This window comes from Perissodus microlepis, chromosome 4, assembly GCF_051167445.1.
Source record: "Perissodus microlepis isolate ML-2025 ecotype Zambia chromosome 4, ASM5116744v1, whole genome shotgun sequence".
In the NCBI taxonomy this organism is placed as follows: domain Eukaryota; kingdom Metazoa; phylum Chordata; class Actinopteri; order Cichliformes; family Cichlidae; genus Perissodus; species Perissodus microlepis.
In genome coordinates this window covers 8,523,416-8,593,723 of record NC_140464.1, presented here as the reverse complement: position 1 = coordinate 8,593,723, position 70,308 = coordinate 8,523,416, and the positions used below count along the sequence as shown (strand labels likewise).

At 39.4% G+C, this 70,308-nt stretch overlaps 6 protein-coding genes across 8 annotated transcripts; 3 read left to right on the top strand and 3 right to left on the bottom strand.

Moving 5' to 3' along the window:
* Window positions 1-17,973: 17,973 nt before the first annotated feature.
* Window positions 17,974-22,397, top strand: ccdc43 (coiled-coil domain containing 43). 2 transcript variants are annotated; one of them, XM_084925444.1, is made up of 5 exons: window positions 17,974-18,182; window positions 20,238-20,331; window positions 21,243-21,375; window positions 21,532-21,584; window positions 21,714-22,397. In XM_084925444.1, exons 1-5 carry the CDS (start codon window positions 18,009-18,011, stop codon window positions 21,899-21,901), a joined length of 642 nt encoding a protein of 213 aa, XP_084781570.1. In that variant the 5' UTR covers window positions 17,974-18,008; the 3' UTR covers window positions 21,902-22,397. The 2 variants fall into 2 exon arrangements, with proteins under 2 accessions (XP_084781570.1, XP_084781568.1); XM_084925442.1 differs by having other exon boundaries at window positions 21,240-21,375.
* A 122-nt stretch (window positions 22,398-22,519) lies between these two features.
* meioc (meiosis specific with coiled-coil domain) lies at window positions 22,520-29,817 on the bottom strand. Of its 2 annotated transcripts, XM_084925440.1 has the most exons (9): window positions 29,732-29,817; window positions 29,283-29,405; window positions 28,881-28,983; window positions 27,483-27,655; window positions 27,269-27,373; window positions 25,630-27,112; window positions 24,988-25,122; window positions 23,883-24,060; window positions 22,520-23,809 (listed from the first exon to the last, which is right to left on the bottom strand). In XM_084925440.1, the coding sequence occupies exons 3-9, from the start codon at window positions 28,941-28,943 to the stop codon at window positions 23,619-23,621; spliced, it is 2,328 nt and encodes a 775-aa protein (XP_084781566.1). In that variant the 5' UTR covers window positions 28,944-28,983; window positions 29,283-29,405; window positions 29,732-29,817; the 3' UTR covers window positions 22,520-23,618. The 2 variants fall into 2 exon arrangements, with proteins under 2 accessions (XP_084781566.1, XP_084781567.1); XM_084925441.1 differs by lacking the exon at window positions 29,732-29,817 and having other exon boundaries at window positions 29,283-29,455.
* An 884-nt stretch (window positions 29,818-30,701) lies between these two features.
* Window positions 30,702-33,531, top strand: LOC146388254 (frizzled-2-like). Its single transcript, XM_084925439.1, has one exon. The coding sequence runs from the start codon at window positions 30,890-30,892 to the stop codon at window positions 32,525-32,527; it is 1,638 nt and encodes a 545-aa protein (XP_084781565.1). The 5' UTR covers window positions 30,702-30,889; the 3' UTR covers window positions 32,528-33,531.
* An 8,739-nt stretch (window positions 33,532-42,270) lies between these two features.
* On the top strand, window positions 42,271-55,002 carry mylk5 (myosin, light chain kinase 5). The gene is made up of 18 exons (XM_084925438.1): window positions 42,271-42,522; window positions 47,011-47,148; window positions 48,302-48,433; window positions 48,663-48,815; window positions 48,982-49,164; window positions 49,617-49,652; window positions 50,636-50,763; window positions 50,869-51,022; window positions 51,102-51,413; window positions 51,510-51,612; window positions 52,013-52,216; window positions 52,306-52,523; window positions 52,607-52,730; window positions 52,950-53,102; window positions 53,183-53,312; window positions 53,396-53,483; window positions 53,569-53,709; window positions 53,865-55,002. The coding sequence occupies exons 1-18, from the start codon at window positions 42,510-42,512 to the stop codon at window positions 54,068-54,070; spliced, it is 2,616 nt and encodes an 871-aa protein (XP_084781564.1). The 5' UTR covers window positions 42,271-42,509; the 3' UTR covers window positions 54,071-55,002.
* A 3,367-nt stretch (window positions 55,003-58,369) lies between these two features.
* LOC146388252 (coenzyme Q-binding protein COQ10 homolog, mitochondrial) lies at window positions 58,370-61,657 on the bottom strand. The gene is made up of 5 exons (XM_084925437.1): window positions 61,449-61,657; window positions 60,908-61,060; window positions 60,441-60,633; window positions 59,898-59,999; window positions 58,370-59,366 (listed from the first exon to the last, which is right to left on the bottom strand). Exons 1-5 carry the CDS (start codon window positions 61,550-61,552, stop codon window positions 59,214-59,216), a joined length of 705 nt encoding a protein of 234 aa, XP_084781563.1. The 5' UTR covers window positions 61,553-61,657; the 3' UTR covers window positions 58,370-59,213.
* A 1,677-nt stretch (window positions 61,658-63,334) lies between these two features.
* hsd17b1 (hydroxysteroid (17-beta) dehydrogenase 1) lies at window positions 63,335-66,068 on the bottom strand. Its single transcript, XM_084924767.1, has 6 exons — window positions 65,708-66,068; window positions 65,279-65,440; window positions 65,015-65,194; window positions 64,773-64,866; window positions 64,471-64,654; window positions 63,335-64,028 (listed from the first exon to the last, which is right to left on the bottom strand). The coding sequence occupies exons 1-6, from the start codon at window positions 66,009-66,011 to the stop codon at window positions 63,876-63,878; spliced, it is 1,077 nt and encodes a 358-aa protein (XP_084780893.1). The 5' UTR covers window positions 66,012-66,068; the 3' UTR covers window positions 63,335-63,875.
* Between the last annotated feature and the right edge of the window lie 4,240 nt (window positions 66,069-70,308).

Below are 70,308 nucleotides of genomic sequence, written 5' to 3'. Positions count from 1 at the left end.
CAGCAACTGAAATATGACTCATATATTTCCAAATACCATCTGGGTGTTTTTAACATAACCCCAACCATCTGTGTCAGCACTCAAGTCCAAACAAGAAATTTGACTTACAGAGGCAAATACACAGTCAGGTCCACAGCAAAATAAAGAAAGAAATAATAAGTAAATTAAAAAGTCTAAAACTCGTGGATGCCACAAAAAATAGTTTCCTGAGGCGTTTCACTAGGTTATTATTGCTGCACCTTCAGCTGTTGCTTGTTTTTCCCCACTGTGGTCCTTTCTGGCCTCTATTTTGTCTTTATAAATAAAAAAAATGCTTTATTCAGCTCAGGTCAGGTGAATGATGCTTTCACATCATCAAGAAACACCAGTGTTCCAATTCTATTGACTACTATCCGACCCGTACCACCATCATTTTTGACATATGACATGGTATGCATTAGATATTAAGCCCATCCTGTCCTTTGCCATATTCTTCTCTCACCATCAGCCAGCTACAGAAAAGAGTAAAGTTATAACTTGCAAAGTAAAACAATGTTAAAAACCAATGAAAAGTGATTAATTTAGCCACTGTCTGTACTTTTCCTACTGTACTTCTTTTTATTTATTTATTTTTTTAATTTGCAACGTTTGTTTGCTTGGTTTTTTGCACTTCTTCCATCCCTGCTGACCTTTCTTGTGCCCTTCTTTGACCCAACCCAAGTCTCAACCAGTCTGCATTTGACCCATGCACAATGTTGTCCACATAGAAGAAGGTGCAATTAGGATTTTGAAGGACTGCGGGACATGCATTATTTGTAAACCTCTCTCTGCAGGCTCTTTGTAGAGCAAACATACACAAACACAGACACAATTGTGGTGCCATAAATTGAGCATAACTTGCTAAAGCTAACAAATGATCTGACCAATGAGAATGCTGGTAATGAAGATGGCAGCAAGGGGAGTGGGCAGATAAGTATTCACTTGATCTAGGTGTTAAATCATATATCTAACATTGGCCACTAGATTGCTGAGCACTTGGTTAGTCATTAGACTCTGAGACGTTTCACTTTTTGCACACCAAGAAGATAAATATCCATTAAGATTGATGGTCATCTTCTCAGTTCTTAGTTGAATCTCACAGTTTCCACACTGCCAGTTATGGCATGCTGACTTCCACAAGAGCATAGCCTAAGCCAGCAGTAGCCATAATTTTGCACCTTTCCCTGCAACACAGAAGGATACCACAGGTGGCCATGAAACTGCTTAGCAGTCAATTTCTCATTGTTGGAATAAAGAGTCAAAACCACAAAAATCATCCGTCCAAGTACTTATGGCTTTCAAACACAATCGCACAACAAAGAACAGAGCTAAAGAAGAAAAGAAAATGACATTTTTGCACAAGGACAACTCTTTCTCGTCCGACTCTGTTAATATGCACATTCAAGTATGACATCCAGTGTTTCTGAATGTCATATAAAAGGGCCTTTCAAAGACCCTTCTGATAATTCTTATCTGATATATGTGTTTATGAGATGTGAAAGAATATATTTTTCTTGATACATGGTTGTTTGCTTTGTGACAGAAGTGGTTAGTATGATCGATTAGCTACAATAGCAACATTTATTTGGCGCCAATTAAGGAACTATCCTTTAAAGAAAAAACAATATTGTCAGAAATGAAAAAAATATAGTTTACAAGTAATAAAAGAGCTTTAGGCTACTGAAGAATAATTTCAGTAATTTCATGCAGTACCCATACACTGTGTCTTCACTGTGAATAAATAGCTTGAAGTCAGACCAATTATATAAGTAAAGATTAAGATAAGGATAAGCCAGGGTCACTATCTGTGGTCCAGTTTCCTCTGATTATCTGCCAAGCTGCTGCCTTCTGTTGTCTCAGTCTTGCTGTTCAGTTCTTAATTTAGCCTCCTCTGAGCCCACACAGATTACAATGGCCTGCAACAGGCCAAGATGCACTCTGGTGTTCCACTCTACAAGCATGAAGTGGTAGAGGGACAGAGGGGTAAATCAAGATACATCCCTGGGTTGATAGATACTGAATGGAACCGAAAGAGAACATGGAGCAAGGTCGGCATTCATTAGCCATGTCTTAGAGTTACAGATGGGAAACTCCCCAACAGAACAGTTAGCTAGTGCTTGCTGCTGCTGGTGCTAACATCTTCATTTTGCACATACATTAGACACGAGTTTAGATGCTTCTGCGAATTGATGGAATTTATCTAAACTACACTGCTGTACAAATCTCCTCATACACAATGCAGTAATTTTAATAATAATCTGTAGTACATATGCATACCATTGGGCAAGTCAAATTCATTCTGCACTAAGTAATTATACCAAATACAAAAACAATACTGTTAATACAGTAACTAACTGTGAGCATACACAAGTCCATTTCCAACAACACAAGTCCATTTCCAACAAACTGCAAAATCAGCGCAAGACATTTATGCAAATTAATAAAAAAAAAAAATACAGCTTCTATTTACATATTTAGTGTTAGGAACATAGTGCAAATTGAGTTAAAGAGTGCCAAAACTACTATAGGTTTTCCCATAATATATATATATATATATATATATATATATATATATATATATATATTTTTTTTTTTTTTTTTTTTTTTTTAAAGCTAGACCGGAGAGGAGGTTCTGCACCAACGACAAAACAATTTGTTCTTCTTCACCATATAAGCGAGGTCTTTCTGCCCTCTTTCAACATCCACAGTCCTCCAGGATCTCCTACACAGCAATGGCAGAGTCAATGTCATGCTGTCACCTGAGTTGAGCCATTATTACACAGGCATTCTTAATAGCCCTATAGATTAAAGTCCAGAGGAACAAGACACCAACAGATTAAAAAAAAGAAAGATAGGAAAGAGGATGATGAATTGCCTTAGATTGCTAGGCAATCATGCATAAATTACTAGGATGCTATAAGGATGGTATAATAACTAGCGCTGTTTTAAGAGATCATTCACTCATGGGGGGTTGTCTTGTACGGAGGAGTGGGTGGATACATGGGGGAAAGAGATGGGTGGTGAGTAAAGAAAGGAGCGGGTCGCAGCTGTCTATTCAATCACATCAGCATCAAGGGTATCGCCCTGACACCGTCTCCCCTCTGTGCCCTCAGCATCCACACAAATCTCCTGATAGACAGATGCAGCACTCAACCAGCGCCCTCATCCCCCTCTGCCGGGACCCACAAGGTTCCCTGGGCATGTCTCTGTGGCCCAACAGGCTGCCGCTGGGAGCCCCAGCAACAACTGATTATTCAGGATCTAGACTAACAAGAATCTGCCATGTGGATCTCAAAACAACATGTTCTAGTTGTGAATACATCATGAAGCATGGGGGAACAGGCGGTCCCTTTTTTCCTTTCTCTCTGGATGTGCTGCAATTTCAGCAGCTGAGCCGATTCAGGAAAAGTAGTTTTAAGTAGGAGGTTTCAACCCAAGATTTTTTGACCGTAGCATCCAAGTCCTTGCTGCACAGGATATATAGCACCTAAAGGCTTTGCAGCACTGTGATATGAAACAGATGCACAGTTCATTGTTTTGTTTTGTTTTAAATAAACCCTGCAAAATTAATGAATTCTTCAAATTACTAGTACGTATAAGTTCAGCAATCCAACATTCAATCAGTCCATTCTATTGTATTTAATAAAAATGGACTCCCAACACAGACTTTACACAGTCTCAGATGTTGCCAAATGCTCAGTAGTGCACACAGTACACGAGTTAAGTTCCACCTACTTTGAAATTATTGAAAGAATAAGAAAAGAGAGAGCAGGACACAAATCAAAACCAAACAGTCTGGCATAAAAGAAACTCCAATGCATAAAATACATGCTGGTGTCAACTCCCTGTTGAACATAGACTGACCACCCACTTTCTTTTTTTCTACTTTAACAAAAATCTAATCAGCCAATCATATGGCAAAAACTCAATGCGTATTTACACATGTTGACAAAGTCAAGGCGACCTGCTGACGTTCAAACTGAGCATCAGAATAGGAAAGAAAGGTGATTTAAAGGACTCTGAATGTAGCATGGTTGTTGATGCCAGATGGGCTGGTCTGAGCATTTCAGTGACTGTTGATCTACTGGGATTTTCCCATGCTGCACATCTCTAGGATTTACAAAGAACGGTCTGAAAAAGAGAGAATATATAGTGAGCGGCAGTTTTCTGTGTGAAAATGCCTTGTTGAGGTCAGAGGAGAACGGCCAGACTGCTTTAAAATGATAGGAAGGCAGTAGAAACTCATATAACCACTTGTTACAACTAAAGTATCTCTGAATGCACATCACTTAATACCTTGAAACAAATGGGCAACAGTGACAGATGGGCTACAGTTTACTGAAACTGCGGCTACACTTTGCATGGGCCCACCAACATTGGAATATATAAGACTGGGAAATTTTGTCTGGTCTGATGAGTATCAATACGTGCTGTGACATTCAGATGGTGTGACCAGAATTTGGTATAAATAAGCATGGATCCAATCAATAGTTCAAGGTGATGGTGGTTTACTGATGTGGGGGGATATGTTTTGGCATACTTTTAGCCCCCTTAGTACCAGCTGAAGATTGAATGCCACAGCCTGAGTATTTTTGGTGACCATCGTTAGATCCCAGTTATTCACCTACCACAGTGCAGCCATCTTATGATAGCTGCTTCTAGCAGCATGTAACAAAGCAGAGTCTTTCTCCAACTGGTTCCTTGAAGATGACAATGTACTGACTGTGCTCAAATGACTTCCACAGTCACTACATCTCAATCTAACAGAGCAACTTTGGGATGTAATAGGAGATTCGCACCATGGATGTGCAGCTGACAAATCTGCACCAACTGTGAATATGGAACAAAATCTTGTTTCCAGCATCTTGTTGAACTCATGTCATGAAGAATTAAGGCAGTTATGAAGGCAAAAGGGGGTCACAGATTAACTGTTCATTTTATGTACTTATTTTGACCTGTGCTGAAAGATGTAAAATCAAAGGATTATTTATTCAAATAATTCAGAATTATGTAAAAAATACTTGGCATAAACTGAATGTATATGAATCAAGTATATTTAATTTGACCAGATTCAATTCAATTTAATAGTTTACACTGTATGTATACAAAATATGTAAAATTTAAATGTAGACTAATAAATTAAAGTCAATATTTTGTGCAAAAATATTTTTTGGGGTGTGTGAGGTCTTGAAGGTCAGAATATAATTAACTCCTTTGTGGTTCTAATCAAGTTTGTTTTCATGAGCAGCCAAACAGTATATCAAAAACACGAACATATAATTTAGCTGTTTTTCGGATTTTTCTTTCTGCTGCAGGTGGCTTGTGATCATTTAATGCACTGGATGAAAAGGTTGAAGTGCCAGCTCTTGCTAGTGTATGCTTCTCTTGAAGGGTAAGCTTTGTGGAAGAATTAATCAATTTCATTGATTTCATTTAGGGGTCACATGGAGGATAAATTTCACCAAAGCATTCTCTACTCTTCCATAATGTCTTCTCTGCCACATCATTGCTACTGTCTGTGCCATTTACAACAACCATACAGCTAGTAAAGGTAGCAGAAGTTCAGAGTAGCCAGAGTTGATTCCCCAGTTCAGAAGGCCTAATAGGGACCACCAGTCAGCACGGTACACTTACCATGGGTCCAGATATTAATCTCCTTGTACCTTCTTCTTTATCAGCATTAATTGGTATGCTCCTCAGTTAAAACGTGTTACTGCAGTCCCTCTTCCCTTAAACTCCTGTATCTTTTTCTCTGATTGCTTATAGCCCAAGTGGAGTAATGCTAGCGCAGCAGGGAGCTGGGGAGCAAAACAAAGTTAGGGCACTTAACTCAATAGTGTTCACAATGGCAAATTAAGCAGAAATGGAGAAGTGGTTGCCAACTATCCCGCCCAATCAAGCACACGCACACACACGGAGAGCTTGAGTGTGTCTCTCCTCTGTGACTCATTAAGGATCTGATAATAAGCAGAAAATGTATGGGCAAAATTGTGAAAGGATACACTGGTTAATATTTACATAGCACTTTGTCTCCATCAAACTCTATACTCCATACCACAGAATGGGAAAGGAGGATTAATAGTCCCACTTTTCCTCCCATTAATCCACAAAGACAGTATAAAGTAACTTCCCTCCTCCATCTCTGTGTTTTTCCTCCTCTTTTATATCCTCCATGACCCTGAGTTCAAGGCAGAAATATAGAGCATCTGTTTGTAAAGATGATAGCTGTCCAGTAGTATCTAACGGACGAGGAAGGCAGAGTTTAAAACCGTCACCTTCTTCTCTAAACAGAAGGTAGCGAAGAAATAAACAAAACGACAGAGTATGTGGAAAATAGACGAGATGTCTTTGTGCCAGGAAAGCCAGGACTTTAGAGTGCCAAAATAAAAACATTCACTCATCACCTTTAAACATAACATACATAATCCATAAAATACACACAAATGGACACTGTCAAGGAGGTTTGAAATACATTATTCAGGATTAAAAGATGTAATAAAAACAGTAAATGTAATGATTCTGCACTATAACTCTGAATGAGAGAACTGTAATGAGGTTATGAATAGGAAGTGAGGGGGTCACCATCTATAGACAGTTTTTAAACTAAAAATCATCAGTGCGTTAAGAGTGATATCAGGAGTGGAGAGAGGGGATAAAAAGTGATGTTTCTGTAATAACAACCTGTTAATCCTCTGCACCTTGGCATGAGCAGATAATCTAGAAGAAGTAATTGTGCTAAAGATTCGTAATTGAATTATAAAATGAAGAGTACTGAAGGATTATCAGTGACCAAACAACTGCAATTTCAGAATTGGATTTACAAGAACTTTCCTCCTGCTCATTCTTGGACTCTGGGGGAACTAGGGGACTTTGGACAGAGTTGCTACTTCCTCATCAGATTTAGAGATGGAAGGTTGTTACTGGCCAGGCAATAGTTTTACTCCTCTCACTCCTTCCAGGATGAGTGGTAGTTTTTGCAGTAGTTTTTATGATTAGCTCTAGTGATATGTAAAGTGATTTATGCAAACTGGATTTTAAAGTTTATTTTGTACTGTGATTTATATGCACCCTATGCAAAGGCTAAAATCCTTAAATATATTATCTGCATTTAAAGTCTAAAATGTGCACACTCACTTTTGCATCTTTTTAATGGTAATGTTATGGGTTGTTCTAGCCCACAAAATTAACAGATCCTTGAGGCCCATTTTCCTGGCCACTGAAGTAAATACCTAATAATTTCACCAAGTACAAAGATCATTAAGGGGAGAGCTGCTGTTAACGGGTGTGGCTGGTAATTGTATTTAACTAATAGGGCTGCTCAGTTAAATGTATCACAGAGGAAGCTGGGTAGGTATCCGAACATAGACGGTTAGAGCAAGGCATGTCTCCCTACTGGCTTAAATATGTTTCTGGCAATCGCATGAAGGTAATACTATTTAGAAGCAGGGACTATTTATACAGAGAGCTGGTCTAGACTTCCTGTACAGGAGTAACTGGTATCTAACACAGGTATATAGAGTTCATCTGACACTATCAAACTTTAACTGCACCCTAAAGTATATCTTAGCTTAAACATTTATCTTAAGACATTTACCCAAGGTTTCTCTGAAGTGAACTCCAAATAAATCACACCAAAGGCATACTGCTACATTCTGGTGTACAGAATGGAGAATCTTAATCATGGAGCCAGTTTCCAAATCATTGAAGGCTGAAGTATTGCTGCGCGCCATCCAAGCTTGGCACCACATACGTGGATGAAGGCCATCACTGCTCTCTGCAACATCACAAATGCACCAGGCATGCACACAAAGCATGCTACATGAAAAGGCATTTGACCTGAGAGGTTTAAACTTGCTTCCAGGACAAAATCACTCAGTTTCTAACACCCTCAGGTACTACTAACATATAGCACACTGAAGTACACACTCAGTGACCCATGGAGATAAACACAGAGGACAAACTGGATCTATATCTATTGTAAGTGGCAGTTGACTACTGTACCATTAACCTTGGAGAAAGGAGGTAATAAAAGTGTGCTTTTGTACCCTTTCCTTTTCCCCCATTTAATTTGGCCTATAAATAAATTTCCCTAAGGTGTCGTGCCTGTAAACTCAAGAATAATGCAACACAAAAATTCTTCTGGTGTTGTCTCCAAGTTTTGGGGAAGAAGAAATACTTGGACTATTAAGATAAGACAAAAAGAGGCAGGTTACAAAAGAAAACATAAAAATGAAACTATTAAAGTGACTCACCTTTTCAGAAGAAACAGGAACAACAAAGAGGGAACATAGGGGTGCAAAGCAAAAACAAAACAGCACAAAAAAAGGTCAGTGAAAGACAAAAAGGAGGTGAGAAACTGGTATCACTGTAGACTGATTATTGTGTTGGGCCAAAAAAATAAGTAGTTATTATTCTTCACCCAGAATAGCAAGTGATAGAGGCAAATGTATTTGACAGAAGAGGAAAGGGTAGGGGAGTAGCACTGCTGCTCCTAAATTGTGAGCTTTTAAGAACAAAGAGATAGCATAAAGTACACAGAAAACACTCAAACACCTGATAACAGTTGGATAACACAGATATTAATGTGACAGGTTTATGTGACCCTGAATATTTTGGGAAAAAAATGTGGCTGTGACATCGATGCAATTGTAGCAGTTAACGCTGCAGCAGGTAGGCCATTCTGCATGCCAACCAATAGACTGAATCTTGCATTTGGTGGACGGAAGAATGGAAAGAGGGAAGGAAAGAAAAACAAAAGCGATTGATATAAATGATCTGCCGGCCAAGAGAGGCCCCCAGGCAGGGGCAAGCGAAGGTCCGCTCGATACCAATTGATCGTGTGAGGCCCAGGCATTCGTCTTAATTCTGACTAATTAGGGCAGTGGCTGACGAGGAGGGGGTTAGGGGGACAAGTTGTTGGTTGTGTGTTTGCATGTGTGTCTGTGTGTCAATGGGACCTCCCAGATTACAAAATCAAGCCCCAATGTTTACAAAGTGTGGAACAAGTGGAGGATTAAGGAAATCAGTTTAGGAAACAACAACCGTCACCACATTAGTGTTGCTGCCAAAATAATTCCCCTGTCTTCAGTGGGTGCCTGATAGGCAGGATGGGAGTAAATCCTTCTCTCACTTTTTTTTTTATTTTTATCTTGTTTGTGTGAGAAGTGCTGATTATCTTGTGCAAGCACAAGTCTGGCCTTCGGTAGCCAAAGGCACCAGAATCAAGCTGCATTTCCATCCTTACCCATTCCACAGATAGACATCAAAGCTCTCTAACTGGCAGGAAAGAAAAGTTAGGTTTGATCACCAGAACAAATTGGGGAAAAACATGGCTTGCCTGTATGGTCCTTAATGTGACAAATCATGGTAAGCAAGCTCCTGGTGCAATAGTGAAAGCAACAAGACTGTGGATGGTTAAAGCAAATGAATTTAATGCACAATCCTATAGCAGCAGATCGTACGGGGAACCTGAGAAAAAGAAATCTAGACTCGGAGACTTCTCAGACTTAAGAGGCAAAGGCCTTTTAAAAGATCACAGCATTTGGGAGCAGACACTGAGCAGGTACTGAGCTGCTGAGCGCTGGGCTTAGATTCTGATTTCTATCTGTCACTCCCTGAGGATGTTAGCTGTGTAAAGTGGAAAGTGGCAGGAGGGAGGTATCACTGTGAACCTAGGGCAGCAGCGGGGACAATTCTACCTGACTGGAGATCACAATCTGAGGACAGAAACACACACAGGCATTCATGTAAAGGTCCACAGTCTCACTTCACGCAGTAAAAGTGACAAAATATCAGTGAGTAAAACTGACAGACAGGAAGCATATCTATATCAGACAAGAGCCCATTGTTGAGGAGAAACAAAGAAAACAAAAAACCCCTCAGACAGAGCAGGCCGACCTGTGCCCTTTGTCACTCACTCTCGTAAGCTAGGAGAGACTGACAGATACACTTGAATATCAGTTACTCGCTCTTGTTTTTTGACATAAACTTCCCTGCCCTTTCCACCTCTGGCACCCTGTTCCCTGCCAGCTATTCATATTCCTTCCCGCCTCGGCTGTGCTGGCAACCCCTGTGGGCACCGCTCTATGAGAGTTCACGAACCCAAGCACACAAACTAAGGGTGTGTGTTTCGATATCCTCACCCAGACTATAAATACCTCATCGGCTCCAGATGTGGTGTCATTCTATTCACATCAAATTAACCAATCCGGATGGACATGTCCCCTTAAATCGCTGTTCATCAGCTCAAGTGTGATGTCCTAATGAGCGCCTGCCCGTCGATACCGGTCCACATAACAGCGGGCCCTAGAGGGGACAATTAGGGAGAATAGAAGATGTTTTCCTTGATAAATGTTGTCACTGCTAGTATTGGTGCTAATAAGCTATAATTTGTAGGGTTGTAGACTCTGATGACACACACTGTAACAGCACAACTGCAAACAGATGGGCAAGCCCTACAAGCCTTTACATTAAAGTGACACAAATGCTTTCATTAACTCAGAGAGGTGGGAGTTTCAAATATGTATGTAGTGTTTACGAGATTAAGCCTGCATGGGTAACATACTGGAAATTTACAAATGTGCTGTAGTGTGCAGAGAGAGGAGGAAACGAATGTAATTTTCCGGTCCCATCATGAGTTTTGTGATCATTAAAGCCCTAATTCGGCTGGATGCACGTTTGCAGCCATTTTTCTTTCTGCACATTTTAGTGTCAATTTGAAATCTCTCACAGTGTACTTATTATATCTATTTGGAGAATTATAAGGTAAATTTAAAGTACTGGATCAGTTAAACTTGTTACGAATGCTCTGGCGCTCTGCCTTTTTTATCTACAGGAAAGTCTGCAGTTGTGAGTGGTGGCTGAGTTTATCTGGCTCAAACTAAACTGTTTTATGCAGTGATTTGTGAGCACTGTCCCTTGAAGAATTTGACAAAATTGAGAAAAACACATATATTTCCTGATTTGTCAGTATAATCATTTAATCCATACTAGAAAATCCCACCAGCGATCAATCAAAATTCCAAAGACATTCAATTTGCAATAAAATGACAGAGCAAAGCAAATGATCGCTTCTAAGAAACAAATGTCTACAACTTTTATTGGATAAATCACTTTAATGATTAATCTATTAAACTGCCACAGAAAATTTTCTGCTGATTGGAATATTGATCAACCAACTAATCATTTCAGCACTGCATGATGGCTACTGATGGTTAGAGGAGAAACTGATGGATTTCCTATTAAACATGCACGAGTGTGTGTTAAGCTCTCTCCCATCAGAACAAAAAAGCTCTTCTTGCTGGCTCTAAGCAGAGGGACCAGATGAAGACTGAGAGGCCAGAGAGACAGATCATCATAAAGACACTGTGAGAACACAGGTGGCATGAGACTGCACCGCACTGTCTGATGTGTGGGTGAGTGACGGCTACCAGTAGAGCAGGGTTTACTCAGCCCATCAGCAAACGCGACACAAACGCCAGTCTGCAGCACTCGCCTAAATTCACCACGAGCAACTGAGCATAAGCCTCGTCGATCTGCTCTCCATCCCTCTAACTTTTACTCTCCCCTCAGTGTCAAAATCCTGCCAGAATAGTGACAGGATGATGTGTATTGTTGTCAGTGTGGCACTGTGCCATTACCATAAACTGTCACGTGCTGTTTCACTTGAATCAATATTTACCCTGGTGTGAGAAGCCTTGTTAGGTAGTCATCTGACAGCAATTTTTCTGATTACAGGCTTATTCAAATGTGGTATAGACAGGGAGAAAAAAATGCATAGAATTTTCCTTGTATCAGAAGTGAATTTAGGAAGGTACTGGAGCTTGCACGTAAAAGCCTGCAGTGCTGTCAAATACCATGCTGGCTCTGCAGGCTCTGTTTTGTAAATGAGAGGGTAAGTATTACATTCAACTATCAACAGCAAAATAACAAGGCGGTTTAAAATGAGGTGACTCATGTGTCACAGCGGATAATAACTGATGACTTAGGGGGTTGTTCTGCTTTCAGGATGCTCACAACTCAGTCAACGTTTAATGCATTAATTTACAAAGAGCCTTAAAGCCAGCCTCAGTACAGCTAAATCTACTGTATCCAATTCCTTTTCATATCAGCTCAGCAAAGCCACCAAAATCTATCCTTTATGCACCATACCAACTCAAGTCTTCAATTTAATTCCCCATCTGTGGCCAGCTTGAAATATTATCCAAGAAATGAGATCCGTGACCCTGAATACAGAGTGCGAAGCAGCGTAGGGAGCAGGACGGAGACGTGGCCTTATTCGGTGTCTAAGAGGCATGCCTTAGTGTGGAGAGGAGTCCTGGATCTCCTCCCCAAGTGGCATGGCTAAATATTTGCCCTCCTCCACTTGGCTGTCTAGACACATCCACTCAGCCCCCTTCCCATCACTCCCGTGTTCTGCTCAGAAGCGGCGAGCGCTGGCACGGTCAGGCAGGCAGGTCGCCAAACCTACGACAAAAAGTTTCTCCTCACTGCCAGAGGTCACGCAAGTTCACCAGCCTAAAGGATGGGCTTCGCATTTTTAAAACCTCTGGGCTGTCATTTGGGGAGTCACATGCACACCAAGCCGGGGACAGAAGAAGAAGAAGGAAAAAAAAAAAAAAAAAAAAAAAAACACACTGTCAAATGGTCTTTGTGCTTCCCAATGATTTGGAGAATGGAAACCTCAGAACTCGACGAGCAGTCTCCGCGGACCTCTCTGAGAGAGTGTTCCATATTCATTACCTTTTTTCCACACTTATATGGTGGGGTTTTAATTGCCCACAATTCACACTAAAAAGCTAGATGAGCGGAGTGAAAGCGCCATGCCTCTAGAGAGGAAGATGAGGGAAGTCCACCTCCACCACACTCCTGATAGGCGCATAACTACTAATAAGAGTCCTCATTACACATAACCAGATTATTCCCTCAGCTATTATTCCAAGTTAATTTTTCTTCTCCGAAGACACTCACAGTCACAGGGCACCTACAAATGATGAACCAGTGTGCTTCACTGCTATGTAGCATATAAATTCCAAGAGACCCAAAAGATCATTAAACAAGTCAAACAGAACATCTTTAATTTAATGACTTATTCCATTAGAGGTAAGAACGCAGCTCAAATCTAGTAACTTTATATTGCATACTCAAACATCGCAACTTTGCCTTAAAACTTATTAATTAATATGACTTCACACTATAACAGAGGGCAGTGGAACTGAGGCAGGTACTTGCACTTTTCTTGACTACTTTATGCAGCTGTATACAACTATTCCAATGCATTAGAGAGATGAATATCAAGTTTTTAAATCTACTCTCATTTACCAGCTGTATCAGTTTAATTTCAATAAAGTCAAAAAGTAAATGCTAGAAATAGCAAAAATATTTATTTTGTTACTCTTTGGTGGCTGGGTACCGCTATACTGAACCACCTGTAAAAAGGCACACATGGTGCATCAGTATTATCAGTGTAATCTGAAGTTGTAAATCAGTTAATCCTGCTTACTTTTTTTTAACAACATTGGTAAGCAAGGTAGGGCTTTGATCAAAAATGCCAAATATGTTAGACTGAACCTTGAATGAGACAATTTTTTGCCTCACCTAATAACCAAATATCTTTAGATGTTTAGACTGCTGAAACATGATGTCTTCGTGTATTTTGTTGAAATTATACCATTTGTTCTGTCATTTTGTTTAACAAATAATTTATTAACTAATGAAGAAAATAATCTGCCGCTGGGCTAATGAACACACAATGCTATTAACAAATATGCCTCCATTTGTGGCTCTGGTACGCACGCTGTTAGGGGTTAAGCAAAGAGAGGCAATGTATTAACACTACATTTTGGTGAAACTTTGACTCTTATGAAGACATATGGGGTAGACAACAGAGAGGTGGATTACTGTGGAAGTAACATCAGAAGATTTGATAGCTCATGATCCTTTTTTTCCTCTGGGAAAAAAAATCACTTCTGAACATCGTAAACGACGTGAATTCAAGCTGAGCACAGCTGTTGTTCTCTGTAGGAAGACAAAAAAAACATTTTTTAATGGACACCTTTTAAAGGAATAGTTCAGCACTTTAGAAATAGACTTACTACTTGACAGTAAGTTGGGAAGGAGACTTGTCATACTAAAAATACAATTTGTAGCTTTTTCACTATGATTTTTTTAAAACCTTCCTGGTAGGCATAGTTTAGGCAGTGACTGACTAGCCATTTCCCTTGTTTTAAATAGTGTATGCGATGCTAACCAGCTGTTGTTGAAGCCTTGAACTTACTATAAAGACATGCGAGAGTTAATACATCTTATATCATTTTGCTATACAGCAAAAAGCATTTTCTTATCCCAAATAGTCAAACTGCTACTTAAATGGGTGGGATGGCTACCATGTAAGAACGTGGCAGCAATGTTAAATAATGATGATAATGGATGGACAGCTAAAGCTTGTGGTCCTAAAACATGACTGGTTATTGGTTGCTATAATGCTAACAAATTTCCCCCACTTTCTCACCGACTTTGCCAACTACTTCTCTACTAACCTGAGAAACTGCCAGTCAAAGTCTCCATGTAGAAGCGGGGGTAAGAAGCATGAGTGAAAGAGGGGGCAGAGCGTATGTGTGTGACAGTGAGTTGGGAGAATTGAAAGGGGGAAACAAACAGACATACCAATTAAAAAATTCAAATGCAGCACAGCGATAATAGTAGAATTATTATGTTGTAATACAGAACCAGTGACTTGCCTCGCTCTGGTCCACCCACCCATCACGTCTCATAGGTCAGACCGCTGATATACTGTACACTCTAAAATCAGGAAAATTAAACACTCACTTTATCTGTGCAATAAGTAGCAAACAAAATAATATACTGCTGTAATAATTTTCAATAAATTCACAATACGTTTGCAGTGTAACAGTACACGTTATGTACATTTGAATCCAAAACCATGTGCACAATAAATAAATAATCAAAATCAGACTTAAGAGCCTTATTCAAAAGAATTAGCAGCATCTCAAACTTTCAATATTGCTACATGTTGAGTTACAATGTGATGAGAAAGCAAACTGTTATAGAAGATGAGGAAACATGCCTGTTACACATGCTGTTTTTCATTGCACTGCACCGCCTGGTTGTTCTGGGCTCTGGTTATATTCTGTCACATTAATGCTGGGATAGAGGATATGTTGACAGAGAGAGGACATTGCACATTGAGACTGTAGGGCTTTTCTAAGGCTGGTGGCAGTGCGACACAAAGACAAGTGTGCATCTCTGCGCGTGTATGTATCTGTGCATAGAAGTAGAGGATTGCCTGTGGAGCAGAGCATGTGGATGCCCACCCACTCAGCAGCCTCGCGGCCCTCGTCATTTCGCATCAATCCACAGCCCCTCAATATAAATAGGACAGGCGTCCTAAAGCTACGCAGTACTATGAGAGGCAGTGGCATTATGCATCGACCCTGGGCCCCTCAGCTTGAAATATGACTACCCCAGCCTGTTTTAATGGCAGTTCCCCTCTCACTTGCACACCACTCTGTTAAAAGGGAACTATTTTGGGAGTAGGAATACAGGAAATTGATACACCTTACCATTTTGGTACTGAATACAAGAATTCAAGACAAACTGCTGCTAAAGGACGGATCAGTGTAACTGCAGATTTTGGAAACCTCATTTTAATTCCACATTTAAAAATCTCATCTCTAAAAAAAACTTTTCCAAGTACTGCTTTTCTGTTTGTTTGTTTCTTGTGTGGTTACTGAAACTTTTACACAGTTTGAACAATTTTTACCCAGCAACAAATGCTAACTGAAGCATGTGAACACATGAAGAGAGAGGGAAAAAAATTAGACCCACTATTTTTGTCATATTTTCCCAATATTCAAGCCTCAGTAGATAATCTAGAGACATAGATTTTGCTTTCTTAGCAAACTTTAAATGTATGTAAAACACTGAGTATGCTACACGTTATGTACCTTATGTTATTTAAAACTTGTCTGTCTGGCTTCACAATTGTTAAGTGTGTTTGATGAAGCTTATACTTAATTTTACCTACAACAATGTGCAAAGTGAACCACATATATAAGCCATCATAAGCCAATGGGCTGTAAGGAACCGAAGGTGGTGCACTAAAATAGAGAGTAAAGTTCCACACGGTAGCTTCCCTGTGGCGTCACAGAAGCTTCACACTTCATTACTGCAAATCCATCGACGTGTGAAACTATTATGTGGGAGCAACAGGAAGGGAAATGTGCGCTTGTGCACGTGTGTGTGTGTAAGGGGTAATAAGTAGGAGTTGTAGGGTAACAAATAACCACCCTTCCACAAAATGCTTTCTAGAAGCAGGATCAAACCATTCACTTGTGTTTTAACTATATTCAAACAGCTGGAAGGTGTTGTTAGTTCTCTCAGTGTTAGATGACAGGACAGGAAGAAACATCATGCAGGGCATTTTCTTCTTCAACAGGTCTGCAAACAACTATATTTTAACAAATCGACTCTGATGCAAATGCACATTGGGATTTTAAAATGAAAAACATACTAAGTGAGGTTCAAATGCCTGTCATGCAGCTAAATTCATCTTCATCCATCGTCTTCAGCATAAACAAAGAAATAAACAAATCTGTCTTCTACTTCCACCCAGTGGCCAAAAACAGAATGTCACACATGCCGATCATCACTAAAGTCTGTATTTCGTGTGACTCAATTTACATATATACACTGAATCAAATACTACAAAAGATAACAGTAAATACTTTAAAAATGTGCATAACTTCATCATGCAACATCTGTTTCGCAGTAATGAAAATTGCTTCCGTCAATTATTTCTTCTAGCCTCATTGCTACTGAGGCAATAGTCTCCACAGAGGTTTATAATCACACAGAAATTAATCTTCAAAGATGACTTGTCCCAATTTAGAAGGCGGAAACAAATAGTTCTTTAGTATTTTTGGTATGTTTTGATCACGACTGTCTTCTGCCAAGAGGTGTTTGATTGCCAGTTGCCCACCGAGTTTACAAAGAATAGCTCATTATTTGGAAATCAGCATTTCAATTAGACTAATACTGGCACGCCTCCTGCTCAAAGCGTGATTGAGTGCATAAGTACTTGTATAAACTGCGGAACAATCAAACATTAATTTTCAATCAAAAACTTTGGTATTCGTGGCAGTATCCCAGGGCACTTAAGCGACTGCCAATGCTGGGCATTTAGCACCGATTCAATTTTTGGCTGCTAAATCAATTTAACAAGCAGCATGATAAAGTTATCACAGAAAATGTTATTCAGATGGACAGTTGACAAGACCTGTGTTCATAGACTACGAGTTGTAATTTAGCTTTATAGGTGCACCCCTGAAATATAATCTGTGTGCGTGATTTACTCTGCAGGGAGCAAAGTGTAGGGACCCTTCGTGTGGTGGTTTGGTAAGGTAATCACAGAAATTAGGAAAGACTAGAAAATACAGTCTATAAGCTACTTGTATGAAGAATGGATGCAGAGTTTCTCTCATTAAACGACGACAGCTTTCGTCTCAGTTTAACTACAATCTTGTGGCTGAAAACAGAAGAAATTGCAAAAGAATACAAAAAAATGCTAATAGTGTCACGCTGTGAATAAATATTACAGCTTAAATTCATGTTGAGACAAAAGTTATAAGTAAAAAATACACATTTCTATGACTGCATAAACATTTTCGTTATGTTTCAAAAATGCTACAATTAAAGAAAAAATAGTAATTGGCACGCAAACTGCCTCAGCATTTCTTTCAAAGCAACAGCGAGAGATAAATTTGATTTTTTAAGTTCATATAGTCAGCCAATCAGCTGCTACATTTGTGTATTAGCTTGTTACAAAATAAAAACGATTCATTACCTTGGTCGCGCTTTTTCTGTCCTTTGTATTGAAATGCTGAATTATCAAACACCTTTAAAACTTTTTCTTTTTCGCAGGCAATGACAACGGACAGCCGAGCTGCATCGTAGGACCCAAAGGGGCCAAGATGGCTGCGCCCTTGACAGACGCCGGGGAGTTTGAAAGCTGGCTAAATGATCGACTGGACTCGTTAGAAGTGGATCGTGAAGTGTATGGGGCGTACATTTTAGGGATTCTACAAGAGGAGGAGACCGACGAGGAGAAAGAAGATGCGCTTCAAGGAATTTTATCTGCATTTCTGGTGAATATTCGAAGCGCATGTTCGGTTCTCCCAACAAGGCTGTGTTTTCTCGTCTGTTGCTGTCCGTCTTCTCGGTCTCCTGGTAGCTTACCAAGTGACAGTGCTGATGTCAGCCTCTATATGTGGCACTAATTATCGACCGTAGATGCTATTAAGTTTCTTTAGCTAAGATCCAGCAGTAATATAGGTCAAATTGTTTCGCCAAACCCCATTAAGAAATCGCCAGGTTTTAGATGAATGTGGTCTTAAGCCGCAATGATGCGCACCACGTAACAAATAAAGGATATTCTACATTTCCCGAGACGTTTTTACGTTTGCGGCTCAGAAAAAAATACAGTAAATCACCTAGTGCAGGTTATATATTGATAAAATAACGTATCTAAATGGCCGACTGCAGATATGACATCAGTGCGTACTCTGATGCAATTAGCAGTACAGTACAACTTTAAACTCCATCAAATGGACGTGAAGACTGCTTATTTGCACGCCCCAATCGATTGTGAGGTGTATATGCAGCAACCAGAAGGTTTTGAAGTAAAATCAGACACAGGTGAAAAACTGGTCTGCAAACTAAACAAATCACTATATGGTTTGAAACAATCTGGCAGGAACTGGAATAAGATGTTACATGACCATTTGTGTGAAAAAGGTTACAAACAAAATCCTGTAGACCATTGTGTATATTCCAGACAGACAGCGAGTGAGACAGTGATTCTTATCATCTGGGTTGATGATGTAATCATAGCTGCCAACAGTGAAGACGCTATCAGAAACGTGAAACAAATGTTGAATGAGAAATTTAAAATGAAGGATCTTGGTGAGCTTAAACATTTCTTGGGTATTGACTGTATACAAGAGAACCATGAGATAAGACTAAACAAGACACGGTACGTCACAAAAATCCTGGAAAAGTTCAAAATGTCTGACTGTAAGCCACGTTCTACTCCTTGTGAACTCAAAAATGACTTTGATGCACATGGTGAATCAGTTGATTCAGGAAAATATAGAGAATTAGTGGGCAGTTTGATTTACTTAATGACATGTACAAGACCAGATTTGAGTTGGATAGTGAGCAAACTGTCACAATCCCTGTCTGAGCCAAAAGAGCATCATTGGACAGCAGCAAAACATGTATTACGTTACCTTAAGGGGACACTAAACAAAGAGCTGTGCTATAAAAGGACAGAAGGAAACCTAAATCTTATAGCATACAGCGATGCAGATTGGGCCACAGATTTGAGTGACAGGAGAAGTACAACGGGTTATTGTTTTGTACTATCCAAAAATGGGCCAGCGATCTGCTGGAAAACCAGGAAGCAAGCTACAGTAGCTTTGTCAACGTGCGAGGCAGAGTACATGGCGATGGCCGCCACAGTACAAGAAAGCTTATACCTCTCACAGCTACTTAATGGCATGGACATTAAAAGGCAATATTCACCAGTTACCATTCTTGCAGACAATCAAGGTGCAATTGCATTGTCCAAAAATCCTATAAACCGTCAAAGATGTAAACACATCGATGTCAAGTATCATTTTATTAGGTCTGCTATAACTGAGAAGGAAGTACAAGTCAAATATTGTGCAACAGAAGACATGGTAGCAGACATCATGACTAAGTCTGTAAGTAAAGTGAAAATAGATAAATTTACGCATATTTTGTTTGGAACATAAATGTTAATATGTGAATATCATGTAAATATGTATATCATGTAAATGTGTAATGTACAGTGTTAAGAGCAAGTGGGGGTGTTGCCCTATCATATATGTATGTGCTCTTAATCTGAAAGGTATAAATACGGAAGTGTGTGTTCAATAAATGATGGCGCAGAGGAAGGCGTGTGCCTCTGATGTAAAACTCTAACAACGTGTATGTGGTTTATTCCTCCATGAGATGTGCGAGTTACCACGGTATTTCTGCCCTAGAAAATGGAACGTGCAACACTAAACTTCTTGTTTTATCACTGCTCCTGACAAAATATGTATTATGTAGTGAGGTCAGAATTTGAGTTGTTACTTCTGTGTGACTTGCTTGAATTCGCTGTCATTTGTGTACAGGAGGAGAACACAGTGGAAGATGTCTGTAAACAGATCATAAAGCAGTGGGAAGAGTGTTGCAGCAAATCTGCAGCCAAAAAGGATGCTGATGATGGTATTGTATGACTGATTCATTCTCGATACCATATTTATTGTCCTTGACTCAGAGTTACTCAGTTGGGAGTAAGGGGAAAGCAAACAGGACAAAAGCCAAAGCATGGGAGCGAGTCAGTGTTTAATAATTACTAATGATTAAAATGCAATAGTGGTGTTTAAGCACACAGGGTGAAAAGAGGTGAGTTAAGAAACACTCAGTACATCATAGGAAGCCCCCCAGCAAGCCAAGCTTATTGAAGCGTAACTAAGGGATGGTTCAGGGTCACCTTAAATATAACCTTTTCAACATTTTAAGCCTACTCTTAAAAGTAGAGAGGGTGTCTGTCTCTCAGATCCAAACTATGAGGTAGTTCCACAGAAGAGGGACCTGAAAGCTTAAGACATTACCTTCAACTCTGCTTTTAAAAAATCTAGGAATCACCGGTAAGCCTGTAGTCTGCGATCAAAGTTGTATATCTTCTCTACGAAGAACACAAGAATAAATTCATCAAAGGATGGCAGATTCATCGGTTTATTTAAATCCAGACTGAAAAGGGAAAAGACAGCTTGCTACTTAGGCTGTCTTTAATACTGGTTAAACTTACAGAAGCATTACATCTATGAGTTGAAGATCGTTTGCCTTGAGTTTAAAGCAGAGTGCTTTGTGACACTTCTATCCAAGGGAGAGATTTCCTGGAAACACTAACAAAAGCAGCCCCCAAGACTGAAACGCTGAAACCAGAATGTAGGCTTGAGTTTGGAATGAGAATGTTGACTATGTACATAACCATAAGGAAGTGTTATGCTGTGTGGAGACAGATTGCCCTCATGGCTCCATCTGCTAGTAAACCTATATACTGACAGCGAGAGAGGAAAAAAATCTAAAATAGCAAAAGCACATTTTATTTTGTCCTTTCTTCTCTATAGCAGAGGTCCAGGCCATTGCCAGTATGATAGAAAAACAAGCTCAGATTGTGGTGAAGCAGAAGGAGGTGTCTGAGGAGTCCAAGAAAAGGAAAGAAGCCCTTCTCGCTCAATATGCTAATGTAACAGACGAAGAGGAATATCCTTGATTTATTGATTGAAAAAACAGTAAGTCTGCAGTCAGTTTGGCAATCATCCATATTTTTCACCATGCAAAGGAAATGAGGGAAACTGTTTGTCTCATCCAGTGCAGTCATAACCCTTAAGATGTCAGTTCTTTCCTTGACTAAAGCACTGAAGCTGAAGAAGAGGAGCCAACAACTGGAAATATCACTGGAAATGATAAAAGTATCCTTTGTGCAGATATTTTACAATTGTATGTAACCAAGTCTAACCCAAAGAATGGATAATTGATACATAACCATGATTTGTACAGATTTTAGTTTTCTTCCACTTGTCCTTTACTCAAAGTGTCAGGCCTGTTCAAAAACACCAATGTGGAGCTGGTGCAGAACAGACAAAAGCAAAAGCGGGACCAGGCTCGCGAAGAAGCCCAAAAGAAGAAGGAAATGGACAAGATGCAGCGAGAGAAGGACAAACTAGCTAAACAGGACAGAAAAGAGAAGGAGAAGAAGCGTACACAGAAGGGTGAACGCAAAAGATAAAACCAAAAGCAAGGACACTTTGTAAAAAAGAGTTTTGCTGCAATATGAAAAAAAATAAGTCTGGCTCTTTTTCAGCTGAACACCCTCCACATCAGACCCTTGTTTGTTTCTCATAATGTGTGTGAATAACAAACTATATGTTAAGAATAAAAATGTCTTTTGTTTTCAGAGTTAAACAGATGATGTTTAAAAAAAACAAAGCTGTATGTCAATGATGAACATGGTCAATCCCTTGTTAGTCAAATTTTCACTTAAGTCTGCCAAATATAGTTTTTCCAACATATACATAGTATGCTTTGAGTTGGCTAAAAGTACGTTTATCCTTAAATGATGAAATTATACTGCTGAACCTGAAATTGAACTAATCGTAGGGGGGGGCGGGAAGAAACCCGAATAGTTTTAACTCAACAGTTCAGCCTGTTATCCTTTGCCACAACTTGCAAATGCCTTCATTTTTCAAAACATTTTTGATTAAAGGCATGTGCTGCTGTAAGAACTCAATGGTTTTTTTAAGAACAAAGCAGTTGTAAATGACCTCAAATATATTATGTACCATCATTTTGAATGTTTACGGTTCATCTTTTAAAATAAAAAAAAAAAAAAAACACTTTTCAGCAAGGAAATTGCTTTATTTTTGCTTTTTTTCCACTTCAAACAACAAGAAAAAAATCAACAGAAACATTAAAATAGCAGGAATAAAACGACACTGCTCATTCACAAAGCACACGAGGGAAGAAATGACACTAAGTATTTCCTGAGAATTCTTTGTAATGCCTTAATGTTTTGGTCCCTTGCTGACAAACTGTCAATTCACTGATAACGTTTTTTAATTGATTAATGCATTCAATTTTTTAGATGCTACACTTTAAAGCTTGACCATATTTTCACTTAAGACTACATTTCACATAACACAGAATTATGATTACAGTTAATAACAAATAATTAAAGTGTTAAATACTAAATGGAACATTTATCCAAAACTATTGACACTGATATGCAGCAAGTCTTTGAACATTTCAGTGTTTTCAGAGTTTAACATCCCACTGATATGTCTGTTAATACCATGTTTCTAGCTGGAAGTGTGATTAAAACTTAAAATCTATATTTTTTTATTAGAAATTTACATTAGTGGCACCAAATTGCAGATAAAAACTTTTCTCATTGTAGAATTTTAAAGTTAAATATGAGAAACTGAAGCTGTTGAAATCAGTTGGAATATTTCAGAAAGCATTTTAATAATTAGCATGTTCATTTTAAGCTACTGCCCTTGAGAATCAATTATTGCTTGGGAATACCCAGAACTGAGGTTCCATTACATTCCAATAAATAAGTAAAACAATGAAGATTCACTGAAATCTTCTATATAAATAGTGCCTTTAAATACAACAGTGATGGTGCAAGATTTGTGTTGATTGCGTCTGACACTAATTGAATGAAATTAAGTTAAGCTGCAGCAGGATAAAATATTTCATGCAATTCCTACACAACGAAAGAAGCTCTCTGAAACCAAATAATGAAGTCATCGCACTTTTAAATTGCTCATCTCATACTCTGCAGTGATCTTTGTGTTGCAGATAAAATGTGGCTTTGACTTTCAGTTAGGTAACACTACAAGAACCTTTGTTTCATTGACCCTGCTAGCTATAGAACACTTAAAAGCAGGGCAATGTGGAGTGACTTTAATTTTATCTTCAACTCATACTTGTCGCTTGCTAAATTATAACCTAAAAGAGTATCTTTCAAATGAAGAAGGGCACTTCTCCTTGTTTGCGTCCTCCTTGATAATATGATGATCCTGGATGATGATGGGTTTTGGCAGTGTGATCTGGAGGGCACACCACAGAGCTGTGCAGAGCTTCCTAGTGGTAGCAGCTAGGTCCTTCAGAGCCACGACCACCAACAAGGTGTCTGTGAAAAAGAACACATTAGGACATGCAACATGGAACATGCATACAACATTGTCTACCACTACGTGGATTACCTCGGTCCTTTGTGAAATTAGGTCTCTGCCACTGGTGCTTGGTCATGTTCACAGCCTCCTCCTTACATCTTGCCTGTGTGACACAAATGGCCATATGATTCTTTTTCAGGGCTGTGTGGATGTTTGCTGGAAGGGGAACACCACATAGACACTCCATTTTCTCCAGAAGACTTGCCACCTGTAACACATCACAAAAAGATCAATTAAAAAAAAATATATAATAAAAGACCAATCCCAAGGAATGATGACATATCATGCATGAAAATAATACAAAATGTAAAAAAAATTAATATTGAAGTTGACTAGGTTTACAGTTAGAATGTCCAAAGGTCTTAAAACATTTCATTTCTTTTAATTTTGCTCTGACTATAGGCAATAGGTGAAAATACAATATATAGATAGATATGCATGTATATGATATGCATATTTAGACATATAAAAACAGGCTGTTAGTAAAGTGTCTAAAGACACAATTTAAAATTGGGTCTTTCCTAAGTTGTCTGTTCTATGTGGAAAGCCCCAGAGTTAGGGGGCTTTTTAATCCTTGAATGATTCATAGATTAATGCTATAAGGCTTAACAAAAAAATATTCCTCTAAAGAAATGATCATGTTAAAGCACTGGATTGGAAAGCATGTGTAAATGACTACTTTAAAAGGCATTCATAAACCCTGGAGAAATACTGCTGAAAACCACTTTTTAAAAAAAATTACAAGACAGTCTGGCTGCTTGGAAGAAAAACAAAAGAAATTGGTGGCTCAAGACTTTTGTATACTACTATAAGTTAGGTCATGTTAGTGTATTTGCCACTTATGGGGTTTTTGTTTGTTTGTTTGTTTGGTCTGGGCAATTGACACACTCCACAAAAAAATGACCAAGGCCACAATTTAAACCCATCTATTATAAATACAATGTAAGGAAACAATTAAGATTAACTGTTTGCCTTACTGGGGCAGTATTTTATATGCATGTATGATTTTTAATTAGTGCCCCTGCTTAAACAAATGTAGGAACTGAGTTGCCTGTAACTGTTAACAACTGGCAACTGCTGTGATAAAATTCCCCTGTAGGTGACAGTATATAAGCATTAAATTCAGGGCTCTCACCTTTTCTTGTTCTTTTATCTGATTAACAATGAGGTGGTCAACTCTTGTGGGATTTGGTGGAGTTTTGGGCAGGTTACTGTTGGTCACTGCTGGACTTCTTTTCTCAAGAAATGTTTTTGTAAGGATGACTTCTGTCTAAAATAGAAAATATACAAGAATATGACAACCTTAAAAAATTTTAAAGGGTAGAATTTTTTTTTATAAATACCAACAAAATATTTTTGTACATCATAAGCTGCAAACAGATTTATCTCAAGCTGATGCTAAATATTAGCAATAGAGAGATGTCTGGACCCAAGCTGACTAAAAATACATTTATGGTAAATGGTAAATGGCCTGCATTTGTATAGCGCTTTACTCAGTCCCTAAGGACCCCAAAGCGCTTTACACTACATTCAGTCATTCACACACACATTCACACACACATTCACACACTGGCAATGGCAAGCTACATTGGTTACATTACTGGTATAATTCAGTTGTATTGCACACACAAAAGCTGTATTTGTATCATGTTTCATCAGCTGAGCAAATGACCTCATTAACTTAATTTCTATAAAATAAACTTTTTTATAACTTTAGATTGAAGAGGGATTCTACTCTTAATAATCTCTAACACAAAATCAGGACTTGATGGCATACCCTTTTTCTCTCCTTCTCCAAACACCTCCACTGCTCATAACACTCATCCAGGTAGAAGTAAAGCTGAATCACTGGTCCTCCATGATTCCTTAACACTGAAGTTGTCATTGCTGAGGCCATTCCATGATAAGTATTGTCCCTTCTGTGGGTCCTAATGTCGCTGAGGTAGGAGTTGAAAGCTGCAGATTCATTAAGTGGAATCACATCATCTGCTTCCATGCCAGGAACACTACTTGCATAAGGCTGTGTGGATCTAGAGCTGAAGTTGGATTTGACAGGGATCCCCGAGTACCTCCTGGGGTCATTTACAGGATACATTAAGGGCATGAACTGCTGTACATTCCCTGCATTGACCATGCCGTTTTCACCATCAAATCTTTTATACTGCACAGTCTCCTGGAAGTCAAAGTATGGGTTTTGTGAAAGGAGCTGTGCTTCCCCCTCTCTCATGAAAGTGTTGAACTGGGGCCTCCTAGCAAAGCCCTCTCTTAGAAATCCATTTGCTTGCATTTTGCTTTTTTCTTTCTGAACCTGGGATTTTGTCTTATTCTGCAGCTGATGTTTTGAATACTGGTTTGTACTTAGATTTATGTTCTCTCTATGCACCATCTTTTTGGGGTATTGATTTGGGGGATTTAAAAGTGCAGGGAATTGCTTTGGCTGTTGGACATACTCTGTGCTTTGAGGGTAGAAACTGGGTAGATCTTGAAAGCCATCCTTTTTGAATGTTTGTTTCTTCACTCTGTTTCTTTCTCTTTGCACTGTCCCCAATTCCCCCATCAGCTGTTTTGGAATCTGATTTCCAGGAGAATTCTGTCTTGACATTGTAGGACTGGTTATTTTCCATTGTTCAGCCACGTTGTCTTCATGGTCCAAGCCCACTATCTGCTTATGCATGTTTCCCAGGTCTCCACAATACACGCCATCATTCCCATGTGTCATTAATGACTGAAAACTGCTGACCAGATGGTTAATGTGTTCTGGTACATACTGCCCATTACCATTTGGCTTTATGCTGTCCTGGATGTAGTTATCTTCATAAAAAGATTCAAAACAGGGTGTGTTGTTTTCACTTTGAGGTCTAAAAATGTCACTGATGTCAGGAAAATTATTAAAAGCCTGACCATTGACTCCTTTATTATAAGATGACATGTTGACATGTTTGTTCTGTTGCATCTGTGATGTATAGCTGCTTCCAGCATTTGGTACTGGTAGACCTGGTGGCAGCTTTTGGGGATGGGGTAGGTAGCTCTCTCCATTGAAAAGCCACTGTCGATTAGAAACAAGGCCATTCGACTGTTGCATTAGCTCACCAACATCTTTGTCTCCTGACCGATGCTGTGCTTCACTGAAACTTTCCTGAGATACATAGTTTGGAGTAAAGGAAGGGTTATGCTGCATTTTAGCCTCAGATTCTAAATACTGTAGCAGTTCTTCACTCAATGTCTTTGGAGACCAGATGGGATTGCATGTAGGTAGGGTCCTAAAAGAGGAATTGAGGAATTCCTTTAGTGACAGTAATCACAAACTATTTTAAGCAGGTAAAACTTTCACATATCTTATTCTGTTGATTATTAAATTTTACAATACACACTGTAGCATGAACTAAACTACTACATGCATCACAATAATGACATACCCTTCACTGTAGAAGCTATCCTGTGAATCTGCATCATCCAAAATATTTGACACTAGACCCTGTAGATCACTCTCACCACCATAATCAGCATTTTCAGGGGGTTTCCTTAAAGTAACAGAAAATAAATTCTTAGGAAATAACAAATAGCCGTTTTGATTGAACAAGCATTGCTGCATAGCAATGAAACTGCTTACAACTTCATTTAGGTGAATACCTGCTTTTAATGCTGGGCTGGGCACATCTAATGAGTTCATAAGGATCATCCTGAGTAGAATAAGACCAGGGCATATAGGATGCAGTGTCCTGTTCCTGCTGTGACGCACTGGGGATGGAAATGAAGGGTATTGCTACCGTACTGCCATTTCCACCTCCTGCATTAACACCCACCTGAAATAAAGAGAATCCAATCTCATATAAGGCAAACTAATGCAAATTACAACACATAAGATAAAACTTTCACAGACAATTTTAACTCTGTAAAAATACGGAATTGAAATTATTTCAAATAATTACATTTGAAATGATAATGTTAATTTATTTGCCAGTTTTTGAACTAAAATATATTGGCAAAAGCCTTTTCAGTGGGTGTTGGAGTGAGAGGGTCGCCTCTCGTTTCCAATCCTCTTCTTGAGTTTCATCAACAGGATCTCAAAGCATAGCCAGGCTGAGGGGGGGTCACTCACTTTGGGAATCTCATATTATACCACAGAGGATTTTTGCAAGGTCAAAGCGTGACCTCCCGCGTACACTGGAGCAGTTTGCAGCCAAGCATGAAATGGCTGCAATGAGAATCACCACCTCCAAATCTGAGGCCATGGCTCTCTGCTGGAAAACGGTGGTATGCTCCCTCTGTGTTGGGGGAGAGAGACTGCCTTAAGCAAGGTTCAAGAAGCAAGTATCTCGGGATCTTATCCACAAGTGATGGGAAGACAGAGTGCAAGTTGGACCAGCGGTGTGGCATCAGCAGTACTGGACTGCCTAATGAACAAAGAGCTTTTGATTTACCAATCTATCAATATCCCAACCTTCACCTAGGATCAGGTAATCTGGATAATGACCAAAAAAGTGAGGTCATGAATACAAACAGATGAAATTAGTTTCTTCCATATGGTGGCTGGGCTCAGACTTAACAGACAAGTTAAGAAGCTCAGACGTCCAGAGGAATTCCTGGAGTAGATCCCCTGCTCCTGCATGTCAAAAGGACCCAGTTAAGGTGGTTGGGAAGGTTTACAAGTACATCCAACTGGGAAGAAACCCCAGGGTAGACCTATTTATTTGACAATTTTAAAACATATCTATGCGATACAAAGAAATTTAAAAAAGAAAGAAAAACTTCCAAGAATTGCAAGCACAACTTTAGAGATCAAAATTAAAACATATTGTTTCATTCCTTAGTGTGGTTCTAATCTGAACTAAAAAATATATAAGAAAAAAAAAACTTTGGGATGAACTGCATTTTTTCTTTGTCCATAACACAAGTTAACCAATATGGTTAATTATGGAGGAAAAAAAATGATCATCAGTGAGTTGGCCTATCATAAACTCTTAAGAAATGGAGATATTTCAAATATGCAAAGTACATTAGCCTAAATTACTGCTTATTCCTGCTTACCTGACGTTGATAGCTGTGGAAGAGTGAATTTGCAAATGCGCTCTGACGTCCATCAAACGCCATTCTGAACTCCCCTTTGGTTCTTCAGTACTCGGTTACAGCTCTGGCAATGTACAAAGAACGAAACATTTTTATAAAGCCTTGCATAGTAAATTTAGACATTTAGCAGATATGGAAAATACGTTAGCAAACTACTTTTTCGGGAAAGGGAACTTTTCAGCTAGCCAACTTAGCAAACTTAACTAGCCGTTTATGTAACTGGATAAGCTAGCAAACTTTGATGATGACTTTGCTAATTTAACCCGTAGCTTTAGCCTAACGCTTTTATCAGTAAAATTTTTCTAATTTTATTTTATTTTTTAACTTTTTGGTCAGCAAAATGTACCGTTTAAACACACCTACCCGCATTTAGTCAAACAAGGCGAACTTATGGAGTTTTAACAGTTTTCTCGACAGTCATCGCCTTAATCCCTCTCGTGCCGACCTCAAGTCCACCCAGGAGATGTTCGATGTTGCCCTCGCGACCTGAAAGCACATTGGCTGAGGCTGAGGGATTATACTTTTACTCCAATTAACATCAAGCAGAAAACAAAGGGGCATAGCAACATGTAGTGGCATCCCCTCCCCCATAATTTATACCATGGTGTGGCATGGCAGGTGCTAACATAAAAAACACCTTACACAGAAACTGTGTATAAAGGCTATATAGGCTATGTTAAGCAGAACATGTAAATACTATCTCTATTATAATAATCATTTCTTCTAATATAAGTGGTAGTAGTCAGTTTTCGGTCTGCAGTTTGTTCATTAAATTAATTTTAAAATGAAGATATTATGATCTTAGTACATACAAACAAACTGAGTTACTGATGGACACTTGAAAGTGACACGAAACCCTTCTCCTATCTACATTTTAGTTCAAGGGGCGCTTGTAAAGTGTGTTCTACCACACCACTCCAGCTGTGGAGTCAATTTCAAAGCGTCTCAAAATGCAACCAGTAGACAAGAAAGTGTTCCTTCAAAATAAGAGCATGCGCATTGTAGTGGGCCTAAACGGAACAGAACTGATTTTGGTCGACAAAAGAACCCCCAAATTTGTAATGCATGGGTGCAGGTTGTTCAGGTCAGATATTGAACCCTCTTAATCCATGCAAGAATGTGGGTCCGAGATAAAAATAAAAATAAAAATAAAATTTAAAAAAAACCCACTATAATTTAGAATAAAAAGAACATTGTTAAAAGTAAAAGTACCCATTATGAAGTTCTTATTTTCTGCAAGGTTGTTGTTGATTTTTTTGTCTTAATTGTGTATAACAATAAGCGATAACAATAAAGAAAATTAAAATGAACTTAAAATAAGACTCAGATTGTGCAAAAGAGCAAATTACACATATCCCATAAATCATAGACACAGACAACAGTGGGAATGAAGAATAACAAATAAGCCTGATAGAGAATCAGCCCTGCTGCCTCCACAGTGAAGAATGGAGCAGGTGAAATGGATTGTCCATGATAATAATACATGTGTTCAGTCACCCCCTGTCACTTCCTGACTTAAATGTCTCCAGAGTCTCTGGCTCTGATGCCACAGATGCCATTGAAACTGCATAGATTGTCTGTCTTCAACCTTCAACCAAAGCTATGATTATGATTATGATGCTGATTGTTACTGTTGATGGTGGTCATGGTGTTGGGGCGGGTGTTAAAGCAAAAATATCTGAGACTCAAGTATTTTCCTTCAAAATCATACTGGGATTTTATTTTGAAAGATTGTACCAGATGTTGTGGCGTATTTCTCACTAATGCTGGCCCGAAGGGAATTTGAGTATTTAGAAGAGAAAAAAGTCAGGCAGCAGTGTTTAAGCAGAGACTAAGCAACAAAGAGAGGAGCAACTTTGCCCCCTCCTATAGAGACTTACTGTTACTGGAGAACTGATAATACGAAGGAGCTCACTAGATACATTTACAGCGACTTTATCAGGCTGTAGTTGATACTTAACCTTGGGAAGATGCGTTTTTGCAAAACTTTTTTTTTTGCGGTCCTGCTGCCCCTGCTGATATCAGCACAGTATCAAGGCGACAACGGAATAGTTGTCCCGGAACATGGATTTTGTCAGCCGATTTCGATACCTCTGTGCACGGACATTGCTTATAACCAAACCATCATGCCCAATTTAGTGGGTCATTCCAACCAGGAGGACGCAGGGCTCGAAGTGCACCAGTTTTACCCGCTCGTGAAGGTACAGTGCTCGCCAGAGTTGAAATTCTTCCTGTGTTCCATGTATGCGCCTGTTTGTACAGTTTTGGAAAAGGCCATTCCACCATGCAGATCGATTTGTGAGAGGGCCAAGCAGGGCTGCGAGGCTCTTATGAACAAGTTTGGCTTTCAGTGGCCGGACCGATTGCGCTGCGAAAACTTCCCTGTGCTGGGAGATGGACAAATCTGCGTGGGCCAAAATGACTCCTCCACTGCCACCGTCCCTCCGGTTATATCTGTTCCAGGAACGTCGGATGTCTCCATAATCCCCCCACGTGGAAGGCCATTCCATTGCCCGTCTGTTCTTAAAGTTCCCCCATATTTGAATTATAAATTTTTAGAAGAGAAGGACTGTGCCGCTCCCTGTGAGTCATCTAGGAGCGGTGGGAAAATGTTTTTCAGTGATAAAGAAATTCATTTCTCGCGCATATGGATTCTAGTTTGGTCTGTGCTTTGTTGTGCATCTACGTTATTCACAGTAACCACTTATTTAGTTGACATGCAACGCTTCAGATACCCAGAGCGTCCCATCATCTTCTTGTCTGGCTGTTACACTATGGTCTCCATTGCCTACATAGCAGGCTTCTTCCTCGGTGATAGGGTGGCGTGCAATGACAGCTTCACCCCTGATGGCTATAAGACCATAGTCCAAGGCACCAAAAAAGAAGGCTGTACTATCCTCTTCATGATGCTCTATTTCTTCAGCATGGCCAGCTCCATATGGTGGGTCATTCTATCGCTCACCTGGTTCCTGGCTGCAGGTATGAAATGGGGCCACGAGGCCATTGAAGCTAACTCTCAGTATTTTCACTTGGCAGCCTGGGCAGTGCCAGCTGTCAAGACCATTAGCATCCTGGCCATTGGGCAGATTGAAGGTGATGTGCTCAGCGGAGTCTGCTTTGTGAGTCTCAGCAACCTGGATCCTCTGCGGGGCTTTGTTTTGGCCCCTCTCTTCATTTATCTTTTCATCGGCACCTCTTTCTTGCTGGCTGGCTTTGTGTCACTGTTCAGAATCCGCACCATCATGAAACACGATGGCACCAAGACGGAGAAGCTGGAGCGATTAATGGTACGGATCGGGGTATTCAGCGTGCTCTACACGGTCCCTGCCACCATTGTTATTGCATGCTTCTTCTATGAGCAAGCCTTTCGGCCCCACTGGGAGCACAGCTGGGTCAGCCACAACTGCAGGAGCCTGGCCATTCCCTGCCCTATGCATCCTGGACCCCACATGACACCAGACTTCACCGTCTTCATGATCAAATATCTGATGACCCTGATAGTGGGCATCACCTCTGGTTTCTGGATCTGGTCTGGAAAGACTCTGAACTCCTGGCATAAGTTTTACACAAGGCTGACAAATGGCAAACACGGAGAGACCACTGTGTAGAGTGAAAGCACATGAGTGTTGCTGGGATTATTATTTGTTTTATTATCTATACCTCATGTCATAGGTAAGTAGCACAGTGTGTAGCTGTAGCATTTGTGTTTGCCTCAGCTTTCTAGTCACACTTGCATGCCAAACTGAGGGTTGGATTTTGAGAAAAACACAAGCTGGATAAACACAGACTGAACCTGACTGTGTGAACAAATAACAATCATGGCTATGGATGCCATGTGCTGATTGCTCTCCTCACCTTCTCTGGTTCCTTTCTTAAAGCCTCCATAAACTCTGGGGAGTGATGATCCAGCAGACAATAGAACACAGACTGAATGACTGATTTGAATTTTTTTGAACTCTTGCAAAAACATTTCATGTACAGTTTTACAAAATTGTAAATAGTATTTGTAAAAACACGACATTATATTATTGTATTTAAAAAGTAAATACTTTACCTTATCTGCTAGTGTACTCAAACTACGTAATTTTGCACTGTATGAATGCCACAAGCCCAGACAAAGACATGCCTGTTTTTTGTTCTTTTTGTGTTTTCCTTTTCTGTTAATTTGTGATTATAGATTAGAACATTGTGTTGTTACTCTTAATTTACGGAAAACGTGTGCAGAGTCTCTGCAGAATTTACAGATATCAACTCATGACTATGAATTTTGAACTTGTGGTTAAACAGGAACATCATGCTTTGTGTGAGGTTTTTTTTCTCATCTTTCTGCTCTTATATGTGTTCAGTATTGTTTTAATAATTAAACCCTGTTGTTAACGTGTGATTTTCTTTAATTAAACCACAGCCACATTGTTTTCTCAAGGGGTGAGGGTTGTATCACACCTGAACATCTGTTGCCTCAGACTGACGGGCAACAGTTAAAGTGATTATTGAACACAGAACTATCCCCCAGGGAAATACAAGGAATCCACGTACATTGAGCCTGTCAGTATAAACACAATTCACCTGTTAATCACTTACTCTGTCAGTAAATTGTAAAATATTTAACATCTGTGTGGTGTGGGGTGGGGGGGGTTGTGCCTAAGCAACTAATGCCACCATGTAGGAATGCAGCAGGGAACATCTTCACACATGTACATTAACATTGCGTTCGAGTGCTGAACAAAACCAAGAAACTTTTTTTTTTTTTTTTGCCTGTTGTGTAAACTAATGGGAATCTTCTGGCAAGCCAAGCCTGTGCTGTTGCATAGGTGTGAAAATGTTCCCGCTTGTGCGGTCGGTGAAGGCGGAAGAAAAATATTCCGATTTGCTGTTGTTACTTCTCTGGACTCTCTGTGTATTGTAGCAAGTTGGAATCCCCCAAGCTGCTCGTGGCTGAAACTCAATCGTCTCTGCAGTGATGTCATGAAGTAGATGGATGTGTAAGAGAAAGCTGATCCCTGTGCCTCAGAGCAGAAGCTCTTGGCTAGAGGCATGCATATAGTGTATGCATATAGTATGTACTGTTAGTGAGTGAGTGAGTTAGTCTGCACCTCTCTGGATAATATTCTAATTTGAGTTACCTTTTCGACTTATATCGCGACCAATGGGTTGTTATATTTATTTGATGTTTGTCTTTTTTATATCCTCACCAAGGGTTTAATAAAGACGGGTTGTAATAACAGATGGGTAAGAGTGATTAAAGGTAAGAACAGAGACTCTAAGGGGGGAAAACCATAAATCTACCTGCCTCCTCTATTCTGCCCTTTTACACCCTCTATGTCTCCACCCTCCCTGCCTCTCTCCGCTCAGATGAATGGGGGGAATGTGAGTGAGTCAGTGGAGCAGTGCTGGGCCTTTGCCTAGTGACAGACAGTCTCCTGTGCTGCTCACTTCAAAGTGCCGCTGAAACCTGACAAGCTTCATGTAAACAGTACTGCCTGGCCCGAAGGCCCACTTCCTGCGCTATACTCAGCTTAATGGCTGGCTTGTTTGGCTTTGCACTGAAGCAGAGAAACGAATGAAGTGTGAGAATGAAGAGAGGCGGTATGTGGGTGGGGTCCTAGTGGTGAAGAGAGTGAGATTGTTTTAGGATTTAGGGGAGGAGGGATTTGGAGAGCGTGATGGAAAATTCAGAATTATTTGGTTGCTTTTGTCTTGCAGAGGGGGAAAAAAAACAAAGAGAGAAAGAAAATGAGAATCCAAATGAGGAGAGACATAATTGTGATTTGGCAAATATTCTGAGAACAAAAGCCTTTGATCGCAAACCATCAAAACTAAATAGAATCAGATGCTGCTCCTAGTAACTTGTCCCACAAAAATAAATTGTAAAATATACTCTGTGAGTAAGTCTTTAATGTTTTCTATGCCCAGTGACCTATCTGGGGTAGTTCAATACAGATTCTACTTGGTGGACTTCACAATCTCTATCCACGGAGAGAACAGTTTAAAAATGTGAAGCATTAGTTGGAGTTTTATGCCTAAAACTTTAACTTTATGCATAAAACTGTTAATATTATCTACACAAGCGTTGGTAACTATCCAGAGTAAATTCTGCTCTTTAATGTTGTTTCCAAGTTTCTCGGAAGCTGCAGTCTCATGTTGTTGGTCTCTGATCTTAAATCTTGCATGCAGTTGGTTCCAGCTTGCTTGGGGGCAAGAAGGGACAAGTCAAGGATCATGAAGACAGGAAGAATGTTTCTAGAGTTGATATTATGGTGTCGCTCCTATTAGACGAAGGTCTAGGCATGTCGGAAAAGGATCGTGTTGTTAGTCAGTGTTCTCACAGGTTCTGTAGATCCATTTTTTGAGCATGCTCTAATGTACTATGAACATTTTCTTAGCTTGTAACTTTTTATCCAGCCTATGAAAGTGCTTCAACCAGACAAAGGACCAAGAAAAAGAGGAAAATGGTTAGAAAAAAAGGAAAGGAAGAAAAAGGGATCCAGACATGTAGTAAGCCTGTTTCTAATCAAATCTTGGCACAAAATCAAGAAGGAACCCATGCTCAGAAGGCTGGATTAGTTGCAGTCATACATTATCCTAACCATAGGAGAGTAGCTGAGGTTTTCCAGAGCACATACTCTATCTATTTGTCTTATATTACCTTGAAGTCTCAAGAGGACATGCCATATGTTCTTTCTCCTCATGCCATTTGCTTTCAGAGTGGAATCAAGTGTAACAAATTGGCAGAAATATGATGGTTTAAATGTGTATTTCAGCTTCTGACTTTGATTCAGGGCTTCCAGCCATAAAGGGTCACAGTGAAGAGGTGTCTTTCTTTTGGTCGTCTTTAAAATAATTTTCTAATTCCTGACTTTTTTCCCCTTCATTGTTACCTCACAAGCCATGATATTTGAAGAATTACATTACTTAGTACAAATAACTTTGCTGATTTAAAAAAAGTGATTTAAAATATCCATTTACTTTAATATTAATATGGTTATTACACCACCCACAACCATGGATTGAAAAGTGAAAGGCTGTGGCACCCACGATGTGGGACGGAGAGATTTTGCCGGTCTTTCCTCCCTACTGCTGTTAGACTCTACAACATGGTCTCTGCAGAGGACCACACACAAAAATCTCATACACAATTGTAACTCTCGCCCTGTCTCCTGGATGTGCGATTTTCCCTATGTAACAAAGTATTTATGTTTATTTATACTCTCTATTTGTATAGTACTTATCCCACTGTATATAGTATTCTTTCTATTTTGTATAGTATGTTATTCTGTTTATCTTATTCTATTCTATTCTTTTTCTCTTAATTTTTTACTGCTCCTGTACTTCTGCCGTGACCAAAAATTTCCCACGTGTGGAACTAATAAAGGTTTCTCTTATCTTATCAGTGAAAGGAGATGATAATGGGGTCTGTAGGCATACATCATTTCTAACAAGATGTCCAGCTCTTCTTATTAGCGATCACTACACTTTGTTGACTTCATCCTTATAGTGAACACAGTTAAAACTAGAAAGTGTACCCGCCTTTACTTTCTCGTTGTCTGATTTTTATTGACATGTATCTGTGTGCTATTGTATGCTCATAAGCGCACAGACAATGCAAAGGTGGCTTTGACAAGAATTCAAAAATAAACTGTTGAGATTGACACTGTGATGTTGGGGGAGTTTATTTAGTCCCCTGCCTTCAAGGACAAGGGTCCAGAATCAGTGTAGAAAGTAGGGGAGTGGCTCAGAGCCTTTCCAGCTGCCGAGCCGAGAGGTGCCGACAGCTGCATGACTGATATTTTGGGAGCCTGCAGTAGGCCTGGGATAATAATGGTCTTGATTGAGAGGAGTGTGTTTGAAGTAAAAGGAATGGTTAATGTGCATCTAGACACCACACTGTGTACACAACCATGTCTCTCTCATAAACTGTCAGAATGATGGCACAAGTAGCAAATGATAACACACACAGTGTTAGAGACTAAAGCACGGGTTTTTCTGCTACTGTGTTGTGTTTTTTTCACAGCTGAACATATTTATTTTTGTAAAGCTGCAAATTTAAATGTTATGGAGACTATGAATGTATTCACAATGTATGCACACGATAAAGCCCAAAAATATAAATTTGTGTTACAAAACTTGTGGTCCTGTCGCCAGGCAGACAGCTTTACACAGATATAGACAGGCCCCACACCACTTAGAGCTTTAAAAACCAACAATAAAATCTGAACATCAAATCTAAAACTAACAGGTAACTACTGAAATCGTGCAAAGGACTGGTGTAATGTGGTCGCTCCTTTTGTGTTAAAAGCCGTTGGAGCATCATTCAGAGTTGACTGCAGTCTGTGTATGGTATGGTAACTGATTCCTGAGTAAAGTGCATTGCAGTAATCAATTCTAGAAGAAATAAGATCATGAGTGACCTTTAAATAGGACTGCAACAGGAATGGTACAATTTTTGATTTCTGTCAAAACTGAATGAAACAGGACATCATGACATTAGACACCTGTGTACCCAATGGAGTCAAAGATTATCTTCAAATTGCAAGCCTCTTTGCAAATATTTTTGAGACATAGACCAGAGCTATGGGAGGAAGGTGCAGTTATGATTGTTTCATTTTTTTAGTCATTCAGCTTAAGGAAGATTTTAGACGTCCAGATTCTAACTTCTTCTACACAAGACCTAATGTATAAGTTATCAATAGTACCAGGTTGAAACATAGAGTTGTGTATTGTTTGCATAGCAATGAAAATCTATACTGTGTTTCTGAAGCATTCATCCAACCAGAAGTATGTAGGTTGTTTAAAAAATGGAGGATCAAAGACAGATCCCTGGGGGACTCTGTAAGAAAATAGTGCATAAAAAGAAGAGGCATCACTGATCCTTACGGAGAATGACCTGCTAGAAAGATATGAAATGAACCAATCCAGCGCTACATCACTGATGCCAACAGTTTTTTCAAATGGCTCACTAACATATTGTGATCTGCAGTATCAAAAGCTCGGATAAAATCAAGCAGAATTAAGACACAACCAGCCCAGAGTCAGATGTGAGCAGCAGATTATTAGAGACCTTGACAAGAGCTGTTATCATGTAAGTGAAGCCCAGACTGAATATATAATATATATAAGATAAAAGTGGCAGTTTGAACCCATCAAGTTTTAAATGATTGAGTCTGGCCCAGAAAGTGTCAAAGGTGTTGATAAAACCAAGTCCAGCGGCAGAAGGAAAACTCTTCATCCAGCTATGCAAGTAAAAGAGGTGACTAAAGAGTTCAGAGCCTCTAGTTATGACAGAAATGGTGCCAGACAAAACACACATCCTTCCCAAGCTTTCTATGGCAGTGGTTAAAGACTCTAGATCATGCTGACAGAGATAATCAAGACAAGAAGTCATTCAATTTAATAGAGCTCAGTCTTTAGAGAGAGGAGAGGAGCTCTGGGAGTGGGTATTTTTATGTCACTTCCTTTGCTTCCATGGACTCAGCCATTTTTTTGGATGCTGCGACAGCCAGCCAAACAGTATTATAGAGACCTCCAGCATGCACTATTGCCTCGTTATTTATTTCTTTTTCTATTTTAAAAGCTCTTATCTGTTTCACACACAGATAAATATCAACGTTTCTGTGCTGGAAAGTTCTCTGTGCCTTAAAACCACAAGTGATACACATTTACAGACCGCTTCCCATAGCAGCAGTTCATAGGGTATCACCAAGAAGTGAGTTTAAAAGTAAAAGAGAGTAAAGATTCTTCAAATTGATATCCTTCAAATTCATTAGAAGTTGAACGAGCTCTGCAGTACGGGCCCCTGGAAAAAAATCACTGCGACTATCAAACCGTGGTGATGTGATGTTATAGCTTTGTTACTCTGAAAAGATGATGTCACTTGAAAAAAGTGTGCTTTCAACATCTCTCTGGAACACAGGCTTTTCACTATGTTAGTGTCACAGGACAAGCCTCTAGTCTGACACAGCGCTCATCTATCTTGTTATGAATGTAAAGATGCTGCTAGATACTTTGGAATGAACTTTTAGTGTCAACTCCATACTTACAATTCCACTGTACTAATTATCTTATTTTGGAACTGCTATCCGATCAGTCTTCTCACCTCTTATAGTTTAAGAATAGAGCAATCACAAATATGACTTGTTCTTTTTTGGTATTTAAGCTTCTTTTTGTTCCATGTCTTGTAATAACACTTGAGGCAGTTTAGTCCTATTCAGCAGGGGGCTACGGTGAGTCTAAAAAGCCACATAATGCAACAGCTGTTGAAGTAATCACAGCTTTTAATTGACAGGTCAATTAACCCCCTACAGATAATTCACAAGGCAGCAAAATCACTCTTATTGACCCATTAATGAAACATGGCAGCACTCTGAGCACCTGCATCTAATGATAAACTAAATTTATTGAAGAGAATGAGGTGGCAATACTCTAATCTAATCTGTTACTCTCTCATGAGCCTCAGTAGGGCCTCAGGCTTCAATGACGACTTACTGAGTCGGCTCCTCTCTGGCGAGTGCCGCCCCCCCTTATTTTAATGGAGGCCCTCCTAACAACTCTTTCTGAGGAATTTACAGCCTTGGCCGATTCTCACTCCAGCCCAGGGCTGGGAAGGTGGGGTGGAAGTCATGCTGTGGCCTTGTACCAAAAGAGCCAGCAATGGAAATGTAAAGGCAGGGTGGCAGCAGAGCTTGAACATGAATGTTTCTGTGCTACTTAACTCAAAAATCAGCCACACAGGGGTCCACGTGTCTTTAATACATCAATGATAGAAAAGAAATACATGAAATAACACCGATGTCCACCTTAAGTCTCCAAGAACTGTAAGGGTAAATGCTAAGATACAAAAAACCAAAAAGATTGCAATTTAGACCCTCTCAAGTATACAGCTTTTGATGCCAGTCAGTCCAATATGTGAAAAGGAAGGGATACTTTTAAACCTTAAAGCACAAAACAAGCATATTTTGAGCCTCACAGCTGAAGTTAATTCTTTCACTGTACGTGTGTTCACTATTGTGCGTCTGAGCTTGTGAATATGTGAGTAAATCTGTGTGAATGAGTGGCTGTTGGAAGGCTCCAGTTCTGTAGGTTCTCTCTGTAATTTCACTCTCTGCTCAGCATAATCACTTCCATGTGGGCCCTCTCCAACAACAGAGTGTTGAAGGGGCCCGTTGCAAAGGTGGGAGTGAAACGCAGACACATATGGGATCACAAATGTTTTCACACATAAGATTGTCAAGTCCCATCTCACCGAAGTGTCAGACAGCAGAGAAGATTTGGCCTCCATTTGCTTGAGCGTCGCTGTAGTTATTTGTGGTTTAAGTTGTTCATATATAAACAGATACAGAAAATAGATATTTTTTCTTTGACATATAAAACCACAAATGCTGGGTGTCTCAGACCAACTCAGATAAAATCTTAGTATTCCAGTCTTTCAATTTGTGAAATTGCAGGAAGTCATTTGACAGTTTATGCTCATTAGCAATTTCCTTTAGCGGTATTAAGAAATTTTGTGGTTTTCTTTTGCATCCTGTTAGTTTTTTGTGGTGGCTTCTGCCACACAAGTTAAATCATTGTCCAGGAATGCCCTGAGGGCTGCTGAGGACCACTCACGGACAATGTGTGAAACCAACAGAGCGGAAAACAACAGGGCCTTCTGCACAGCATGTAAGGATACCTCTGCTCAACATATTTCCCGTGGAGATTATTGTTATGTGCAAAAACTCCTGCTAGGAGACCAAATATTTTAGGGTACATGTCAAAATATGTAAAGAGTAAAAATACTCCTGATATCACAAGATTAAACCCTTTTATTTAGTGATTGGTTCATGGATAATTTTATAAATTTTTGGTGAATACCACCCCCTGCTGTTCATACACCGCTACAAAACAGAAGTCAAAATTAACCAACAGTTAAAACATGATGAAATTGTCTGTCGGCAGCAAATTAGACAGCCATTTGGTGCCCTGTTAATTTGACCAACCATCTCAGCCATGGGCAAAAAATGAAAATCAATAAAATTTTAAAAGATAATTTATTAGTACAGTGATCGTAAAAAAAAAAAACAAAGATATAAAACAGTGCTTTGACCCACTTACAAAAAGGGATAAAACACACAGTCCAAGGCCAGGACCAGCGATGCCACAAGTCAGTTACACTTCACACGCCAACAACTTTAACAGGGAACAGCAGTTGTTCTACAAGACCCACCACCCTGTAAGTAGTAGGCTGGCAATCACCCCGACCTCAGCAAACCAACTCTGCCTTTAGGCTAGGGCGTATAGTAGGCCCTGGCCTGCACACAGAGAAAAATGTACTCAATTGCATCTTAATTGTATAATTCAGACGGCAGCAGACTAGAGTGTGAGTTTAATCAAATACACCTGCCTTAAATGACCACAACCCAATCATAGCCATTGGCTCACAACAACTGTGACACACAAAACCGCTCTCAAACTAGGCCCATTTCCCACAGCAAATATAGACGTGAGGTAATATAAGCAATAGTCCACTATGTTACAGCCCACTGGGAGAGAAGAATAGAAAAATAAAATGTCCATCTGAAGAAGTGCCACCACACAGTCAGTTAGTTACATGAATATTTAGACAATGACATTTTTTGTTTGAGTATTGTAATTGGACACTGGGCTGATGAACAGTTTGATGGCCAGGTGAGGCACATTCCCTCATTATTCAAAGACAAATTAAATGGATAAATAATCTGGAGTTGATTCCAAGTATTGGACTTGCATTTGATATCTTTTAACTGGAATGTTCAATATAAGGTTTAGAGAAATGCTGATGCAACAACAACAACAACAAAAAAGCCAAATAAACCTATCAGAGAGACAGCAAAAAGCAGCAAATAGCAAGCAGATTGACGTACAAATAAGCAGAAACTGCAGGTGGCTGCAGTAAAGGCCTCTCTGAGCATCTCAAAGGAAAAAACGTACTTGGTGATGTCCATGGATTTTAAACTTCAGGTAGTCATTGACTCCAGATCAGTTTCAATCAGTTACGAAAACCAGTCCTTATAGTTAATTCTCCAATTACATTTAAGCCTCTAACAAGAGTGGGGAGGGTATGAAAATGGCTTTAATTCATAACAAGTTAATGCAGTGTTAAAACTCTAAAGATGAAAGACTGTGTGGTTTAAAATCAACTATGGTGAATTGTGTCAGTGTGCAAATCCTCATATGGATCTGACTGTGTACTTACATGTAAGGTCAACTAATAATAGCAACGCCGACAATTCAAAACGGAAGCTTGTAGTGCTTGAGGAAATGTAGTCCACATCTAGATGGCGCCAGTGTTCTCATTCAGTCAAAATGATGGCGAAAGGAAGTGGCATCTGTTAGTAGCAATGACTGTAGAAAACACAACAGCAAAGAGGTGTTAACAGCTGAGCATGAGTTTCCGAGTTTCTCTAGAAGACGGTTGGGTTATTATTCATTAATTCTTTAAATGCGTTTCCGGGCTTTGGCAAGTCAAAGGAAGATACAAGCAACCCTATATATGCCGCCAATATGCCAATGAGCTTTGCTGGAAGAGTGAGCTGCTACTGCTAGACATGATGACTTTGAATCAGCTGAAGACAGAAGATGTTAAAATCAGGTGATGTAGGTTCGGGTATTTTTCAGTCAAGTCTGTTATTAGAATCCAAAGAAAATGTCTTGGATTTTTCATTTTATGGTGAGCGGATGATATGGCTGACCAGGTCAACTTAAACTTAAAAATACAGCCTAATTCTCTGTATGATAGTCAATAATAATAACAATAATAATAATAATTATAAAAAGATTAAACAAATGTAAGAAAACAAAGTATAGAAAGTTTATGATGGAGTGCCAAGAGAGGAACTGTGGTACTCTACTATATGAGGAAGTCAGGGGTGACAGAGAAGTACTGTAGTTGAGGGTGGTGCGGATCGTGCTTAATGACATATTGGTGAGGTTTGCATTTCATGGTAAAATGGTTTAAGGGCATGCGATTACATCAGTGGTTGGTTCTTAGCCCCTGCTGGTTTGTAATGCTGACGGATAGGTTAACAGATGGGTCTCGTTGGACAGATGACACTATAATCAGTAGTGAGAGTAGGAAGCAGGTGAAAGACAGCCTGAGATGTTGGACATAGTGGAGGTAGATCAGAATCAGAAGACTTTATTTATCCCCAAGGAGCAATTAACAAACAACAGACCAGCATAACATTGAAGATAAGGACAATAAGAACAGGCAATAAGAGTGAAATAATAAATACACAGAATATACAGTATATACAGTTTTAAAATTAAACTGACTGAAAGGCGAATAAAGTGTTGGTAGTAGAAGAATGTAGTTTATGTTTCTGGTGTGGGAAATGGTCTTATCAGCTGGATTTAAAAAGCAGAGTGGCTTTGGGGACAAATGTGGCTCTGCTCCTCTCAGTCCTACAGGAAATGCAGCGGTGGTGTCGCCCAGAGGGGAGCCATTGAAATGCGGGTGAAGAATGTGAGAGGGGTCGTTGATGATTTTGGCTTCCTGTCTAAGGGCCTGTTGGCTGAAAACCTGTGCCAGAGTTCTGACAGGCAGGCCAATGATTTTAGAGCACACTGATGCAGTGTGCTGCAGTCTGTTCTTGTTCTGAAGGCTGAGGAAGTGAGTTTAAAGAATTTAAAGCAAGTGAGGTGAACAAAGGCAGTTTAAGTCGTTGGAGATGAGTGTCTTGGGTCATTTGTGACAGAAGGATAGCAGCAGGAGTAAAAGGGAAGGTTTTTAAGATGCTAGTGAGACCTGCTGTGATGTATGGTTTTGAGACGGTGGCACTGACAAAAAAAATATAGGAGACTGGAGGTAGCAGAGTTGAATTTACAAAGATTTAGGTTGGGAGTATCCAGAATGCACAAGATTAGAAATGAGTACTTTACAGGAACAACTCAGGTTGAGCAGTTTGGAGACAGAAGATAGTGAGGCAAGGCTGAGATGGTCTGGGCATGTACTGTGGAGGCATTGTAGACATATATTGGGCTAAAAATGTTATAAATGGTGCTGCCAGGCAGGAGGAAAAGAGGAATATCATAGAGAATATTCATGGACATAGTGATGGAGCTCAGTGATCTGATGTGGAGAAGCCTGCAGCAGAAAGTAGAAGATAAGAAAATAAATAAAGGTTAGGTTCCAGATTTGGGAAACTCTTCTTTTCCCTTAATTTTTACACAAATAGTTGGCATCTACAGAGCACCCCCTGGTGCTCCTCCTTACCATTATTTATATATCAACTGCTGCAGAATTATGTATTTCTCCCTGTCCTATCCCCCAGTCACGTCTGTCCCGTTTGTAGCAACCGAAAATAAAATAAATACATAATTATAATAAAGGTCAATCAAATGGACCAATATGGCAAGGCCATGATGATCCACTTGGTAAAATAAATCCGCTTGGCATCTTTCTTGGCCTTAAGACAACAATTCTGATGGCTAAAGATCCAAACGGGACACAAAAAAAAAAAAAAAAAAGAATTATGTATTTCTGTAGGTGCCGTGATCTGGAGTTGTAATGAAAGCCAAGGTGAATGCACAAGATGTGGATGTGTTTACTGTAGATTCTTCCTCGGTAGCAGCTTCCTTGGTTGAAAAGTGACTTGAGTAGTGTTAAATGCACTTGAGAAAGCAAAGAATGTAAAACAATATCATCTATTGAAATCATAATGTTATATTCTAGGTCTTTTGTTCACTAGGTGATTTAAAAATGCTATATAATGATTCAGCAATAAAGCATAAAATAGAAGCATGAAAATTAGCCATTGAGGAACTTGTGTAAATGAAAAGGATCTAAACTTCATCGGATTGATCCAGTGGGTTTTCCTATCTTACATTCTTTTTCTGACGCTATGCTTCGTGTGAAAAGAAGCCTTCGTTTACTTTTTCATTTTAAATTATGAGGCCAAGGTTTTCTGCTCACCAGCAATGCACCCGTTTCACTTTTTAAGCATGTCAAAGATTTTAATCTGTAGATGAAATTGTTTTGACTGTGCTGTGACTATCTCCACTTTTCATCTTTGTCTGTCTTACGTAAGTCTTAGTCCGAGGAGGTGAGCGGGGCTTCTCCGTGCACAACAAGAGCTGTATGCATCAACTTAACATATACCCATAATATCCACTCTATGTAATATACAGATCCAATAGTAGGACAGTCAATGAGAAAATGTTTAGAGATGTCTGAAGCCCAAGATCTGGGGTTCTAGGTATCATTTGTACATACAATGACCTCAATTTATTTATTTTTTTTAAAAAGGTCCCTAATAAATTATGTTACTTGCATTGACTTGCATTGGCACGAGCGAAGACACTGTGAGACAAATGCAGCATAATCATTCTGTTTCCTTTTTAATGAGCAGCCCTGTAGCTAGAGAGTTTGTGCCAACTTTCTGTGCTTGTTTTGTCTTTGATGTCACGTCTTATTAAACGCTTTATGTCCGACCTTATTAGATACTATTTCTGTCATACTGTGCAAGGTTGTTCAGCCGTGGTGATTTGTTTCTGTACTGCGACATTCCTTTTCAGTATTGCAGTAGTTGTTAGCTTCACCTGGAGACGTTGCAGACCCTGGGTGAATAACTTAAACTGTCATTCAGTGTGTGTCACTATGTATAAATTCCCTGGTACCCAGGGAATTACAATAGTAAGGCAGTCAGGTTCTGGGTGTGTTGACTGACTGACTAAAAAGGTGAAAATAGTTTCCAGCAAATGTAGCTTAACAATGTAAATGGGTCTAATCTGTCTTACCTGAACTTTTGTATGTTATTATTAACCTGCTGAGTGATGGCAATTTTTTGTTGAATTTCAGTGGTTTCATCCCAACCCAGGCTTTAGAGACAAAACTAGGCCTGGATCGTTATGCTATTTAAAAAAATCTTAATAAAAACAACAACAACAGTGATAAGAATAAGATTTTTTCAGAAATTGGGCTTTTAACATGTGTAATAATGTCTTTGTTATAAAAAAATCCCAACAAGGATGTCTGTGTTGGCAGCTTTTTGGTAAACGAGATAGGAATTCTCCCACGGAAACTAAAACAAGCCCCTTGCAGTCCCTTTTTGTGTGATCATTGATGTGGAATTTGGGAAGCTGGGATGGGGGTGGAGTGGAGAGAGATGTTATCACCACTTCAGCAGGTTTCTGTAGAATTCTCTGACTATCAATCCAGCATTTGTAGTGTAGTTAATTCACCTAAATGAAACTGCTACACCACGATGCACTCGTGTTGATAATTGTTGTTTACTTGTGGCTGAAACCTGTAATAAATAATACAAATTTCATTCAACCTGGCAGAGAGCACTGCTGTTCTCCATTGAGATGAATGCCTCAAACATGTATGTTCTCCTGCACAGACGTCTCCTGGTTACTACATTAGCACGTGGAAGTCAAAGTGATGCTGCTGCCCTGCAAAAGGCCATCTTTCTTGTGTTGGGATATATTGTACCAGGGGAAGGGGCACAGATTTGACTGTTGCTACAGTCAGAGGATTTGGAGTCCGCAGGGATGAAGTAAACCTTTGCAATGGTGATGTCACTGGCATCACAAAGTTCAGTTGTAGCATTGATAACTGAGAAAGCAAACAGAGAAACCGGTGAACAAGACTGCATTCACCAAACAGAACACAAAGCGACCTTTGCCTGGATAGGTAGATAAGTCCCCCTCATTCGCTCCCACTCTCCTGCTTTATATCGTTCCATGTTTAAATGTAGTGTTTACAAGGCATGACAAAAAGGAGTCTGAGTAGTGGGTTTTTGGCGTTACAGTGATTTTGAAAGCATATGAGACGTCCACCGCGCCTGAAATGGCCAAAGTGAAACAACATGATTTGTCATGTAGGTGGAGCTAGATGTAGATAATGGGAGGGTGAGTAAAAGGGACTAGAACGTGCAGTAAAGTGTGAGGACTGAGGGCAGAGCTTCAGTGGTTTAGCACAGGGTGAGAGGGACACACAGAGGCTTGCTAATTTTACAAAAGAGATAGTGAGCAAGCCACAGAGGCCAACACCACAGTGACAGAGAGAGGAAGTTTGATAATCAGTTTGAGGCATGACTTTGTAATTCTTTTTTCATTTGTTGGTTTCCTGAAACAGACATGAATAGTGATGGCAGCAAACAGCGTTATGTGTCGACCTTTAAAATGCGCATCAAGGCCCCCGGTCCATCACCTGCATCTGAGAACGGGCCAGGAGTTGTCGGCACAAGGACCTCAGTAAAATGTACTGATGCAGGTAAGAGCTGCTTTCAAGAAGAAAACACACAACTGGTGACATTTATGGATGTCAGCATTTGAACAGGCAAGTCTGAGCACAGCAGTGCTTCTTGATAACAAGTTTGGCGACCATCCAGAGCGGACTCCAACATATTCTTTAATATTAACTTGTAAAAACAGATTGCTTGCCTAAACTAATAGCGCTCATGCATGCAACACAAACAGTTTGCTACACTTAAAATTAATATTCAGTTTCATGTTTATTTTGAGTTTAGCCGTCCAGTAGTGTACTTGTTTATTGACTTGGAAGCCTTTCACTTTCATGTCAGCCCACAGCTGACATCTCATTTCCTATGTCCTCAAAATTTTGCTTTTTTGTTATAACCAGCAAGTCACATGTGCTGTATTTCTCATGGTCATTAGTTTGCTTTTCCATATTTCCATATATTATATGTCGCTGTTGCTTCCATGTCATCGATCTGTTGGGCAAATGGCAACTTTGTACAAAACCTTCAAAGTCAAAATCAAGTCAAAAGTTCAGGAACAGGCATGTCTTTGGCTGCTGTCCAAATCAAAGGTTTTAAAGAGTGTCAAGTGAAATATAGAGTTACTAAAATTAATCTTTCCACTAAACTAACAACACATACCAGCTATTTGATAAAATAGCTGCTATGAGCCACCTCTGAGCGTGTCTGTGTGCACAAGTGTTGCTCAGAGTTGTTGCAGCATTCAGTTCCTTTTCAGAAACATCAGTGTGCTAACTGAACCATTCAGTACTGTAAACACTGGTTAAAGGTTCATAGAAAAGCACAGCTTTGTTAAATCATAACTAGTATGCTGTATATGGGTTTACAATGGGCAATAATATGTGGTTCTTCTTTCTAGGTTTGTTAAGTTACACTGCCTAAGAAACGACCTGGGAGTCTGTAATGACATGAAATTGTGTATTACTACTCTATGCTCCACGTTTCAAGCAGTAATTCACCTTGGGGCAAATTAGGGTCCCTTGCTTAATTTAAACACTTTTTTGTTAAACTGTAACTAGCGTACTGTATATGGGATTACAATGGGCAAAAATGCAGTTCTAATGGTCGATTACATAATTTAATACAATAAGACTTTGTCGCTTTTGTATTAATTGTATTGTAATTCTGTATCTCCTCCAAATCCAGGGTCTAAACATCTGGATCCACCTGTCTTCATACAGCCTCTGGAGGACTGCTGTGTAGATGAAGGGACTGACATTAGGTTATGTGGAGTTCTCAAAGGAAGTCTACCGATCAAAATATCGTGGCTGCACAATGGTGAGAAGAGACAGTTTACAATGCATCTCAGTTTACACTGCATATACTTTTCAGCTGTGGGTGTGGTCAACCAAAGAACGCAAAAGAGCAGATAATTATTCAAAACAAACATGTTTTTGAGTTTCCGTTTTTTATGCATTCAATTAAAAATGCCACATAGAGAATCAAGAAGCCAAAAGTAGTGCAAGAGTGTGCTGATGGGTTGTTTGTTTACCTCACCTGTTGGCAGGTGAAGTGGCCCGTTTCGGGAAGGCTTCCTTCAATGGCAGGGAGGCCAGTTTTGTTGTGAGGGAGTGCTTACCAGAAGACGCCGGTGCCTACACCTGCTTGGCAGAAAGCAGCGCAGGGAAGACATCTTGCAGTGCTGCTGTGGTTGTAAGAGGTGAGGAACTGGGAACTCATGAAATTTTCAGCTAATTGGACAATTTACCTCTTGCAACTTTAAGTCTACAATAAATGGAACGTTTAGTGTGTTCATTACTCAAAACAAAGCCAGAGTTTTATTAGTGATGTAGTCTCTTCTTGTTTTTCTCTTATGACCAAATTAGACTTTGAAAGTATCTGTAGCATGCAGAATCGCGCTTTAAAGACTCCCACTTCTCCATCCAAAAGTGTAATGGGAAATGGAACGTTACCGCAGACTCCAAAAGATGAGCTACACAAATTCAAAGGATCTATTTGTATGTCTCCTACAGGCTCTGATAGGCAGAGCCCAGTCTCATCTCCAAAAGGTAAACCAGAATTATTTGATTAGACAGTGCTTGTTAATTTCTAGTCAAAAAACAAATGTAAATTAATTCCCATTTAATGAACTATAGTTAGCACAGATATAATGCAATTTCTTCTTTTCTCTTGCACACTGATCGGTTTCTTAGTATAGAAACAGTACTAATGTAAAATTTCTTGGCCTCTGTTTCAGTTTCTTCAGGAAATCCATGTTATGTTTATAAAAGGAAACGCACTTCCAGTCCTTGTGTGATTGGCCGTTAGGCAAAACATATATAACACAATAATGCAGCTCTCCGATACACCCACTGAAATTTCTCTGTTCCAAGTATACACCATGTAGGGTAGTGGATAGAGCAAAGTACAGTAAAATAGTGCAAACTGATAGCCATAGATAGAAGAGCCACACCTCTATCCTTCTGGCTAAAACCTACCTGCACCTGATCTGTCTTTGCAGAAGTCGTCCCAAAGAAGCGAGCCAACTCAAGGATAGGTGAGAAAAACGCTCTCTCTCTCTCTCCCCCCCCCCCCCCCTGAGAAATTTACCCACCTCTCCAGCATCCATGTGCTTCTTATTAAGTACTTGATAACTTCTTCTGTCTGCTGTTATTTTTCTTCTATGAAAAAATGTGACTTATTGTAGAGTTTGTTTGTGCGTAGGCGGATCTGTTGCTGGAGCTGTACTTTCTTCATGTCACCTTTGGTCTCATAATGCTCTCCTTACGCTTTAATGTGCTCTACTGAGTTGACTGAATCAACCTTAGGGTTTAGGCTGCAAGAGCAAATATGTGAAATACTCCCATAATGAGGTCTGGTTGTTTATTTTGAGAGCACAGGACATTTCATCATTTATTCATGGTTTTTATTTTTAGGAATGAAATATTGGCTTGTAATGGCAACAGCTTGTATTCAGAAGGTAAAACTGTGCACATTAAAGCCACTTAAACTTAATATTATCAGATCTACTTTAGTCAAATTCACCATTCTGACGCCACAAGATTTGAATATTGACAGCGAGAGAGATGACATGACTTCAGCTCATATATGGATTTTTTGTGTGTGTGTGCAGCACTAAAGCAGGGCAGATTATAATCACTGGATACTGTATAATGTATGGCTATAAAAACATTTTCTCTCTTTACTTCCTTTAAGGGTAAACAGCTGGGAATGTGTATTTTCAAAAAGCTGGTGAAATATTTCAACAAACTTGATTACACAAAGACTTGTTGTCCTTGTGGGCGATAGGTCATCTGTATTGCATTGTGTTTTCACTTGAGGCACAAGGTCCTGCTAAATACCATAATAAGAAGGGTATCAGTTAGCTATTTCTTTGTCTTTATCTCATGCTCACACACATTAGTTTTCAGGCATTCAGCAGATATTTTTAACCCTATTGTGAACTGAGGAAGTGCAGATGCTGCAGTTCACTTTAAGTCACTTTTCTCATCTTTTTTTTTTTTTGTTTTAATTTGGCAGGCCGATCGTTATGTTTTGAAAACCCACCGCAGCACGTGGAGGTGAAGGTGGGACAAACTGCCAGGCTGACGTGTAGTTTTACTGGAAGCCCTCCTGTAGCATCTTGTTGGATCAGAAACAAAGAACAGGTGCAGCAATAAAAAGGATAAATAGCAAAAACAAAACGTCTGCTTCTGCCACCTCAAATGTATTTGACTCCACATTATATCTATTTTTCCTGTTTTTCTGTGCAGATAGTGGACGGCCTAGAGCTAAGGACAGAAAATACTAATCGGAGTAGTACGCTGGTTATAGAAGAGGCTAAACCCCAGCACACAGGTCGCTACACCATTGTTGTAAAAGACCGAAAGAGCTCTGCAGAACACACAATCACCCTTTCTGTTATAGGTGAGTCCATTCTAAAGAGTCACAACCAAATCAAGTAAAGCAGTTCCTTGGAGACTTATTTTAATCATCCTCCCACCAGAGAGACCACAACCTCCTGCCTCCAGTCCAGTGATCTCCCTTGTCTCCTCATCTAGTCTTGTGCTATCCTGGTCAGGCCCCTGCTATGATGGCGGCAGTGCCATCCTTGGTTATGTCGTTGAAGTAAATAACCAAGGAAGTGCTGAGCCTGAGGTTTGGAGAGAGCTAACAAGCGAGTGTAAGAGTACCTCATACAAAGTTTGTTCTGGGCTTCAGCCACAACAGGAACACTGCTTCAGAGTAAAGGCCTATAACGTAGTAGGACTAAGCGAGCCAGGCCCAGTGTCACCAGTGGTGAGAATGGAGGAAAGAGGTGAGGTGATACTGGGATTTTGACAGCACATTTGTAATAAAGGCAGGTATAATAAGCATTATTTTAAAGCTGTTGTGGCTGTGTGCATACATTTAGACAAGATAAAAGAAGAAGAAGCCCCTCAGATGTATACCACTGTGTCTATTGACTCTTCCCACAAAGTTACGGAACACTACGATATGCAGGAGAAACTTGGAATGTGAGTATCAGATATGTCAAATCCCAATTTTCCAATAATAATCTTTCCAAGTAGAAACAAGAAGTTTTTCAGAAACTATAATTACGACAAGTTGAAAACGTTTTTGACATTTCCAATTCCAAGGAAGTGTGTGAGTGGGAATTCCAGGTTGTAATTCTGCCAAGAAATTTAAATGCTTTCAAGTAGAGGCATGCATTCCAGCTTGAAAACACCTGTAGTCGTGTTTTATCCATGACAAGGAATGTACGGTGGCGTTACCGTTTTAGTGATAGGTGAACAAGAATCAGATGGAAATCAGCCATTAACATGGACTACTTATTGTGATAGGCCATGATGGTGTAACCATTAACTATTCATTCCTAATATCCAGAGATAGAAATGACTAAACTTTCTTCATAAGGGGAAAATTTGGGATGGTGTACAAGCTCATCCACAAAGAGACAGGACGTGTGTGCGCTGGGAAGTTCTACAAAGGACGCCGTGCCAAGGAGAGGGAAGCCGCTCGTAAGGAAATAGAGCTGATGAATTACCTCCACCACCCCAAACTGGTTCAGTGTCTGGCAGCATATGATCACAAGTCTGAAATGGTCATGGTGATGGAGTTGTAAGTATTCTTATCAGAGCACAAAGCAAAAAGCAAAGCAAAATTCCTAGTATTTTCTGGTGTGTCACTGCTGTTTTGTTTGTCTGCAGTATTGCAGGTGGGGAACTCTTTGAACGTATTGTGGATGACAACTTTGAGCACACGGAGCCTTCGAGTGTGCACTACATGCAGCAGATCCTGGAGGGGATTGCCTACATGCATCAGCAAAACATTGTCCATCTGGACCTCAAACCTGAAAACATCGTATGTGTTGACACCACAGGCACCTCCGTAAAGATCATCGACTTTGGCTTAGCCAGTAGAATAGGTATGTGGAACAATACTCTACTTTTATGCTTGTCTACCTCGTGTGTGTCTTAATACCTACATTATGGGATTTCCATTGAACAGATCAAAACACACCTCTGAAGGTGATGCACGGGACTCCAGAATTTGTGGCCCCGGAAGTGATCAACTATGAGCCTGTGGGTTTGGGGACTGATATGTGGAGCATTGGGGTGATCTGCTACATACTGTGAGTCTAACTGTCTCTCCTGTAGCTCTTTCTATATTCAAGAGATAGTTTAGTATTTTTCAAACAAGATTTTTGTCTAAAATTCTTTAGCTCATACAATCAAAACTGAAATTTAGAGTTTTAGCCTTATTGTGCCACCTAGTGGGTATAGATTGAAACCACATGTAAAGGATGTATATTCAACACTAATCTTCTCCACTTTTTTTCTGTGGTTTCCAGGCTCAGTGGGGAATCTCCGTTCCAGGGAAACAGTGATGCAGAGACCCTGGCCTTGGTCACAGCTGCTCAGTGGGAGTTTGACGAGGAGAGCTTTGACGAGATAACAGAGGAGGCTAAAAATTTCATAAGCTCCCTGCTCAGCAAAGACCCGAGGTGATTTCATAGATTTACAACTATAAAGTACCCTACTTTACCTGCTTACTTAACCATCTGTAACTGTAATTGTTGATCAGGCGTAGGATGACCTGTGAACAGGCCCTTGCCCATCCCTGGATGGCAGCATTTAAGTCTAAAGAGCTCACTCTCACCAAGAGTCTGTCCAAAGAGAAGATGAAGAGGTTTTTGGCTAGACAGAAGTGGAAGGTAAGCACCAAATTACTCTTTATTTATTTTTGTATTTTTTATTTAAAATTTAGATTTTGTTCTCATACGCATTTGTCTCATAGAAAGCTGGCAAGGCCATGTTAGCACTGAAGAGAATGGCTCTGCTCTCTAAGGCGGAAGGCTCTGCATCTCCTACAACTCCTGGAGGAGGTGAAAATCTTGCATACCTTTACTCATCACATTGCACGCATTTCGGTTTAGTGGGTTTCCCATCTTATTGATATATATCTCCTAGAATCACCCCTGAGCCCAGAGGCAGAGGAAGCGTTGACCTCCCTGGAGCTTAAGCTGCAGGAACCCCCAGTGTTCACAAAGAGGTTGAAAGACCGGACTGTAACTCAGGGATCCAGTGCCCGTCTCTCGTGTCACCTCACAGGTACAAAGCAACTTCTTATCTTGGATTCAAGTCAGACTTACTGTAGCAGGCTTGAAAATTCAATCTTGAACATGTAAAAACATCTTTTCTTTGATAGCGTTTCAAAAGTTGTGTTCTTTCCCCTCCTGATCTCACATTTCTGTTTATCTTGTCAGGTTACCCTGACCCGGAGGTGCTGTGGCTGTGTGGTGATGAGCCTATTGAGGAGTCCCCCACTGTGCAAATAGAGTATGAGGAAGATGGCCAGTGTACGCTGGTTCTAGCTAAAGTTGGCCCAGAGGACACCAATGTGTACACCTGTAGGGCCACTAATGACCACGGGGAGGCATTTTGCTCAGCCAAATTAACTGTCCAAAACTAGATTCATCATATCATAGTGTGTATGCAGAAATAACAAGTATAAGTAGAATTTTCTTGTTGCCTTGACCAGCTGTGTTGTACATTGTTGTTTGTGGCTTCTGATGAGTCAAATAAATATTGTTACAGAGTTACATGCATAGATTTATATTTTTATGGCATTCAGATATGGCTTCCACGCTGTGTTGAAAATGATGTTTTATGTAAAACCATGAATCTGTCTTTTATATTGGCTCATTATGGAGATTCCCCTTCAGCCCTATCAGTTTGTAATTGCGATTTCCATTCTGAAAAGCAGGCGGGTCTGAAAATATCCTGATTAATTTGCATTGTGAACATTCAAATTGCAATTCCAAAGCATCCCATTAAAAAAAACTTACAATAAATGTTATTTATAGCCTAAGCCTAATTCAATGCTTAGTGCCAAAGAGCTTTTTTTTGTTTCTAAATGAAACCACTCTTGCACCAAATCTCATGTTCTTTTAGTGAAATGCACCTAGATAGGTTTATTTCGAGATGGTCCAACATACTCCTACATAGTACATACACACCTCCTACTGTTGTAAATACTGCAGTTCCTCACACACAAACACTAGCACACCAAATAAACAGATGGAAATATCCCCCGGTAAACACTATCCTTAGTCTCAGCATGCAGTTTGATATCTGAAAACATAAATGACAGTAACAGTTTTTGCTGCTTGTGTGAGTTTCTAGCTCTGTGTTCGACCTCAGGAAATGTGTCCATAACAAATATATTTTGTCAAAAATCTTTTTGTCTCTGTCTGCTGGTTGAATTTCAAACAATACCATCAGGACCTTCAGCCCGACACTTCGGTAAAGCCGTCCACCTGCTTTACTAAAATATAGAGTATTTGTGAATTTAACTCATGTTTGTCATGGTCATATTTACTTGATACCTGCCTCACAACCCAAATAAACGGATACCAATGTAGGTCTGATTCTTTGGTTTTTCACTCTCACGCTGTAAAATCACATTGTGGTAGCGGAGCTTTATTTGCGGACTGCAACTAGGGTGAGGGAGTCTAATTAACACAGGTGGTTTGTCCTTTTCTGGAGCAGTGTGCTAAAATATGCATCATAAAGGAAACTAATTGGGTTGTATGTTGTTGAGGTTTAAGTTGGCCTGAAGAAAAAGAGTTTGCACTCTCACCAGTTGGGTGTTTAAAGTTTGTGGTTTGGGTTTAATTTGCTGGTTTGTCAATAATGAATATTGTTCCCCACATTTTGACTGCATGCACTCTGCTCTGTCCTGAGGGGAATCCATGCCTGACAGACTCTTCTGCTCTACAAGGGAGCCCCCCCCAACCACAAATTTAATAGACTTTGAAGGATTTGTTTCTGGGAAACAGCAAACAAGACGGTAAAGCAATAATGCAAATGTTAGAACATCATGCAAATGCTCTTCTTAGCAAGGTCTTGAAGTTATTTACAATTGTAGCTCATTTGAAAGTTTGCCATGAATTAATGGAGTATTTTCATTACCTCTTTACCATGATGGAAAAGGCCTGGAAGCTCAGAAGAAATGTCGTTTTTTTATGCATGTACGTTTGCATTTACAAATGCTATGCTGTATGAGCCTTGGTTGTTGAAGCATTAAAAAAAAAAAACTTTGGGGGCAGGGCTTTCTTTTCTTTTCTTTTAATTCCATTGCTATTCTAGTGTGCTGTAATCAGATTTTTGTTTGTTTTGTTAAAATAAGAAAAAGAAAAAAATAAGGAGATGGCCACTGCACATGAAAAACTCTTTTTTTTTCTGACAGACAGATGTTATAAATACAGTCTCAAAGTGTCACTGAACTGTGGCAAATGTCACAGAGGAAAAAGGGGAGGGACCTCGGTTAGTGAATAAGCAGGAAGCGATGTTTTTCTGTTTTGGTTCAAGGCGGTGACGTGAGACAAGTGCACATCTCATTTAATGCTATAAACTATACATAAAGGCTAGCTTTAAATTAATTAATTATTTGAATACATGTTGATATAAATGAGTGTCTTTTACATACAGTCTATGTTCCATGCTAGTATCTGAGTGCAGAGACAAGTTGGTTCTTTTTGTTGTTGCTGTTGTTGTTTTTCTTTTTGATGTATAGCTTGGTGTTTTTGCTGTCAGTTCAAAATGTGTGAGATTTTTTTTTTTTAGGAAGGCTGATCAATGTACGAGGTATTTTAAGGGGGCTGAGGATTTTTTTACACTGTATGATGATGATCTCAGTGTTTGCCAGCAGATGGAGACACTGCACTGAACACAGCTGGATGTTGCCTTCTAAACGCAACACCACGTAAAATGAGTAAAAAGAAGAAATTGTAGGGGAAACTATCTACGCATCCTGACACCGTCTGTTAGATCCTGATCAAAAATTGTATTCAATTAAAAGCAATATTTTGACTTAATATTCTGATAGTTGTAGTGGATTCCGTTTTTAAAGAGCTCATGTGTGTTCAGACCGGCAAGTTTCATGTTGTTGTCTTTTGTAATGAAGTTATCAGGGCTCAAAAACCCCTGGAAAAAATGAAAGAGTACAAAAATATGACTGTGAAAATGTTTGCGCCTTCTCTATGTATAGCCTACTTTACACTACTGCACCAAAAACTCCTCTTTTAGGAGGTCGTTCTGTGTGGAACTGCTCCTCTGTATTGCAGGATTTTTACCTGACATCATAGCTTGAGGCAACTGTTGCTATGATTTGGTGCTATATAAGTAAAACTGAATAACTGAATTAAATTTTTGCTGTTAAGATTTGGCACAGATAAAATAAACAAATCTTATAGGCATCAACTGGTGTGAATTAGCCTACATATTAATCTTAATTTAAGAAAAAAGTCTTACTGATTTTAAAAAGGTATGAGACAATTATAGGGCCACTACACAGAGAAAGCTTGATTCATTCTAAAATATTTATTAACTCTCGGTCAGCTGTTTGGTGAGATAACAGAGTCCGTTTATCAATAATGACTAATGAATGATGTCACTAGTTCACGATGAATCACACAGACCAGAAAATATGCTGAAATCACAAAGGGAAGAGCCGAAACCCACTAAAGGATGAATGGTATATTTTTACACAGTTAAATGTTATATGTGCTACTGGATCAGTGCGTCTGTGAAGGTTCTCGGTCATGCTGGTCATGGTCATCTAAGGAGCATGGAAAGAAACGAGACTGGACTTCTTTAAGTTTTTTCACCTATGAACCAAGAAGCTTCCTCAGTTCTAAGACCAATTGGTGGAGAGTCCCAAATTTAAACCCTATTGGCAGTGTCCTTTAAGAGGGTCGTTGACCCACTATTGATCATCTGCTCAATCACATAAGCCAAGGTATGAAAACAGGTGTGGGTCACCAAAAGTTGATTCTGTTCATCTGGACGTAGCGTTTTCAGTGGGAGAAACGTCTCCCACTGAAAACGCTACGTCCAGATGAACAGAATCAACCTTTGGAGATTTACTTACCTGGATGATTGAGAATGCATCAAGACGGGTGTGGGTCACTATCTGCCAAAGTTTCGGGTGAACCCATTATGAGACCTTGCTCCACCACCCTGTAATGGGACTTACTGAGATTAAATGACCCAAGATGTGAGCAGGTTCAAATCTGACCGATTTCAAACTTGAAACACTCATTTATTTATTCTTACATCTGATTGCCTCAAAGCCTTATGACATCCTCCACACTATGCAATTGAACATATAAAAGTGATGAGCACCCCCGACCTCTGACCGACTGAATAACCAAAACAAAGACCCAATTTACGATTTAAGTAAATTATACATATCCAAAATAAATAAATAAAATAATAATAATAATAATAATAATAATAATAATAATAATAATAATAATAATAATAAACAGGAAGAATGACATTAAAGGATAAGAGACCATTGCACATAGCCTGCAATTGTAGGAAACCCATTCAGAAAAATAGGTTAACAATTTCAGAAAATTTCTAAATTTGAAATTGCAATTATATCCTCACAGTATATATATATATGAGTTGAATTGGCTTTTCCCAACCAAGGTTGAAGCATAATATTAACAGATTCAGAGAATTGGGAGACATTTCTGCACAGAGCTACATGGCTAAAAATCAGCACTGAAGGGATTTGACCTGCAGGTGGCACCACATCAAAACAGAAATTCAAGTAGTTGAAATTATTGCACAGATTCAGAACTAAATCTGAAAACCCTCTTTCAGTGGAGTTAACAAAATGTGGTACAGTTTAAAAGACAAAAAACAACAAAACAACTTTAAAACAAAAACATGCAAATTAAGCATATTAAAAGGACAGACAAAGCAGGCAAACTGTCCAAACTGTGTTAAAAGTAATGAAAATACTGAAGTTTGGAAAAGCAGTGTCCTTCGGGCTAAAGAGGAGGGACATGCAGCTTGTTATCAAAAAGCCAGCACATGTTATGGGTAACTGAAAATCCACTTTGCAGCTCCATTTCATAAAACAGGTGCATAGAGGAACAATCAGATATGACTTTGCAAAAAGACTCCACGCACCGCTTTTCGTCTGTTTTTAAAATCATGCAAAATAACCAATATCAGCGCACGACATTGGTAGCTATCACTTTGTTTGCCAGTATCAGCCATCAAGGTTGACAGTGCTATTTATCCAGAACGCTTACCCAAACATGAGGAGTAAGCAGTTACTAGTCTGCTACACTGGAAATCTTTTCTTGCAGCAGATGTTGCTCAGTACATGGAAACATTAAGAAAATATAAATGCTACAAATGACAAACAGAGCAGAGAGTTTACCAAAAACAAGACATTTTAATTCCACTGATAAATACTGCACAGGACGAGGTCTTCAACCACATTTGAGCTTTCAGTAGAAGTCACTTTTCAGAACATTAACTCACAATTTTCAAAGTGTCCACATGAGCCTTAAAACTATAACTTTATTTGAATCCACAAAAATAAATAAATGTAATGCAAGGTAAAGAAATCAGCTTGTGCTTTACAAATAAATAGCTTTAAGTGTATTCCATGTGCGTGTTAATTCAAAAATATACTATGGGTGCAAAGAGAAGATCCAGTCTCCTGTGTAAGTGTCAATAGCAGGTAAAACAGTGGGCTGGTAGGGTTCCAAAAGCACCTGGATGGATGAAAGGTCAAAGGTGTCGCCTCATGCCGACCGCCTCCTCAGCGGTACCTCCTCCTGGTTTGTGTAAAGTTTTGCTGCCCGTGACTCAAAGGCACTAACCATCTGCTTAACCACTTCATCGAAGAAGACGCTGGCAAGCTGAGAGTGCAGAAGAGACTTGAACTCAAATGATACCTGCAGAATAGGGACAGGTTCGTTAGGAAACTGCTGAGGAGATGCTCTTCTGTGAGACTTACTTAAAAGAAAGAAAAAGATCAAACTAAAATTAGAAATCAAGCACATCTTTAGCAGAGGCGTTTTAAAGTTGGTAATCATTCACACGGCATCCCTTATTTAACTTATCTAATGTTCTACTCTAACCACTTCCTGGCACATTTTCAGATAATCTGTGCTCCTGTTAGCAGCTCCTTAACACTGTTCTCTGATGACTATTTCAGGCCTCAAGGGACATCGGTGTGATACTCAAGACTAAATTTAGACGATAATAGGGTTTTACGCAATACTTCCTCTTTGCTGATAATCCACTTGAGAGCCGTACAAGAACTTACAACAAGAAATTAGTCTCAGCCAAGTATGTTATCTAATTTTGCAATTCCTTTAATCATTAATGCAAAAGGTCACTGTCAGTGTAGTTTTATGCCTGCGTATTGCTGCACAACCAGATGGCTTCCAATGTCAAATATTAAGCGTACCACAAACACTTACATAGAATTCCACTTTGCACGAGTCTGCTGCGTTTCCGTCTCCAGGGGAAAACCTCCATATTGTTTCAAGATGGCTGAAGAGAGATCCATCAGTACATACAGCCTGTTTGAAAACAGTTGATTCTTCATCAAGGATTGCAACAAGGCATCAAACTCATAAAAATCACAAATAAAGCATTATGTCGATAGAAACTGTCTACAGTGCTGTGCAAAATGTGGAATATACCGATTAAAAATGAAAGTCTTACAAATAATTTTATGCAAAAGCACATTTTTATTAAGTGATTAGAAATTGTGATCAGAAAACTGATTAGTCGAACAAGTCTAATATTAAACCCTCAGGTCTGTAAAAAACATGTATACTTTAATGTAATGATGGCATTAAGACAGTCATATTTTCCTTCCATCTTGAAACGGTGATTCGTTTCATCTTAACTGGTGGCCTACAGTAAAAAGAGCTTTCCACATGTCATACATGTCATAAATGTTTTTATAGGTGTGTTTCGGTAGGTGTTGATTAAAAAGTAAGACACCCGACACTTACCCTGACTTGGTAGTTTGGAACAATAGTGACCTCAGAGATGTATCGCTCAACAAGAGGGGGGAAACCGATTTCTAGCTCTGCCAGGAGGCCACCGTTTCGCCCCCTCATGACCCGAGACTTCTTGCACCAGGGAACAAAGTGCTGATACTGGTCTACACTGGCCACCACACTGTACATCTGCTCTGGAGTATACCTGAACACACAGTCACATAAAACCAGAAACACTTCAGTTTCTATCCTCTGCATCCATTTTTTCTCAGGTTTATCCAGAACCCAAAGAAATTCTGTAGAATCAACTCTGCCTAAAATATGACCCAAAAACACTGCTCACTTTAAAACTCATTGTACATAGTAAAAGGTACTGAGACAAGACTCAAGTTTTTAGCATTTCTTCAAATAAGCCATTATCTGTTATTTTGTTTACATTTCACATAATTATTTTAGTCCTATTGCAAGGGGGCACTCACCCCAACGTCCGACGCTCAGTGTACTCCATCCTGCGGTTACTGATGGGAGCTGCCAGGTTAATGAAGCTTCGGCTTGGCGTGCTTACACAGGTGCTGGGGGAGAACTGGAGGCTTGCCCTTCTTGCTTCCAGGATCCCACAAGAACCCAAGATCCTGAGGAGAGGAAATCATATTTGTGAGCTCTTTAATCATCTGTTCAATCACTATGCTATTATATAAAAATCCCACAATATTTTAATGTATGGCCATCAACACAGTATTTTTCCCCAAAGGCAATGCCAAACATGTATGCTAACATTCATTGTATGTAGTATCAGAAAAGCAAGAGTGCCATATCTGTTAAATGTGCATCTTAAGCGTTGGTTTACTTACTTTTTTCAAATACTACAAATTAAACCTACCATTCCTTAAAAAAAAAAAATGTACAAGATTAAACTATATTTGAATTATTCTGTGACCAATAAAGCAAGCGCAACTGCAAATGCCCGTTACTCAAACACCCACCTGGGCAAACCTTGGTTTTAAAATTCCTTTGACTCACCTGAAATTTGCTCTTTTAGTGTTTCCCCGGACAACCTTTGAAGAGTGGGCTTCATATAGCTCCAGCAGCGCTTTGAGGAGAACAGGAGTCGTCTTGTTGGTCATTTTTTCCCCTAGTTTGTGGTGACGCGTACTAAAGTGTTCAAACCAGCTATAGTAACCGGGCTTTGTTCCGAATGAAAAGCAGCACCGCTTATCTAATAAAAGAGCAGTGACGTAACGGGAAGCGCGGTAGCCTTTGGCCAATCAGGTCACTTTGAGGTGAACTTTAAATCACCGGCGATTAAGACAGCAATACTTCCTAAATTAGAACAAAAAATAGCTAGGCTACTCTCAAAATGTGGAGTTTTTTGTTTGTTTGTTTGTGTCACAAAAGATCAATTTACACAGATAGACAGTTACAAAAGTGTTGGGCAATAGGATCTATATTCTCAGTGGATTTCTGTTTTGCTCTTTCTTATTACGGTTTCCGGGTTGAACCACGTGTTTCCTCAAAAATGTGTGCAAAGGCCTAAGAAGTAGATTTTGTATCGTTTAGTGTGTATTTATGAAGTGATACTAGGACCAACTATAGTTGCGTAGCCTTATATATACAGTCAGCTGCATGAACCCTGGGATTAATTTGTGACTCAATTAAAGTGTTTGACAACCAAGTTCAAAGAACTTTTTAAGGTTTCAAAGATTAAGCCAACTCGAGTCCAGGAAAGCACACGATGTGCGCACATGATGAACTTGTACTTTAATACAGAGTAATAAAGGTAAAGTGGAGAGTGACTGTAGAGGTAATGTTTAATGTAGAAGTAGGCTAGCTTTGGGACAGGAGAAAAACTAGATTTAGTTTTCATACATTATACAACAGCTGTTGCCTAATTCTTACTACACAGATCTCCGTAATACAGCTGACACTTGAAAGTCAGCATGCCTTTAAGTGTTGCTGAAGTACGTGGCTATGAGGTAACACAGCGAGAAGAGGTGGTGCAAGATCCATTTAAGTATCTTCGAGAGTGGAATTAGGGCACTTGACAAGGGAAGGGTTTAAGAAGCACCATTAGTCTTATTAAGGACAGGTCAGAAACTTCTAGGTGCAGATAAGATAACCTGTCTCATGTTAGAATAGGAACTACTCATGGACTCAACAACCCCAGACTGAGCCAGACACAAGGAACGGATGCTGTGCCAGCTGGCCCTCTTTCAGTCTTTATACGTTTAACTTTACAGAGTTCATTGCTTTAAAAGCTAAACGTTAGTATGTTAAGATTATCCCTGTAATCTATTATAATACAACAAGATTCCTTTACTTTCCTTAGTATTTAAAACTCCTTAGATTTCATTTAAAATGGAAAGCCACTCAAGGCCGTTCTTTGTTTCTCTAATCTTGAAATATAATTTCTATTAGCCTTTGTCTTTTTTAATGTCACTGTTGTGTAAAGTACTTGCATCTTAGTAGCTACGTATAATCGTTGACAGGCCTGTAGTCAATCAGCTGATAGATATTATCATAAACCCTTGTAATGGGTACATAAGAAAATTTACCTACAACATGCAGGCTTCTGGGATAAAACACACTTGTTAAATTTCCAGTGTTATTATGTAATTATCTATAAATTAGGTCATTTGTTTGTTTTCTGTGGGAATATATATGATCAGTGGACAGAGTTAGTAGTCAGAACTAGCTGTATAAATGGAAACTTCACTGTTTCACATAATCCCTTACATAACAATGAATACTTATGAAATAAGGTTTATGATACTTTATCTGCATTATCAAATAGTCATAGCAGTTTTCCCTTACTACAGACAGAGATAATGTGCAGGGGCCACAATAGCACCTGTAGATAAATTCACAAAAAGTATACAAGCCAAATTATTCAAGTTATTTCAGGTATTTAAAAACTTCATTTATTTATATATTCTTTACATATTTATGCCAGAATGGGAAATTTAAAGCAAGCATTTAAGCAAGCTATAGAAAAGAAACATGTCTGTCATTCATACAGAAGTCCCCTATATGACCATTTGTGCTTAAAACAGCAAATCAAAAATCGGCTACGAAAATTTTGCACACAGTGTTTTGACTTTTATAATGAATGCAGTGATTTGAAGCACGATAGCTCAAAGTAAAAATATGCAAGCTAGTGTGGGTGGAACTAGAGGAATGCAGAAACCGCTCTATCGCTCAAGCATCAGGAATAATGCTTATCAAAAATGTCTCCACCAACTAGAACAGAATCTATTTTTACATTTTTGTTTTATGATAAGGAGTACTATGTTTAGGCCTTACACAAAAATAGAACATGGAGTGAATCCTGTGAACTCTACTCTAGACTGTGTTTCAGGAGTCAAGGGTATTTGAGCAAAACATTAACCCGTGTACATAAAGTAAAACAGGAACAACATTTACACGCGAAGTGATGCAGTCGTTACAAAATTATTGTTCCTCGGTTGAGAAAATGATTTTGCTCATAGCACTGATGTATGATTCATCTGGTTCTGTGACCTTCAGTTGGGTTACAGGTGGCCCAGTAGTGCTGGTGAAGTATCTGAAGGCAGGGCTAGGTGACTGGATGGCATCTAGAAATACCTTCAGGAAAAAACCAGACACATAATAGTAGACACGTTTAGAGATTTAAATAAATTTTATACATATGTGTGCGGTTAGCACATGAAAGCTCACTCATTTATTTGAGCTCTAAAATGATCAATGTCTGGGTTAAATCACTGGATAATTAGTGTTGAGGGATGTATTAATTTTATTTTAACAGAAAAAAGAAAATGATTCAGTGTATTTTAAAATGATTTAATATTACTTAACTCCTTTCTTATTTTGCATGCCAGCCTGCAAACATAATATGTTATTTCAGGCTGTGTATTGTGGATGTAAAAGGTCAACTATGGACAACAACTGTCATACTTAAAATGCATTGTCCCTATAAAATTAAGCAAATGTAATTAAATGTTGCCATTGTTTAAAACCTCAAATAGAAATTAATGAAGTTATGATTTTCTGTAAACATGGAACATACCTTCACAATATCCTCAGTGTCTTGTGCAGCATTTTGGAAAACAGATCTACAATGCTGCAGGTATTTTTCATACAGCCTTAGTGTCTGGGTGTCAACCTGTTGGAGAGACGTATCCCCAAGCTCCGTCTTCTGCAGGTTGACCAAGAAGTCAGTGTTGACTGGACCACACTCAATGAGACTCACACTGTAGAATGTAGCATTTGGACAATGGTGTATCTTAATTCATATTTGCGTCTTAATTTTATACACACAAGTAGTCTTTGAACTAATGAGACAACATGCAGCCAACTTATGCAACTTACTGAATGTTGAAGTGTTTCAGGAGGATAGCCAAACTCTCACATGCTCCCTCTATTGCAAATTTACTGGCACAGTAGACCTCGTTAAATGGGAGCCCTATAAGAAACTCAAAAAGCTTATTTTGGAAATTCTATGCATGGTAACAAGTATCAGCATGATCTAATTACAGGGTTTCCATCAAATCACTACAAAAACTGCACATGCAGAACATTGTTGACATTCCTCAACCATCTGCACTTCTCACCATGAAGGCCTCCGGTGCTGCCAGTGACCAGAATGCGTCCCTGGCTCTGAGCCTTCATCTGTGGCAGGAATGCCTGGATGGTCTGGATGGTACCTAGGAGGTTAACCTCCAGGATGTGCCTCATTGAGTTCAAAGACTGCACCTCCAGTGGCCCCATCAAACCCACACCAGCATTACACACTGCAAATAGCAAGGATAAGCACATTAACCCACTCAAATCACATTTTCCAATCCTAATCGGAACACACTGGCACGGGTCCATACCCAGAATGTTTATGCGTTTTTCCACAATCCTATCTCTTGCATCCAGGATGGACTGCCGATCGGTCACATCCATTTGGAGTATGTCCAAAGTGTCCCTGTGCAGGCCTTTCACGCTCTCCAAAAGACGCTCCTTTTTAGACAAGTTTCTCATTGTTGCATACACTGAACAGAAAGCTTCAGTTAATGATGAGTTTGAATGTGTATGTAAAAAGGAATTTACAGAGTAGACCCCCCAAGGAGGTAAATGGTTTTCACACAACATTTAATTAACAATGTGCATGGAAGATTCATCTGCTAAGTTATTTGTGTAGGTCACATAAAAATGCACAGTGTACATCATCTTAGTGGTTTTAATGGTTCTTAAAAGCCAGTCTTTAATGTAATGTATATTCTCAAAGAGAAGATTGACACATACACAGCTCTGGTTACCTTTGAATGTTTTGTCTGGGTCTGAGGCAAGCCGGACAGCCAAGCTGAGACCGATCCCCGAGGAGCAGCCTGTGATAAGCACCACCTTTTTATCCATGGAGCCTAACTCACCTACATTAAAAGAGCCGATGGAGCAAAGCGAGGAGAATACTGCAAAATGAGCCACGGAATAAAATGGAGGCATGTTAAAACTGTTTTTACATCTTACGCTATCACAAGGACATTTAAGACTAAACATCTGCCCATTATCAGCCACCTGGAGTCCTTCTATTTTTTTCTCATGTCCTTGTTGATATAGTTTCATTCCTTCCACCTGAGATGCGTGGGAAACAGATTGTCATGTTTTTGAGTGGTTGATGAAATTTCCAGCAATATAAGTGCATGCACATTTATATAGGCTGGCTGTGGAAATATAAAATATTAGTTTAGAGAAAGAACAACATTGTTTTTTTTAACATAATAACAATGTGTCTGTGCATTGGCTACATTTTGAATGGCACCAATGACATGAGCACCAGGTGGCAGCAAAACCCTGCACTGGACTTGTACCACACAGCTAAAGCCACACTGACCTCTGGGGGCTTGATCGAGGAAAAGAAACACAAGGCTCACAATAGTGAGAAAGGGAACAATGGATTTTATTTTAGGACATCAAGTCATCAAGTTTAAGTTTTGTTCATTAAGTGCTGTTCTCATAAGGTCGTTGACTCACATCCTGTTTACAGATTTGTATTGGGTGAAGGTCTACGTATTCTGTGCTCCATATGCTACACCAGCTGATAAAAAAACTCTAAAAATGGTATTAAATGACCCTTTGAGAGAGATTAGTTTTCTTTTGTACTGTTCGCACGTTTAAGGATAAGCTTCTATAATTAGAAGCTGAGTTAAATTCAAGTACAAGGGAAAAAATTGAGTGTTTTCATGCAAAGGTGTAAAACCAGTCTAACGTAATCTTCAGTCTTGTCACCTTTGATCACACGTGTTTGGAAAAGAAGCATTTCCAAGATAAAAACTACAAACTAAATGGGTTTTTAATGCTGGGAGGAAATAAACGAGGAAGTACTTATATTTCAATTTCAACGAGGATTCTGTTCAGGTGTTTTATCGTGCAAGCTCTTAATGATGATGATTAAATTAAGTTAATATTTGGATAGGAGTGAGTTTTAAATAGGCTCCCAAGAAAGTATAGATAAGAAATAATAAAAGTTTAGCAACCATTTAGCGATCGTGAACTGTCAGAATTTACAATAAAATTAACGTAAATTTTCTTTCTATTCAGAGCCAGCAAAAGATTGTTATTAAGAATCATACAGTGTATTCTATTCTACTATTTCTTTAATCTCTCCCTATGCTGTTATCATAACATTTGCATTCTTTTACAGCTGAGTGTTTCTGGTAAGTCAAAATAACTTGCATCTCTATGGAACATTTCAGCAGGCGGATTTAAAAAGAATTTCTTATGTTGATGGGACCAAACCAAGTAGGAATTTCCTGCCATTTTGTTGCGTTCCTCTCCTTGAGATGGCATCATCTTGGCTGCTGTCCCAGAGTCTGTGGGACAGATAACAGCAGGCCTTGAACCTCTTTCAAATATCTTAAACTCCCAAGCATTGTTCAAACTCTTGTACTGGTTGACCTCAGAAATTTAACAGGTTTTATTTTGCTGTATGTTTTATTCACACATGTATGCACATATGTTCATATGTACGTTGTTATAGTTGTTGAATAAAAGGTGATGAGAAGCATGGAACTTTCTGTGGATGCTATGCGCAAATGCCGCTGGAAAATGAAAACTGATTATGCATGCATCTTTTTCTGTCTCCTTTAATCCAAAATGCACAGGCTGCACGTCCTCCATTAGGTGTCTCTCAGTCCACTCTGGCAACATGGTACATTCTATCTCCCGTGGGAGGTTCCTGCTCCGCGTGGCCTGCAGGCTCCCTTTGGCCCAATAATTATCAAGACAAGGTCTAGTGGAGGTGCACACTGGCCTGGAAAAGCCTTTAAAATGCCTGTTAAGCAGGACCGGCTCACAGCACTCAAAGTAAACAGACTTCTGCAGATCTCACAGCTGCTGATGGAAAAAAACAAGGATATCACACATACAGAGCTGTGTCTTTGTGGCATTTTTTGGAGACAAGTAAAGTGCTTGATGGAGAGTCTGCCGTTGAGGTTGCAGGCTGGCCTTCTGCACTGAGATCACAGGGCAAATAGTGAAAGAGTTACTGTATATAGTACTTAAGGGGGAAAAGCATGCCAGCTTGCTCCTGTCTGTCTGTTCATGTGCTCCCCCTGCGGTGCACTGAGAGTCACATTGAACTTTGCTGTTCCAAAACAGACCCATGTGATGTAGACCCAGCAGGGTTTCAACAGCAGTGAGCGGCTTCAGAACCAGATGGGCTCAACAGGATATCCCATGTGAGAGTAATGAGCAGAAGTGAAAGAGCTGAAGACGTGTAGTGGTGGTTGTGGTGAAACTTAAATGTCACGCTATACCTGATAACAAGGTTAAATGAGGTTTCACTGGGGGCGTTTAAAGTAAACTAAGTAGCTTTCTCGACACTTTTCCCTCTTTGTATACGTGTAGTACAACACAAAACCATTTCTATGCAGGTATATTAGAGCTTCCTTACCTGTCATGCATTTCTATGAGATAATCTTATCGCAATAGTTCTCCAAAACAACAGGAAGACAAAAGTCTTATGAAGTTGTCTCGAAGCTGATACTTGGTAAATATTCATTGATGATATTAAGGCGCTCTAAAATTATTACATTTCTTTTTTTGTTTGCTTCTCTGTAGGTTTTAAGGACATGCAAACCTGCTGTGACTCTGATTCTTATATAGGTCAGGGTTTTCTGTGTCATGTCGTCTAATAAAAACTGCAGTCAGTAAAAAGTCTTTGCACAGTTGATGCAGATAATAAAACTGATGCCGTTCCTTTAAAGACAGAAATGCCACACAAATGGTATAATTTGATTGGTGTGTCTCGTGTTGTCTACATGCCAGTAGATAATGTGACTTTGTTTTGATTTGATTTGAATTTTAATTCCCATCCAGCCACCTGAAAGCTTTTATTTCACTCAATAAAATGTGCACGTGTAAACTACAAAAATAAGTAAACTGTCCGTGTCTGGGAGTCATTCTGGGCTTCTGTCTGTTGCAGTTGGCTTTATTACTCATATGTTACAGGAAAAAAATAGAAGGTATCCCCTGTCCTGTGAAACCTACTGCACAACTCGGACCCAAGCGAGAGATCGAATGTATTCCCCGTTCTGAGAATTCATCCAGGAAGATAAAACCCAAACCAAGTCTTTATATCGCGTGCCTGCTTAAAAACTGCCAACTGTTGAGAGATGTGGCTTTTGCAAATTGTTTCGTTCTGACAACCTTGGAGCTCGTGGCAGGTTTACTTCTGTAAAGATCAGTTTTTCATAGTTTTTCACATGGTAACATACTGTAGAGGCAGTGGGGCTTACTCGGTCCTGGTAAAATCATCATAACTGAAACAGGAGAGGATAAGTGGAAAGTATGAAGGGTTTTGAGCTCACATGTACTGAGGCTGAATCAACACATTTTTGTATTTTCTGATGTACAGAAGGTAAACTATTTTAACACAAAAGCTCATTATTTACTATCCTTTAAAATGTATACTGTTGTAAAAGTTTTATTCTTAAGAAATCCAAACAATCTTAAAGCATTACTCGCAAACAAGCTGTACTTTCATAATTCAGTGTGCTTGCTGTGAGTCGAGGAAACAAATATAGACGTCAGTATTTCGGGTGAAGGCCATTAAAGTGAAGGTCATTTATAAGTTGCATGGGAGGACATTATATTTTATACATGTTTTTTTTTTCTCAGAGATTTTGATATCAGAGATCTTTCAGGGTTATGTTTTTAAAGTACCCTGCTTGACACGAAGCTCTACGTCAGCCGTAACCCCGATGGCCATTGCTTGACCTGCCGGTTTGGCATTCCACGGGACCCATTTGTGTACAAAACCTCTGCAGTCCAGGAAATGTCAAGCATTGTGTCATGGGAAATGTCTTCTTGTCTTGGATTAACTTTTCTAGACATTCTTTTTCGCCATGACATTGAGGACATCCTGTTCTCTTCTGGGCCTTTAAGCACTGGAGTCTGTCTTGGGACTAGACCTGGCAGTGGACTGATATCTTAGTCGCATCTTGAGCAAAATGTCAAAACAGCACAGTGTTAGCATGTACGCTGTGCCTCCTGCAGCTGCACCATCATAAAAACTTGTTTGGTCGACAGACACAAATCTATCTGACTTAGTATCAAAAGCTTTCTCTGTTGTGAGATCGAACTCTTTAGATAACATACACAAGAAAATATGGACCATCAAAATGTAGATTTTGATCAAAACAGAGTTTTTAAGAGAAACTCCATATCCAGCTTGGTGGAGATCATCAAACATCAAACTAAAGCCTTAGAAATGAATCATTTCATAAATATTTGGTGGATATAGTGAGAATGCCCTGCAGCAGATATTTCAGAGTTTTAAATTCTTGTTCAGCTTGCAGTGTCTTTGTTCCAGGTGCAGCTGGTGAGAAACAGCAAGCAATCCATGCATCAGTGTTTCGCT

Bases quoted from the DNA above. Each gene is read 5' to 3' on its own strand.
- ccdc43 (XM_084925442.1), top strand. From the start codon at position 18,009: ATGGCTGCGCCCTTGACAGACGCCGGGGAGTTTGAAAGCTGGCTAAAT. The intron at 18,183-20,237 runs GTGAATATTCGA...ATTTGTGTACAG, and splicing joins GAATTTTATCTGCATTTCTG to GAGGAGAACACAGTGGAAGA. The intron at 21,376-21,531 runs ATATCCTTGATT...TGACTAAAGCAC, and splicing joins AATGTAACAGACGAAGAGGA to TGAAGCTGAAGAAGAGGAGC.
- meioc (XM_084925440.1), bottom strand. From the start codon at position 28,943: ATGGCGTTTGATGGACGTCAGAGCGCATTTGCAAATTCACTCTTCCAC. The intron at 27,656-28,880 runs GTAAGCAGGAAT...TCTTTATTTCAG, and splicing joins TCCACAGCTATCAACGTCAG to GTGGGTGTTAATGCAGGAGG. The intron at 24,061-24,987 runs GTGAGAGCCCTG...GATGTGTTACAG, and splicing joins AGATAAAAGAACAAGAAAAG to GTGGCAAGTCTTCTGGAGAA.
- LOC146388254 (XM_084925439.1), top strand. From the start codon at position 30,890: ATGCGTTTTTGCAAAACTTTTTTTTTTGCGGTCCTGCTGCCCCTGCTG.
- mylk5 (XM_084925438.1), top strand. The intron at 52,731-52,949 runs GTGAGTCTAACT...TGTGGTTTCCAG, and splicing joins GGGGTGATCTGCTACATACT to GCTCAGTGGGGAATCTCCGT. The intron at 53,313-53,395 runs GTAAGCACCAAA...TTTGTCTCATAG, and splicing joins TGGCTAGACAGAAGTGGAAG to AAAGCTGGCAAGGCCATGTT.
- LOC146388252 (XM_084925437.1), bottom strand. From the start codon at position 61,552: ATGACCAACAAGACGACTCCTGTTCTCCTCAAAGCGCTGCTGGAGCTA. The intron at 60,000-60,440 runs GTAAGTGTCGGG...GTTTTCAAACAG, and splicing joins TTCCAAACTACCAAGTCAGG to GCTGTATGTACTGATGGATC. The intron at 59,367-59,897 runs GTAAGTGTTTGT...CCTATTCTGCAG, and splicing joins CGTGCAAAGTGGAATTCTAT to GTATCATTTGAGTTCAAGTC.
- hsd17b1 (XM_084924767.1), bottom strand. From the start codon at position 66,011: ATGAAACTATATCAACAAGGACATGAGAAAAAAATAGAAGGACTCCAG. The intron at 64,655-64,772 runs GTAAGTTGCATA...TACATTCTACAG, and splicing joins CTGAAACACTTCAACATTCA to TGTGAGTCTCATTGAGTGTG. The intron at 64,029-64,470 runs GTATGTTCCATG...TTTTTCCTGAAG, and splicing joins ACACTGAGGATATTGTGAAG to GTATTTCTAGATGCCATCCA.